This window comes from Coenobita brevimanus, chromosome 99 (genome assembly GCF_032717465.1).
Source record: "Coenobita brevimanus isolate Jiangsu-jjx chromosome 99, ASM3271746v2, whole genome shotgun sequence".
Classification (NCBI taxonomy): Eukaryota; Metazoa; Arthropoda; class Malacostraca; order Decapoda; family Coenobitidae; genus Coenobita; species Coenobita brevimanus.
In genome coordinates this window covers 2,468,642-2,540,730 of record NC_137052.1, presented here as the reverse complement: position 1 = coordinate 2,540,730, position 72,089 = coordinate 2,468,642, and the positions used below count along the sequence as shown (strand labels likewise).

The 72,089-nt window shown below is 40.8% G+C and overlaps 2 protein-coding genes across 2 annotated transcripts in view; both read left to right on the top strand.

The window, feature by feature from the left end:
• LOC145414401 (uncharacterized) overlaps window positions 1–4,011 on the top strand; it is a 64,752-nt gene extending 60,741 nt beyond the window's left edge. The window contains exons 6-8 of the mRNA XM_080283938.1: window positions 1–66; window positions 505–701; window positions 3,318–4,011. The exon at window positions 1–66 is cut by the window's left edge and continues 16 nt beyond it. Coding sequence (XP_080140064.1) covers window positions 1–66; window positions 505–701; window positions 3,318–4,011 — 957 coding nt within the window. The remainder of the gene's footprint in view (window positions 67–504; window positions 702–3,317) is intronic.
• A 19,497-nt stretch (window positions 4,012–23,508) lies between these two features.
• Window positions 23,509–44,847, top strand: YL-1 (Vacuolar protein sorting-associated protein YL-1). The gene is made up of 11 exons (XM_080283900.1): window positions 23,509–23,595; window positions 25,799–25,946; window positions 28,732–28,867; window positions 30,073–30,169; window positions 32,703–32,894; window positions 33,491–33,678; window positions 34,657–34,856; window positions 36,283–36,406; window positions 40,984–41,305; window positions 43,755–43,993; window positions 44,727–44,847. Exons 2-11 carry the CDS (start codon window positions 25,813–25,815, stop codon window positions 44,835–44,837), a joined length of 1,743 nt encoding a protein of 580 aa, XP_080140026.1. The 5' UTR covers window positions 23,509–23,595; window positions 25,799–25,812; the 3' UTR covers window positions 44,838–44,847.
• Window positions 44,848–72,089: the final 27,242 nt, after the last annotated feature.

Here is a 72,089-nt window from a genome sequence, read left to right as displayed (position 1 = left end):
GTCAATGCTCTTCAAGGCTTCTCAATATTCCTGATCTTCATCTGCAAGAAGAATATGATTAAAAGGGTAAGATTAATTCCAACAAGATACAGAAATCATGTTTCTTTGAAAAGGGAAGTTTTGATTTTGATCACCAGCATTATACATAAGAATAGTACATATAACTCGCAGTGTAATGAGGCACCATTTTTTTTTCTTTTTTTTCTTTTTAGGAAAAGTTTTTGTTAAAAAAGTAATAATAATAAATGAATAAAATAAGTACCCCTGTATGCTGTTATATCCATGGTTTTGGATTTTTTTTTTTCTTTTTTTTTTATGAATGCTTGCTTGTGTGTTTCCCTGCCCTCACCCCCACTTCATTTTTTATCCCTCACCATCATTCCTTCCTTTGTCTTTCCTCCTCACCCCTTCCCCATTTTTCCTCCTCCTCCTACTTCACCAAAAAAGGGGAAATAAACAAGGACTATTTTATATATCTCCAGTTGTTACTGTCCACACTAACAGATTCGCAGCAACTGGGACCCCTACCTGCGTCGTGTGAAAGAGCTCTTTGGCCCATCTTTGCCACCACCCTCCACTCGGAAGGCAGTTAGAGATACGTCATCGTTTTCATCATCCTCCGTCAACCGACCCAGCCAGTCAAATGCATCCCAGCGCACTGTCCAGAGTCAGATCTCCGTTGATCCCAATACTGCATCTAGGTCAGTCTTTCACTCCATCATCATCATTTTCATCATTGCCATTATCTTCAGTCATTATCATCATCATCCTCAGTCATCATCATCATCATCAGCTTGTTCATTAATGCCATGGTCATCATCAGTTTCGTCAGTTCAATCCCCAAAGACTTACTTACATCATTTACCCCATAGAGAAGAACCAGTGATGCGTATGAAACTCACTGAGCTGTACCAGCAGTGATCAAAAATTAAAAACAGTGGGAAGTTTGCCAACATTTATTGGCTGTGGTGATAGAATGCATTATTGTATATGAAAATTCAAGTGTTTATGTGTGTCAGCAGTATGAAGCACAAAACAAAAGAGTATGGGAGGGAGGAATGAGAATAATGAAAGGCTGGAAACAATGCTGCCAGGGTATTGTCATTGAACTTTTGCATGTGATAATACAGTATGCATTATATGACTTACTATATACAGGTATTGTTATCAGGTAGTTGCTTTACAGCACTAGCCCAGTTAAATCCATTCTCCATAGACTTCAGCCATTCATAGTTTCGTAAGTGACAACTTTTAACATTTTCATGCTTAACTACTGTACGTTACTGGTAGATGACTTGATTAATCTTATAGGAGACCCAGTGGCGTACCTGAGGGGGGGCAGGGGGGGGCTGTTTGAAACTGCCCCCTGGGTCCCCAATTGAGGGAGGGTCCCCCAAAAGCCTTAAAAATTTATAAGCTTTTTCATTAATATTTAAAAATATATATTTTTTATCATCCCAACAATCCCAGCTGAGATATTAGATAAGTTTTGAGAATGAGGGGAGCAAAAGAACCTAGCCTTCCGGGCCCCCAAATCTCTAGGTACGCCCCTGAGGAGACCGACCTCCCATGTTTAAGGACTTACATACCGCCTCCACTCACCCGCTAGACTGTGAGAAAAATCCCCTAAACTCATTAAAATTATTTGTACCAACAAGAAGAAACAAAGAATTTTAATTGTAATTATTTGGAAAATAAAGACAGTGAGCTTAACCCCTAAAGACAGCAATTATTTCAGGCAGGGTACCTCCCACAACTGCAATTCGGGGGTTTTGATTACTTTCACCAAGGGCAAATTGACTGTGTTCTGGATAAAGAGGAAGAAATTATGCACCTGACAATGCAATCCGCACCCCTGTAGGCCAAATGGTTATCGCACAATCGCACGTCAAAGTTAAAAAAAGTTTTTAATAGTTACCCTTTGAAAACACTCTAAAACATGAAAATTTTTATAACTACTTATTATTCTTATTGAAACAGGTCATTTCAAAGGTGTTCTGTCACACCAACCATTAAAACAGGTGTATGTGGGTGTGGGGAGATTACTAGGTTGTGGGGATGTAAAGTAGGCTGTGGGGAGTAGGCCTATAGGTATGGGGATTGGGAAAAATAACCAACTTTTCACATGAAAAGAAAGCACTTCAGTGTGTTTTGTAACATCTTGGCGGCCTGATACCTCTCGGGGGTCTGTAGGAGGTGGGAGGGTAGTGAGGGACAAGGAGTGAGGGATGGGGTGGGGTTCAGGGGGAACACAAGGCTAGCAGGGTGGGAGGAGGGGTGAGAGTGGGTGGGAAGGGACAAAGGTGGTGGTGGGAGGTGAGATGCAGGTGCGTGAAGGGGTGGGAGGGTGATGGGGGACAAGGAAGGAGTAAGGGAGTGGGGTAGAGGGTGGCATGGAGGAGGCCCAGAGGGGGGGTGCCCCCTCACTGCCCAGGTTGGTCCGATCCCCCTTCACGCCACCTCAGGGGTGAGTTCTCATTGGCCTGAAGCCATGTATGTCATAATCGGGGCGGAGGAAGCACTCTGCAGTTTTTTACAGGCCCTGCTCAATTGATGCGTTTAGGCATTTTGGCATAATACTCAAATTCCATCAGTTGATGCAGTTAGGACTTTAGGGGTTAAAAATGTTATCTTGGTAAATGGGTTAAGAGTGATTTGGTTTCAGGCACTTTCCCAACAATGGGCCTCCATCCCGTATAGTGTTGATGGCCTGCAGTAAATTTTATTGGTTCGCAAAGCAACTGAAAATTGTGAATTCTGTAATTGTAAATTGGAAAGTAGATACTGCATATACAACCATTTTTTTAATCCTTTCCATTTATCATCTGCTCCTTTATTACCCCATCAGGAGTGTTGGGGCTTTTTTTTTTTTTTTTTTTTTTCCAATACAGTATAAATGAATATAGAGGCTGCAATATACTGTGCTGTACAGTTGTCTCCAGTCATAAATTATGGAGGCCATATTTTACATTGATGATGTTGAAGTTCAGGAATTTTATTATAGGTTTAATATGATATGACTTATAATTTGTTTTATCATAGATTGAGTGAGGAAAACTGGTGTTGTTTTGTATTTCTGTGAGACTGTGTTACCACAATCTTGTGGTATATTATATTGTGTTATAGAAAGCTTGAGTCAGACAGAATCAATCAAAGTTTATATGAAAAGTGAGAGCACCTTGGTAAATATGGCATCATATGGAGGAATTATACCATATTTCAAAAACTTATGTACTGTACTGTACTGTACTGAGAGATCATTTGAACAGTTCACAGTACCAAACACACATTATGGCATCTTGTTTATCATATTTCAGGAAGCTGTCAACAACTTCATATGGGTCATTGGTTGGCATGCCATTACACCCCAGCAACTCCCTCCCCATGACCACCATCACTGAGGCAACACACCACGAGGGACCTGATGACCCAGAGTCAGAACACGGTACAGGGGAAGAGAACGAACCAAATGAAAGACAGGGGCAGGAGGCACAGGCACCTGGAAAAGTACAGATTTATCTTGAGAAGGAGGAAGAGGAGGATGAGGAAGCCCAGAGACAGAATCATCAGCAGAGAAGTGACCTTCCTCCCATGCAAGACTTACCTAGTGTCCATGAGGTGAACCACGCTGGAGACAGTATGGTTCACAGGCCACCCAGGAAGCCCAAAGATGCTGCAGCTTTAATACCAAATGGTCATGCTTCATTAGATATGGTAACTAATACTTGTTCTGACCCTCCTAATCAAAGTGAGCATCTTAGAACAGAAAGAAGAAGTGGTGAAGTCACAGTAAATCCTCAGAACTGTGACCCTGTTGAGCCACATATAAATAGTCATAATCCCTCACCGGGCACGCAGACAGAGAAAGACCTGCCTCTCCAAATGACTGAGAAAGGGACTGTGACTGCCAGAGATGAAAAGGATAGTATTCATGATTGGGACGCTCAGGAGGGAATTTTTAATCGATCATTTACCACAGAACACGATGATGATCAGCCAGTGGAGCTGTGAGGAGAGAGGCTTGTGTTCTATTCAGTATTAAAGCCAGTGCAGTTAGCTTTAGTGTATAGCTTGAACTATTATTTAACATAAAGGAAGAACCATGTTACGATATGAACTTGTATATGTGGTGTTATGAATATTATGTTTGGTGTGCTTGGTGTGATTGTGTTCCTGGAATTCATATGTAATCTCTAAATGAAGATAAGAAAAATGTGGTCTTATGTTGGACAAGATGAGACTATGTGGCCTTGTGGTAGCAAAATAGTACTGCTTAAATTCTAAAGCATTTGTGCAAATTTCAGAAGAGATCTGGAAAATGGTAAGACTCATTTCATATTTGCTTCTGAGAACAACTACATTATACTGTAGGTAACTGAAAGCTTTTGGTCACACTGGATTGTGGCCGTATTAAACTTGAGTAGTGATTACAGCAGTTATTCTTTCCCCAAATCATGCGGAGAAATATGGTAATACTGTATTTTTATGCAGTTTTATTCAGCACAGAACATAACACTGTACTTATCATAGCCAATTAATTTGTTCTGTGGGTAAGCACACCAAAAATTGTGCTACAGATATTGTGTTTGCAGTTGGTTAGTGTTTTACAGAGTTGGTTGTATAATAATTAGAATGCCCAACCAGAGTGACAGCCCTACTGACACGTATGAGTTTAATGTCCAAAGAAGTGACTGGGAGATTTTTTTAAAATCATGTAATGCCATGAAGGGTAGTAAGCTGGAGCAGGGTTCATAGATATACTCGATATTGTACATATAATCAGCTCCCTGTTGTGAGTATAATTTGTTTAGGTAGTAAGGACAAGCAGAGTGTAGAATATTTTCTTGCCTCATGTTCTTTCTTCAAAAATAAATCCGTGGCTATGAGTGGGAGTTTATTATATTATACTGGTGTATTATTTTATTGTTATTTATTTTTTTTTTTTATCAAATAGATAGGAAGGACAAGGAAGGAATACTGCTGAACCTTCCTGCATTATTTGGTCTTCCTGGAAATAGAAATGTGAGTTGCAAGAGGGAGTTGATTGTAAGTACTGTATGTTTCAGGATCCCAGGCCCGGTCATCTACTCTTGCATGTATCTTTTAGACTATGGTAGCCCACCCCAATGCCCGTGTACGTTGTAGGGGATGATAATATGGGACTGGCTGTAGAATTGAGGTGTTTTGCATACTCATTGCACTGACAGACAGTATGGCAAGCAGTGAGCAACTGTTAGGGATACAGTACAAAAATACATTTATTATCCCTTTAGTTGGAATCCTGGATATTATTATTATTATTATTATTTTATTTTATTTTATTTATTTATTTTTTTTTATTTATTTTTTTTTTTTAGGTGTGACTTTGATTAGATGATGATGATGATGTGTGACTTTTTTTTTTTTTCTTTAATCCATGTTTACTGTTGCATTTCCTTAAGTTTTCTACCTGGCAGTTTGTGTTTCAAAGTGCAAAATATAGTCATGGGTAACTTGTGTACTGGGTGTTAGAGGCATTTTTTTTTTTTTTTTATGTTCAGGAGCTATAATCAAATAACGCAAAAGTAGATTACATTTTTAGTCAAAGTCGTATGGCAGTAGCCAATATATTATATGGTACATCCATGTATGTAAATTAAAGTACTGTTTGTTCTATTTTACAGTCCACCTGGTAGAACTATCGTACTTTACATAAAAATAATTTTCGTGGGTAGAAATATCAGTCTTTGTCATTTGCTGTATCACAGTTTATTATGAACATAGTACAGTTACAGCTACTATATATCAGATACTTTTCTTGGAGCCATTCATATTGCCTGGCTTTAAGTCATGAACTGTTTCTCCTGGAAACCATCATTCTTATCTCCCAGTTTTTCAGACCTCTATTATTACAGGCTTATCACTTCTAGATGTGCATCATTGTTGTTTCATGAATATGGACTTATTATTGCAGCAGATGGCTTTGTGTTATGGTAAAGCTCTGTTATTGCATTTTGTAAGGACCAGAGTAGGTTAAACTGGAAACAGCACTAGTGATTATTTATGGTCAGGATTAACTCGTTGGCTACAATTAACATCTGTTGGCTGAGAAAATTTGTCCATTGTTAGCTGGAATGAAACAGTCTGTCTATCCCTCTGTTGGTAGGTTCTGTAATCCTGGAAGGAGTGACCACAAATGAATCACCTCCATGTCACCCTGTCCTCCTCTGTCTGGCTGCCCTCTTTCCAACTCACATCGCCCACTCTCATATACCTTTCCACTCCATCCCTCCATCATAGCCTCACTCCTCCTACACCTCACTCATATACACTTCCTAAGTAGTTTCTCATTTTCTGTCATCTCTATATGAGCAAACCAATTCAGAGTATTTTTCCTAATGATTTCTAGCACATCGACATCATGACCACAGACCTTCATTTTCTCATTTGCTTGTATGTCTCTCCAGATAACTCCACACATTCCTTTCAGATATTTCATTTCCATTACTTTTGACTTGTGTCCATCCAAGATCCAAACTTCACTTCCATTCATTAGAGTAGGAATCATAGCTGTTATGCAGCAAATTCCATGCATTCTTCCCTACTTCTTATCACTGTCACAAGTGAATCAGCAGACAGTGTTCTTTATTCTGAGCCAGAACTTTAAACTGTAACCAATACTCTTACAGTATGGTTTATAACAGTTATGATGGCCAGGGCTTTTCATGAACATCTAATTATAGTGAAAATATATAAATACAGTGGAGGTACTTTGCAGCCCAGAGGTTAACAGAGGTTCACACATATCACTGTTGTAATATTATAGGTGTTCCATTATCCCACCAGTCTGCTGCACTGGCGTGGATCAAACTAAAAGATGTGCACTAATGTAATCTGTAATCATTGTCATTGCCACAGCTGTGTATGTGGATACCCAACTTAAATATACAGTATTATGTAGTAACTGTAGCTTACGTGTGTACTGTATCAAGAATTTCCAGTAGTGCACCATACTTAACAGCTTTTCCTAAATGTGTACCATGTGACTGTGCCATTTATAGTACTGTATGTGCTTAGTAGAATACTAAATGTACAAAACTTTTATGATATATACAGTATGTCACCATGAAAAGCATTATTCCTAATGTATTTGTGTGTACACAGACATTTGTACTTGCATGACTCTTAATAAATTGATGTGTATACAGTAAATAGATCTCCATAAAAATGTGCTTATAAACTGTAATCAAAACTGTTGTCTCATAATATACAGAGACCTTAGCGTTTGACGTTTGTGTAGTATCTGGTAATAATCTGTAAACATCATTATGCAGAAGAAACTAACTAGATTTTCTGGTAATGATTGTTGATGATGACTGATGTTGGCCAACCTCAAAATCTGTTCCAACTAACCCTGCATGTGGCATGGAGACCAATATTCTTGTCAGTTAAGGAGACTTCTTAGCACCCCATTCTTAATTATTTATTTTCTACATCACACCATAATGTTCCTTTTCTTGTATGCTGTTTATATCTTTGTAATATGAACATACTTTGCATAAATATCATACAAGAGAATATTAACATTTCATATACTGTATAGAAATAAACTAGTAAGGAAAAAGTGTTAGGGAACATCTGTTGCCAACAAGAATATTGACAGTGGACTGGGGCACACTCAGATCAGCACAGTAAAACATGTTGGATCATATTCACATTAGTTGAGTAGGTTCTCAAGTATGCTATCTTTTCCTTAATGTTATACTGAGGGTGGCAGGAAGTGACCATGAATCTTCCGGAGGTTGTTTTTGGACTAGTCTTGAAAAAAAAAAAAAAAAATCTGTAAGGAGTCCATTCCTTAGTTATTATGAAGCTAGAATTGCTGATGACCTAATGAGTGTTTTATGGGGGAGACCATGTTGTCCCATAATGTTACTTGTATCAGTAATTGTACAGTATCTGTGTAGTATTGAGAACTGGATCCACATTGATGCAGCATTTCTATCTGCCTGTGTACACTATAGCCAGATGCATTAATCCTGTACAGTGTGGTTACAAACAAATCACCTCCATGCCACCCTGTCTCCTACCATTTTGCCACTCTACCCTGAACTTACAGCCCCTCCTTCATACACCTCTCTACTCCATCCCTCCATCACATCCTGGGTCTTCCCATCCCTTTCCCCACCCCCCTCCACCTCACTCACATACACAATCCTAGTTAGTTTCTCACTCTCCATCCATTCCACCTGGCCAAACCACCTTTTACTACTTATAATTAGCCCATGAATAACATACAGTACAAAAAATTCTCACAGTGTACCTCTTGTATTGTCATGTGTGTCATTTATGTGCATAAATATTAGAAGCATGAATAGCACACAGGAAAATATGAATTAGGTAATAGGTAATATATATCACTAAGGAGAGGTGATAAAAACCTTCACAAGCTAATGGGAGTATGGACTGTTTCTGTTGTCTCAGTTTTGTGAATGCTAGACAGTATGATTTTATAGTCCTATTCTCACATGCATAGGAGTAGCATCTCTTACTTAGTGTATATGTTGGACTATATTTTCCTTTGCTCTTTTGTGTTGTCTGTCTTTCCATCACAGACATAGACTGCACAAATAGCTTGCAAGGAACTATTAATGTGCCATAGGCTGAAATAAACTGGTAAGGAGAGATTTTTTTTTTGCAGACTACATCTTGCTATACTCTTGTTTATTTTATCTTTTCAGTATTGATATAGATTTCACAAATAGCATACAATGGAATATTAATATGGTATGCCATATGGAGAAAATTACTGGTAAGGAAGAGGTGCTGAGGAGCCTGCTAAACTAAGAAGAATACAGTAATGCCCTGTGTTGTCTAGTGTGTGGGATGTGTGGTGCAGCTTTACTTAAGGACTATAACCTTTACGTACCAACATAAACTGTTAATTTCCTCAATCCAATAATGTAGTTTTTGTTATTCTTGCTACTACCAGATAATTTTACTCAGTAGAGGGAGCACCAGAGTAATGGAGGGGCTAAGTATGGCAGTATCTAACTCCTCCAATTGTCTCTCTTAAGCTGTATAGTATAAAATCATGTGGGGGTAATAAGAGTAAACAAAAACAATTCATTACTGGATTCAAGGAGTCAACCACTTGTATTTGCAATTGTACTTAATCTCAAGCTGTACATTTTCATATGACAATTAATATCTCTTGTTATAGTATAGATACAAATAGTAATTGACATGTGAATCTCAAATACAGGATACATTAAGTTGAGAAAGGAATGGAATGCCTGAAGTACTGTATTTTGATCATGTAAGATAGGGATGGAAAATGTATATTGATCCTGCAAGTTGTGTAATGTGTAAGATCAGGTAGAGTCTTAATTTTTTTTTCAGCCGTGGACTGGAAATTATTATAACTACAGTACTTTTTTTTTTTCTTTTTTTCTTTTTTTTTTTCCCAGTCTACCACAATATGATATTATTCAGATGCTGGGATTTCTGGCAGTCAGAAGGTCAAACTCTATCAATCTATCAATCTCTCTATTGCCAGACATCATAATCCCACAAGGGGTGGCCATTTGACTTTGAGTTATTTGTTTTACAGGGAGGGACACTAACCCTCCACCAACCCACTTGTTGACACGTAGGGAGCTCGTATGGTTTGGTTATATGGTTACCACCCAGCGTTGTAAGTGGTTTCTTGGCTTACAGGAAACCATTTGGCTTGTCACTTATTGTTAAGCCACCTGTAAAGAAAAGAAAAGCAATAAGAAATGACAGGAAAGATGGGAGAAGTATGAAGAGAGAAGGGCAGACAGGAAAAAAAAAAAAGATGAAGGCTAAGGAAGAAGTAGGCAGCATTACATCAAGTGAATGGATGTGGATGATGGTTGCCACCACCTACCACCAAGGTCAAATTCTGTCTCCATAAATACTTTTCACTGCTAAAAGCCCCCTTATCAGAGTAAGAGTCATCTGTTTCTAGTCTGAATAAAATACCAGAGTGCATCAGTAAGAGCAAAAAGATTAACAGTACGGTATCTACTTCAGTACTAATGTCAACAACTTTCATAGTAAGGTACTGTGTTTCCATGGTAAAGAACAGTTGATAGATTTGAGTAATGTATAATGTAATGTTTGCAGGAAACAATTATCATATTGGTAATATCCATCAGATCACTCATCATTGATTTTGGTAGCTTGTAAGGGCATCACTGTCAACAGTTACATGGAAATTATGATATACTAACTTAAAGAGTTACTGTTGATAAACATATGTTATGTAAAAAAAAAGAGAGAAATCTGTAAGTGAAATCTAGCAGTGAGTTTAATTCTGTGCTGTTCAGACAAATTCAGAGTTGTGACCAAAATGAAAATGGCCCCAGTGCCATATAAGCCTGTGCATACCAGTCTGGTGCTTTAAAATAAATATAAGTACAAACTGGATGGCATTTTATTTTTGGGGGTCATATATGGGGACATGAGAGTAAAGAGAATGTATTATATTCTTTCAGTATGGTAATGATAATGAAATATGAGATTAGGGGAGTAAAAACTCTGTTTTTATATTCTTTGTATATATAAGTGTCACTCTCATCTTAAATGTCAGGACCAACTTGCCTAGCCCCAGGCTCCTACGCTTCTCATGGGGCAACGAAGGATTGGATGATGGATGGTATCTTGTAAATTGATGATGATGATGATGATGATTATATTTTTGTAAATAAATATCTTTGGTGACAGGTGAGTAAAAGCTGTACCTATATGCAGTATTTCATGTGTCTTTAAGCAGCATTATCTGGATTTCTGCTGCCTATTCTTATCAAAGGTGTGACATTAAAGTTCTGTTAATTTTTTCTTTGCACACTACAAATTGACTTGCATCATCCTGTTAGAATGAAATTTCTGTTTATCTAAGTCAGATGCCTTAATCCTCTCATCTGCCATCAGACTATCCTCTTGTCAACTCACAACCTCCTCTCTCATATATCTCTCCACCCCATCCCTCCATCTTGTCATTACTCTGCCCTTCCCTTTCCACCTCATATACATAAACTCTTCTAGCCAGTCTCTTATTTAATTTTCCATCCTCTCCTTATAGCCATAAAATTAGCATAATCTTTTTGTTTTCTCTCCTTGAATTGATTCTAGGATGTACCAATAGATCATTATTGCTGTTACCCACTTCTGCCAGATTATATATTTCTGTATTAAATTTTAACTACTACCAAACATTTATATTCAGCACAGAGGTAACATTCAAACTGGAGGGATTAGTTATAGCATTCGTTGACCCCTTAAGTGCTAGATATCATTCAGTAGTTGGATGACACAGGAATAAACTAAAATGATATGGCATTGTACTGAAGAGGTTGATAGCATTTGTTTTTCTGTTGCAGATGCAGTATTGATCAGTTTTCTAGTTGCATATGGCATTGTACTGAAGAGGTTGATAGCATTTGTTTTTCTGTTGCAGATGCAGTATTGGTCAGTTTTCTAGTTGCTTTATCCTGTCATCTAATATATTTAGTATGTTTTCACCTAACAACTGGGCCACTCCACAATAAGAATACTGTATGAAGCTATGTTTGCATGAACTTAGATGAGCCATAGTTATTAATTAGGCATACATCTCCATGGTTAATAATCAAATCAACCCTCCAGTGTGACCATACATGACTATTAACTAACTGGAAGGGGTTAGATCTCTTTGCCCAATTAAAAAACATGCTACAATCAGTTTTTTGGGTAGTTCATACTATTGTCTGCTAGGTTGTGATGTAATCTCTCTCCCTCATAACAATGTTTAAACATAATGTTCACATCATTTCCAGGGTCAGTGCCAATTTTCTGAGCATGGTTTAGTTTTGCCTTTTTGTACTTGTCTAATATTTTTAAAAATGTGAATTGGAGCCAGGATTCTGGGGGCATGTGTGAAAGAATGTCTGGCTCATTACACTGGACTCATTGTTCATAGTTCTTCCACTTTCATACTTTCCTTGCTTTCTGGATCCTAACTCACTCCATTCTTAAGTGGGAAAAAGAGGTCAAGTTGATAGTGAAGATGACATTCTTTACACAATCAGTATCAGTGTATGAGAAATATCAGTATCAGAGAGGATTGTTTGTACTTGTGTCAGTACAGGCAGTCTTCAATAGTCAGTAATGTGTTGGAGAATAACAGTTTCCATACAACCAGGAACATAAACTGTGGTGCTAGGATGCCTTCACGTAGAGGCCCTGACGTAACCTGAAGGAACACCCAGGCCCATATTCTTATCAGTTAACCCATATGTGCTCAGATTGTACTCAGAATAGAATGGAACTGGGCATTTCCAAAAGTTAATAAAGAAGGGAACCCCAGGGTAGGGACCCATGAGCTTCGCAACCTCAAGCCGATAGGTGGAGGGCGGTACATTTAGTACCCTTCCACCACAGTCCCTCACACACAAACCATGGGAGCTAGCTAATGGGTTAAGTACTGGCAAATCTATAAGTTTCTTTAACACATTTGCACCCAGTGTACTCAGTATAGGATGGAACTGGGCATTTTCAAAAGTTAATAAAGACGGTAATCCTGGGGTAGGGGCCCATGAGCTCTGCGACTATGAGCTGATAGGCAGAGGGCAGTACACTTAGTACCCTTCCAGCACAATCCCTCACACAGGAACCCTGGGAACTAATGGGTTAAGGAAGTTCCCTAACATCTTTCCCTAAAACTGTTTACTTTGCTTATTGCACCCTGCTGTTTATCTCAGTGTTACATAAATCATGCAAATATCACCCTGCTCTGCAAAGACAACATTCAAAAAGATATTAAATAGCAATATTAACAAATAAATCGCTAAGGAATAGGTGCTAGGGAGCCTCCTCAGTCGATGGGAAAATGGTCCCCAGACAGCAGCCTCTGCAGAGCTTACAATACCCTACAAAGTAAGGTATATAAACAGGGTTTTAGACCTGTTTAAGCAAGGAGGTGGATACAGAATAGAGTGCACACTGAATGCCACTGAGCCAGTGGCAGGATTGTAATGTCTGTCTTTGGGTAAGAGGGATTCATGCAGGCTGTAGTGGAGTGGTATGTGCTCAGATATCAGGTCCAGGGGAACAGCAGTCTATATCCAGGCTCTGATGGGGAAACATTACAGTACCTACAACAAACCACTGTTTGTTGCATCAGTCTCTGAGCTGTCTCACTGTCAGTGCCTTGTATGTCCTATCTTCCTCGTAACCCCCACCTCCATGACTATCCTTAACATTTTACTGTGCAACAGAAATTCTAACTACAAAAGCATGCCATAACCAGTTCTCCGCAAATGAATGCATCAAGCCCAAATCTTTAGGGATGGAGCCACTGTCCAATGTGCACCCATTAAATAATATGATATTTCAATGGGGAGGCTTGGGTCTGACTGCCTATCTACTTCCCCCCCCCCTACACACACACAACTAGTCCATTGGGTCTGTTTATTTGGGAGACAGAGTTGGCAGCCTCAATGAAGGTGGAACAGTAACATAGGAGTTGGGAGAGGGGGGGGGCTATTAGGCCTGGGGTGTGGGAGATAGCATCTACCATTAGTAGTTCTCGATGGTCATTTCCCTGTATATATGCCCCCGTGAAATTTCTGAAGGATTGCCAAGGGCAGCAGAAGCTGAACTTGAAACATTAAGCTGTTGCTTGAGGTCACAGTGCAATGCGACTTAACATCATTTAGTTCTGTGTTCTTCTGCTTCCTCTGATTTGCATAACTGCAGTTACCCACTTCCTAATCGCATTCACCATCAAGACATTCAGTTCAATCTACTGAGCTCTATAATATGGAGAGGCTGTCTCATGGGTAGCACCGTGTACTTTGTGTGCACGTAGAGTCTCATGCATATCAACTCGTTAGCATTGCTACACCCAACATTACTGTTATGCTATGTACTCAGAGCTCAACTTCTTGCTCCCTAAGTACGAGGAACTGATTTGAGTTCTTTTCAAGACAGGTCTAGAGCATGCAATTAGAGGAACAGGGCTTAAAAACACAGGCTAACCAATCTTACACGTATTTTATCAAAAACATACAGTAGCTGGGCACAATACAATGTGGCAGATTATACACACTATGATGGATACAAGGACGAGTTGTGACTAAAGATGACAGGGTAGCTGCAGGTGTTGCCCAGGTGTGTGAGGGGTCCTGTCAAGTGCACGCTTTCTGATGGGGCGAGACCACGTTCGTAGGCTGGATCGTCAGGTGTGGGCTGTGGGGTGGCGTAGAGGGAGGCCTTTCCCTGGAGGGGCCTCGGTGAGTGTGTCAGCCCTTGGGACTGAGGCCAAACAGGGTGAGTAGGCGAGCTGCCGTGCACCTAGCTTTGGTGGAGGATGGCTCGCCAGCTGGTCTGGGGAGGTCTTGGCTGGGAGTCCTGGGGGCATCCCTTGGTGACGGAAGGCTGCAGCCTCGCCCTTGTCGAGAGGCTGTCAGGGGCTGCCTGCGGTGTCTCTTCCTCCAGGAGTCCGGGAGCAACTGGTGACGTAAGGGCGCTGGTTGCAGGCTCACTATGGGGCCACTCCAGACATCCTCCAGCAGTGACTCTAGCTCCACCCCTTGGGGTGTGGGGAGAGCGAGAGGGGCATCCCACTCGGCCTCTGGAGGAGTGAGGTGAGCAAGGGGAACTGCCCTCGGTGGGTGCCGCAGGGGTAGCAGGCAAGGGAAGCACGGTGGCCGTTCCCTTCCCAGTGGGCATCACTGCGGTCCAGCTCTCAGTGGGAGCTGCAGATGAGGGAAGCACGGTGGACGTTCCCTCCCTGTCAGGCACGATGGGTGCCACCGTGGTTCTGCCTTGCCCTGGGACTACAGGTGAGAGAAGCATGGTGGGTATCCTCTCGCCGGTGAGCACGGTGGGTGTCGCCATGGTCCTGCTCCCAGTGGGGGCTGCAGGTGAGGGAAGCACGGTGGGCGTTCCCTCCCGAATGAACACGGTGGGCATCATTGCAGTCCTGCTTGGGGCTGTAGATGAGGGAAGCACGGTGAGCGTTCCCTCCCTGATGAGCACGGTGGGCGTCGTCAAGGTCCTACAGGGGACAGTAGGCGAAAGGAGCACGGTGGGCGTCCTTCCCTCCACGAGCACGGTGGGCATCGTCACGGTCCTATTTGGAACTATGGTTACACAAGTCCCACCCTGCTCCTGGTGAGTACTGGGTCTGGGTAGCGAATAGTAAAGCGGGGTGGCGTACCTCTCGTGGGCTCCGTTGAGGGGAAGAGGGTCGCATTGTGGCGGGGGACTTATGCCCGTCTTGCTCGGGACCTTTCCGCGTCTCTTTGTAGTGTTGGTATTTCAGTTACACTCTTCCATCTGTCTGTTTTACGGGCATATCTTTTGGTACAGAATAGATCAGTTCACTTTCTGTAAATATACCAACAGAGAACAGAGGCAGAATGAGAGGATAAAGTAGGAAATAAATTATGCAGGCTTAGTTGGATAAGGATGGAAAATCCCTTTGTCCTGCAGTGGATATGTATTTTATAATTCAATGGCATTTTTTTCCCTACAATGCATGGTTTCAAATTTACCGCCCTTACCTGTTTCATGACGAATTTTACATTTCTTGTTATTTTCCAATTTTGTTATGGTAGTAAGTACAGTATATGTATATGTTCGGGAATTTGTGACCCTACACACTTTCGAGGATGCATTTTTTAAAAATTTTTTCCTATGCGGCATTAAATAATCGAATGAGGAAAATAAAATTTCCTTTCTTGTAATAACAGGAAGTAACAACTGTATGTGCCGCCATGGACATATCTTAGAAAAATTAGATTGCATGGATTTTACCCTTAACTTCTTTTCATACGAGAGCGTGTTCGGGTCATGGCTAGCAATCTTGCTGGATAATTACATCAGCCAGCCTTCTCGGGCAACTTTTATCAACATTAAGGTAAGTTTGAGCATTCTTGAATATATAGGGGTACTAATTATTCCTCCCAAATGAGAAATAGGCTGGCAAGACGAATGTAAAACATGTATTTTCTTGGTGGTGGCGGCTTGGCGGTTGTCGTATTTGTTTTGGTACTCGCTTTTCATACGCTTCGTTTGTTTACGTTTGTTGCTGGCGGTGTGATGGAGTGTGATCGTCACCGCTTATCCTCTCGCAGTCAACCGCTGGGGTTGTAACACTAATAATTCTGTGTATTAAAAAGCAGACATGAATTCCACGGCTGCCAGTGACCAGAAGGCTCAAGAAAGTAAGAGCGCTGTGGCGAGGGAGAAGGAATCAAGGGAGAATCCAAGCACCTCCAAGACTGATGATAGCAGTCATGGTTCTACTCCAGGTTGCTCAAAAGATTGCATCCCCATCGTGGTCGGTAATATACCTCTGTATTTGTCTCGTTCTGAGGACGGTGCCCCATTGTACATCAGACAGCATCCTCCCCAGATTGATGAATTGTTGCAAAGTTCTTCTAATGAGGGAAGCCCTCACTTTGAAGGATTCTCGGATGCCAGTGGCAGCACATTCGATGGATTTTCTGAAGCAAGTAGTAGCACATTTGATGGGTTCTCAGAAGTAAGTTGCAGTAGCAGTAGTAGTGCAAGCTTGTTTTGTGGGTTTGGTGATGATATTCAAGAAAGTAAGGATAAGACTAGTGCAGTGTCACCTCAGGTGTTGCATAATGATAGTGACAGTGAAGATTTTAAAGGCTTCATCCTGGATGATACTGGCAGTCATGGTGAGGGTGCTTGGGTTAAGCGTACAGCATGGAAGAAATATTTGATGGGTTTATCTTCACATCCCATGGAATCTAGCTCTACTACAGCATCCACAAAAAGGAAACGAAAACGTTTGGGGGAAATTACATCCTTAACAAAGAAGTTGAAGGCTGCTGTAAATGTGGATGACAATAGAATCAGTTTAAAGACTGAGGCATCACGACAGCATTCCAAGGAAAAGCTTGTTGAACGATTATCAACCAGAACCCGAAGTAATGTACTGAGAGGGAATGAGAGCAGTTGTGAGTCACTGCCAGGGAGGGTAACAAGGAGAAAGTCTGTTGAAGATGGTGGCGGATCATCGAGCAGGTCTGATGTTGTTGATGGAGACAACTATATTGGAGAGTACTGTAATGCTGTTGGATGTACTGTCAAGTTCCTAGAGAGCATGAAGATTAGAAAAATAAATGTCAACTTTGGGATGGTGTATGAACTTGATGAGTTTGCCAAAAAAATATGTTGGAGGAAAGAGTATGTTGCTAGGTGGATACAGCGGTTAAGTGGGGTCTCAAAAGGGGATCCAAGTGATGAAGATATGCAGAAAATAAACACAGTTTTAAGGCGAAGGAAAGCGTTGACTGTAACCTTAGCAGGCCGAAAGTTTAGCGATAAGAAACTCCAGAGTTTTGATAAAACAGAATTCATATTACCATCTTCAGTAAAAATAAGATCTGATAGTATCAAAGAAAATGCAGTAAACAGCAGTTTCAGTAATGCACCATCCATAACAGATGATAAGAGTGATGTTAAAGAAAAGTCAGTTACATCTACTGTGCAAGATACAGGTGAAGAGAATTGCAAGGGGAGTCTTGAAATAATTGATGGTAATGATGAAAACATAGATTTAAAAGAGGAAGTAAAAATAGAGGATATAAGTGTGACTGATGATGATGATGATGATGATGATGGTGGTGGTACACCAAGTGAACTGGTGAAAAGTAGTTTGAGAGAGGAAACTAAGAGACATAGCAATGAGAATGTAGATAATGCTAAGGACATGAGAACATCACATTCAGAGAAAAGTCCTTTGGAAGATAAAGGTATAAAGGAGAATAAAAGTCAGACAAAGGATTCAGTTGCATATTCAGTGGAAATTGCAAGAAGTGGTGAAACAGATAGTGGCAGACAGAAAGAATCAAATGCTAAGAAAAATCTAATGCGCTCTAGACTCAATCCTACAGTATCATTGAAACAATTGAAACTAGGGACAAAATATGTGGAAAAGCAAAATGAAACCATAGTGCTTTGCAGTGAGAATTTACTAGTGAAGAGAAACACTGAACAAGATACTATGGACAGAGCATCAAAGCAAGGCAAAACTGTTAGCAAAGAAGCAGAAAAGGAAATACTGGGTGCCGAAGAACAAGTTACTGGTGAAACTGAAGTAACTGTAGCTGGTAAGGATGGACTGGTAGGGGAGAAAGTTAATGAGGGCGTAAAGGACAAGGTACCATTGGGGAAAGGTATAATTTCTGGCAAAAAATCAGTAAAACGGATTCGGAAGGAGACCCAAAGAATGACAAAAGAAAATGGTAAGTTGGAAACTGCAGAACAAGGTGATTGTGAGGAAAAGGGAAGGAGTGACCTAGGTGTAAAGATGAGGGAGTCATCAAGACAGGACAGGATTAATGGCAAAGAAACACAAAAAAAGACCAATGAACAAGAGGTTGATGAAATGAAAGACAGTGTAACGCTGAGTGGTAAGGATGTGATGAGAAAAGAAAGTACCAAGAAAGATGTAAAGGACAAGAGACCATCAAACCGAGGTAAAAATTCTGGTAAAGAAGCTGCAGTAAGGATTCAGAAAGAGGTGCCAGAAACTGCTAAACAAGATACTGATAAAGCAAAGGAAACTGTAGCACAGAAAGTTGAACAGGTGAATGAAAGTGTGGAGCACGGTAAAAACCGAAAGAGTTCAAAGCAATGTGCTATTGTTGGAAAAGCAAAAAGACAGGCTCAAGAGGAGGTGCATGACACTGTAGAAACAGAAGAACTGGATGATGCAGATGCATTTGAACAAAGTATAAAGAACACAAGTGTTTTAAAACGAGGTAAAATTCATGGTAAAGATGCAAAAACTGAAATTCAGGAGGCAGTGGGGAAATTGAGATCTGCAGAACTGTGTGGAAAGGATGTGCAAGTAAAAGATAAAAAGAAGCAAGATATGAATGACACAAGAACTTCAAGGCGGACAACAAGAAAGATGTCAGTTGATTGTGAAAATGAAGAAATGAAATCATCACTTCAGAAAAATGCTTCAAAACAAAGTGTACCAGTACAGGAAAAAGACTCCAAAGTACCTGTGAACGGTACAGGTGACGCTACATTGACTGCAAAGCAAGATAAAAGGAATTCACAGGAGAGGATGAAAAAACTTGTAAATGTTAAAAAGAAAAGTAAAGAAAGTGATGCAAATGAAAATAAAAAGCAGCACAAAATAAATTCAGCAGACACCGCAAGTGAAAAGCCTCAAAATATTAATGAAACTTCAAATGAGGATGACGCAGAGGTGAGAACAGATGATGATAGGGAGGCAGACACAGATAAAAATTATTGTGAATCTGTGGATTCAGAGGAACAGAAGCAAGGTCAGAACCAAGAACATGATGAAGGTGAAGATGATTTTGAGATATTGAAAAAAGATATAGAAGTTGGCCAGACAGAGAGAAGGAGGTCCCAGATGGAAGAGGGTCTGGAACCTAAGATTAAAAAGTCAGTCAGTCCCAAAGGTAAACAGACTTTGACATCAAATACATTGGGAAATGATGGTATTGAAAAATCCTGTGGAAAAGTGTCTACTGAGTCTGCAAAAACTCCAGCAGGAACTTTGGGAATCAGCAAAAGTGGACGACTTCGCAAGGCAAGTGCAAAAGGTATCCAATCTATTGAGATTAAATGCCTTTTCATGGAAAGTAATGTTCCTGTAACAGCTGCTGCCAAAGAAACTAGTTGCTCTGATGCACAAAGAAAGATTATACCCAGGAGCAGAGTTGCATCAGAGGATAATTCATTACCAGTAGCAGAAAGCAAGGCGACAAGATTATATAGGCGAAACGATAGCCAACTGCTGTCATTCACTTTAGTTGATAACCATCTAGTTCCAAACTTTAAAGAGTTGAATTACGACCTTGGGCCATATTGTGCTAAGGCTGGATTGAAAGTTGAAGACCTAAATTCAGACAGCCAGATAGATTGTGAAATGACTAATGGTATGATAAAGGAACTCCATGATTTCTATGTGTCTCGAGGGGCTCCCAAGACCTCGTTGGCAATCAGGCTGTTCAAGCTGACAAATATCCCAATACTGGACTATGGTCACTTGCTGTCAACAGTCGTCAGGATCACAAAGGTGGCAGCCATTCCTCCTCGGAACCACTTCAAACTGCAGCGGGAATTCAGGATGCCAAAAAGAGAATCAATGATTGACATCAGTCCTGATCAGGTGAAAAATCTACCGATGACAGTTCCCAAGACTCCCTTGAGGAGGCCTGTGAAGAGAGACATTTTAGAACCAGAGTATAGGTTCAGACCTGGAAATTCTGATGGCAAGAGAATCCGCCCTACCCGTCCTAAGAAGAAGATACCGGTACCACCCTCAAAGCAGACAGATGAGAGCAGTAGTGATAAAGAAATCTTGGATGATGAGATACTACAAACCAAAGGAAAGGAAGGTTTCATCACAAGAGGGGATATCTACTGTCTATATACCAAGTGGTTGAGGAACAAGATGGCAGTGGGAGGTAATGTGTTCGTGACAGATCTGTTAAGTGATGTTGAGAAACTGATGGCGGAAAGGAAAGTGACAACCATCCGTGTACCAGCTGGCACCCTGATGTCATCTTCAGTTAAACTTTTGGATGAGTACAAGGAGATGTTGATGTTCAGTAAGGAGGATGCCCTTATGTATCTGGAGGAGGACTGGCTGGAAGACATTCAGTACCTCCTGTCAAAGTCAAAAACTCGCAGGAACACTATTGATGGAGACAGCAGCAGCAGGGTCGACGGAGACAGTGGAGTGAATGGAGATAGCTCACCAAGCCATCCTGGGAGTGGCAGTGTCAAAAGTGATAGTGAGATCAATGAGAAAGTTGGTGAAGCTCGTAATATTCACAAATCTAATGTGAGAAAACTCTCAAAAACTGTTGACGAAGATCCAGACTGGTCAGGTAATGATGATGAAATGTCTGCTGTCAAGAAGAAAAATAAGCCACAGAATGCAAATTACAATACGTCTCCCAAGCATATGGATAGTATTGGAAAGAGGGCAAAGAGCAAAAGCATTGCTGAGTCACTGAAAAAGTTTGACAAGGATATTAACTTGGAGATTGATAGAACTGAGAAGGGCAAAGACGTAGAGGAAGAGGTCCGGAAGCCTGAGAAAGTGACAAAGAGAAAATTGCATAGTTCCTCCAAGGTTGACTATGATGTTGAGAAGATCCTTAACTACAAGGAGGTGCATTTCAAGGACAGGACTGTTCGTCTGTGTTACCTAGTGCGATGGCTTGGGTTTGGTCCAGAAGAGGACAGCTGGGTGAATGAGGAGGATCTGCAGTGTGAGGATCTGGTAAAGGATTTTTGGGCTAGTAGGAAGAAACCCAAAGGACCATTTTCAAGGACTTCTAATAGAGGCAAAGGCTCACTTGCCACCGATGACTCTAAAAATGTAACACTTTCACCCAGCAAAACTTCCAAGGTTTCAGAGAAGCTACAAAGCCACAAGACTCAGGTCTCACCTGAAAAGTCCCGGAGTCACAAAAGTCCACAGTTGCCGAAAAGTACAAAAAGTGATTCGCCAAACTCAGGTATGAAAGACCATGATGAAAATGTGGACAATATAATTCATGCCATGCTTCAGTGTACATCCCCTGGAAGCAACACAGAAAAGGAACCAGAAAAGGCGAGTAAGGCAGTGACAAGGCGTGAGTTATTGGATATTTATGATGGCTGGCGAGAGGAAAACCAGAGTGTACTGATGGCAGGGGATTCTCATTCTGTCAATTTGGAAGTACTGGTGGCTCGTGTGAAGCAGTTGATGGACTTTCGTGACATAACCACCTTCCATCCGGAATCTCTGCTAAATGCTTGTTTCATGATGACTCTGATGAGGACCCGGCTGAAAAGCAAGAAGGCCTTGGACATGTTTCTTGATGGTAACTGCATTGAGGTGCTCCGGGCCAGCCACATGCAGCATGTCAAACGCCAGTATTGCAACATTGATAAAACTGCAGATATGGAGTCTCAGAAGAAGGATGCAGATGTGTTGAAGCTGCAGAGTGACATTCAGAGCCTCAAACATGACTTTGCATCCATCAAGCATCACAGAGATATTGATCAGTGCAAGGTAGTAGCTTTGGAAGATGAACTGAATAGCTTGCAAAAAGCACTCACAGTGTCCCATGATCAGTGTGCCAATAAGTTAAAAGTCCTTCAAGATGAACTGAATAATGTAAAAGGAGACATGAAGACACTGGAACTGAAACACTCTGGGATGGCCAGTTTTTCAAAAAAATCAGAGGAGAGTGATGTCACAGACTCTAGTTTAGTAAAAAGAAGCACAGAAGAAGAAGTTGCCCAGGCACTGGTGCAGCTTGGGGTGATGAAGAACAGGGTGGAAGGTGTACGTAAGATTGTAACAAGGAGATTTAGCCAGCTTAGTTCATAACAGTTTATATAAAATTGCAACTTATCCCTTTCAGTCAGCCCAAGCATTTTGGTTTGGACCCTCTGTACATCAGTAAGTGAAGCATCAAGATTTCTTTATTTTGTGTCAAGCAGCACATCCTGTAACAGAATCCAGTATATGCATAATTGGAATTCTACTTCCTTTTTTAATTAATTATCACTTGTAAAAGATGATGGGCCTACAAGACTAGTGTCTTATGTACACTACAGTATATATGATAATAACATATACAGTACTGGTAGTACATCTTATTCTTATTGTACCTTTTCTTTTTTAGAAAACTAATTTGTATACCGGTAGTGTGTATTGTATATATTAATGTTGTGATTGGTTTTAATTATTGTGCAAAATCTTGATGTTTTGCTGAAGTGAAGTTCTGTGATATTGTATTCAGTATCTGGTTTTGTAAAGACTATATATTGGTTATGGTATATTGTTGCTCATAGACAGTTGTACCTGCAATACTTTGCAGTAGCATCTCATACTATACTGTTATTGGCTGTAAATGTCAATATATGGTACCGTACTGTACTTCATAAACAGAATGTGATTTTAATTGCATTCAAGCAAAACTAACAAGGATTTAAAATTTACATTGATTTGTACAGTACAATAGATCATAACAGTAAACATTTATTTTGTACTGTATACAACTTTCTTGAATGCTCTGGATATACATAGATATATATGCTGGTACATACAGTACGGTATATACTGCATAGAGTACAGCAGCTAATACATTTTGTAACTTTAAGTATAATGAATGTAACTTCATCTAGTATATATCTTACTGTTTGTATATACAGTATATGAAATTGTAGTACAAAATACTTTTATATTATTGTGCACTGCAGTCAAATGAATAGTTATCAGAGTAGTAAGCAAGCCTTCTGTTTGGCTGACACTGAAGTTTTTATCATATTCAGTAGTCAAAGAGCTGTTGGAGTGGTAAGGAAGCTTCCTGTTTGGTATGTTTGGCCTGCACACAAGTTTTTATTTAATCAAATGATGAGTTATTGGAGTGGTAAAGAAGCCTTCTGTTTTGTATGTTTGGTCTACACTCAAGTTTTTATGTAATCAAGTGAAGAGTCATTGGAGTGGTAAAGAAGCCTCTTGTTTGGTCTGCGCTCAAGTTGAGAAGAACGGAGAATCACCCTGACCTGCCACACTAGGTTGGTATTGTGCCTTATGTTAGTACATTCGGGGGGAGGGGGGGGGGATTTGCCTTTTATTTCCTTGCATCCCATGGTTTCAATCTGTACATGGATGGGGTAATAAAAGAGGTACAAGGTAGGGTAGTGGATGTTGGAGTGGCCCTGGTGAGAGAGGATAGTGTTTAGAAACTCCCTGTACTGTTGTTTGCAGATGATACTGTGTTGTTGAGTGAAGATGAAGGGGAGCTGCAAGGCTTGGTGGATGAGTTTGGGAGAGTGTGTAAGAAACGGAATATAAAGGTGAATGTAGGGAAGAGTAAAGTGATGGTCTTTGAGAGAGGTGAAGTCAGTGAATGTACAGCGAGGTTGGATGGTGAGGAATTGGAAAATGTGAGTACATTTAAGTACTTGGGTAGTGTGATGAGTAAGGATGGAGGTTTGGAGGGTGAAGTGCTTGAAAGGGTACAGCAGGGAAGAAAGGTTGCTGGTTCTTTGAAAGCAGTGGTAAGAAACAGGGAAGTGAGCATGGAAGTGAAAAAGTTACTACATGACAGTATTGTGATACCAACTCTAACGTATGGAAGTGAAGCTTGGACGTTGTTGGAAGGACACAAGTCAAGAGTGAGAGCAGTGGAAATGAGTTATTTAAGAGGAGCCTGTGGAGTCACATGGAGAGACAGGCTGACGAATGAGGATATAAAGGAGCGTTGTGGTGTGGATGTGGATGTGATAGGAAGCGTTATGAGGAACACACTGAGGTGGTTTGGCCATGTGGAGAGGATGGAGGGTGAAAGACTGACGAAGAGGTGTATGTGAGTGAGGTGGAAGGGGGAAGAGGGAGGGGGAGGCTGAGGATGAGATGGAGGGATGGGGTGGAGAGGTATATGAGAGAGGGGGGTGTGAATTGGGAGCAGGGCAGTGAAATGGCGGGAGACAGGGTGACTTGGAGGCGATTTGTTTGTGGCCACCTCAAATGGGATTGAGGCGTCTGGCAATAGATAGATAGATCTGCTTCACACGTAGGGCATGTCCGTCACTTTGCTCCTTGATGTATCTTAGTAAAATCAGGAACAAAAATTCACCTCTAGTTCCATTGCATCTGCATCACACTTAGGGCTTGTCCATCGCGTTCCTTCCAGATGTACCAGGTATCATATTAAAGAGAATTGTGTATGGACACAAGCGTACCAATCCTTTCTCAGCTTCGGAATATTAGCCAGGAGAGCAAAGTGAGAAGTATGATAGGTGAAATATTAGGCAGACTTTTGTCCCAAATTGTGCATGCAGTAAGTCTGAGGTACTGTATGTATGTTCCAGAATACAAAAACTTTCCAGAATAATTGCTTATTGTTAAGGTCTTCAATCGGATGCCTTCATATGGCACCAACATAACTGGGCGTTGGAGTTGCCTGGTTATTCAAACATTCCCCAGCACCCAACCTAGCCCCTGAAAGGAGGATGGTGGACTGCAGGAGAGGAACAACTTAAACCTGCAATTTGCTGGGTTTGTTTCTGATGAAAATGGGGTTACAACTACTGTACTACCATTTTATTTTATTTTTTCTTGTTAATATTGTTGGACTTTTAGGAAAGGCCTGTCATGTTGAAGGGGTTTGTTAATGCTATATCAAATCTTCTCCTGTTTGAGAAGCCTTTCCTAAGCTGAGTAAAAGTGTTTTGGGATGGCATAACTAAAATGAAAAAGATGTCCCTGGGCTCAGTGGATTAATTTAAGAGAAACTGGTATATTTTAAAAGTGGCAGTGAAATTTTTAACAAGCAGTTTATTTGAAAGTGCTAGGAACCTAATAGCACAATTTAAAAATATATACCGTTATATAAAGTGGACTTAATTTACGCAGTATTTTGTCCACCTTAACTCTGAGTAGATTTTTACTTGTTACAGTTTATTATTGCAACTCGGCATTTCTTGTGTGTTGCAGGGGTGGTGCAGTTGGTCTTACCAGTGTACACCATGCATCATTATCTATTTCCCCAATCATTTTCATGCTTTATAATGTTTGCCTTTTGATGTTCTCATGTTTTTTGGTTGATAACTGATTTCATGACTCAGTTTTGAAATCATCAACAGACTTCTCTCTTCTGAGTGGCAGGCTGAGACATCTCCACAACACAAAGGATAGAAGGGTGCATTACATAGATCTCCCCATATGTTTGAGATTCCCACATCATCTCACTTATCCACACTGTGCACTTGGCAGAACGTGGGTGAGCAATGGCAGCCGGAAGGGAGCGACGCAGCAATGCCGGGTCAAAGATGGCTAGGCTCTTAGATGAGGAGGAGGAAGACGACTTCTACAAGACCACTTACGGCGGATTCTCGGAGGAAGCAGATGATGTAGACTATCAGTATGTTGGATTTATTGCTTCTTTTTTAGGCTTGGGGAGTGCTATCTGTATGCTTAGAACCATAAATGCAAAGGGGAAGGCAAACCTATATTTTGGATAATTTTTTTTTTCTGAAGTATATTGTGGTAGTAAAACAAACATGGCCTCTGTGTTGCTGCTGACTGCACTGTGTAAAGTAGGATACATTCTGAAGATATCTATAAACTGTACAATATATCTATCAGAAAATACTCATCTTTGCAGTGTTGTTTTAAGCGTACAGTAGTAGATTAAAAATACAGTGCAGCCTCAATATATGATTGGGTTGCGTCAGGTGAAGACCTATTGCATAACGAATTATCACATAACGAGGTCAATAGAACGTAGGTTCAATGGGGTAAGGGAGGGTGACCTCGACCTTGGGGGTTGGGGGGAGCTGCCACCCACCTGAAGTTTGTCCTGTGTTGGTATGAGTCACCACCAAGGGACCCCCCTTCCCCACAGGATGGGGGACAGTTAGAGGGCCTGGATGACCACAGCACACAAGAAGATATGGTATCACTGCACTTCATATCACACACTGCACTATATGTTAAATACTTGCACTGCTATTTGGCAATAGCAGTGGTGTTTCAGTGGCCTGGCATGCACAGAATAAAATGAAAGGCAACAATCATAGCCAGTGTAAACACTGGGCAGGCATCTTTGCTCAGTCAGCTATGTAGAGGCCCCAAAAGGGATGATTGTTATGAAAGGTTGACATGATTTCCAAGTCACAAGTTTCAGTATTTCACACACAAAGAAGTATCATGTGAATTAATATTGCACATTGCACTATTTGTTAAGCACTTGCACTGTTATTTGGTGATATCAATAGTGTTTCACTGGCCTTTCATGCAAGAGAAGGCCCAAAAAGGGGAAGATGGTTAAGTAAGGTTGACATGATTTCCAGGTCACAAGTTTCAGTATTTCACATACAAAAAAGTATCTCTACTGTACACTTAATATTGCACACTGCACTGTTTGTTAAGCAACAGCCCTGGTATTTTGCAATAACAATGGTGTTTCAGTGGCCTTCATGCATAAAATAGAACGAAAGGCAATGATCACAGCCAGTTTAAACACTGGGGGTCCATTTTGGCTTGCATGTGTCTCTGCGTCCACACAAGATGCTCGAAAGTGGCCGCTGAAAATAATGTTGCAGCAAAATTGCAATTAATTTTTTAACGTACCGAGACAGAGAATAACTTTTTAATTATTGTTGTTGCGATTAATCACGTGACGAAGCATCGTATAATGAGGCTGCACTGTATTGTATTCAAGTCAGTCCTTCATTGCAGGTGATTTGATACAATACGGTACATATAGTTTTTGTTAATCTTATTGTGCTTATGCTGTAAAAAATAATTAGCCAACTATTTCAGCTAGGACACTAATCCCCCTCAAAACAGGTCACTTCTATTTTGAAATATGTAGCATAGCATTCTTTCCACTACCTGAAACATTTTTCGCAGTCAGTTTTCGGTATCTCCAGCGGGTTCTTTGTTGCATTCGTATTGACCTCGTCCCTCGGATGAACGTTACTCTAGACATGTTGGAGTGTGCAAATTGTGATTCAGACTTTCTGAAGACTGTTATCACTGGAGAAGAGACTTAGGCGTATGGGTATGGCCCACAGCCAAAGCACAGGTGTCCCAGTGAAAGCATACAGGGTCCCCTCAGTCAAAAAAAAAAGCACAACAGGGCCACAGCAAGGTGAAATGCACTTGCATGTTGACATTTTTTTTTTCTACTACCATGGTGTTGTGCATCACAAATATGCACCAGAAAGTCAGACTTTCAACAAACATTACAACCTAGACATTATCCGTTGTCTTTGTGACACAGTTCAGCGGAAGAGACCAGACCTTTCGAAGGCAACTAGTTGGAAGCTGCACCATGACAATGCCCCAGCCCATTCTTCTCAACTGATTCAGGAATTTTTGGCCAAGCACAACATCCTGCAGGTCAGGCAGGCTCCCTACTCACTAGACACGGCTCTGTGCGACTTTTGGTCATTCCCCAAGCTCAAAACACTGCTGAAGGGTTCTCATTTTGAGACGAGATGAGATCACGACAAATGAGACGAATGCCTGCAGGAATTACCGAGAACTGACATTGAAAAGCGTTTCAGGCAGTGGAAAGAACACTGGGCTATGTGTGTGAAGTCAGAAGGGCCCTACTGTACTTTGGGGGGGATTAGTATCCTAGCTTAACAAGTTAACTATTTAATTTTTTTTGGAGCCTAAGGTCAGATACTTTCTGAACAGACCTTGTATTGTCTGTTGGTAAGGTATTAAAAAAAAAAAAAAAAAAAAGCGGAAGTTTGATTGCCCAGTCAGGGTGTTGCATGTCAAATTCTGCCATCTGGCTGGATGACATTTTTAATGTAAAAGTGATGCAATTCAGTTGGAAAAGCCAAAAATAGTTGAAAAAAATTTAGGGAGCTTGCCATGTTAATATGTAAGAGACTATGTAGGCGTGGGACACAACCTTTCAAAATGTATGTACCGTATGTGATGCTGTGACTGACATGGTTTGATTTAAATGTAGTGAGGCTCATTAGGAGTCGTCTTGCTGATATCAGGATACAGTTGAAAGTGTATAAGAATGAGTTGGGCTGGCCTTATATCTGTGTAAACGAGTTTCTCATTTCACTGTACTCTGTATGCAGAAAATGGTGGATGGGGGAGTGAATGATTGAATATTGTTGCCATGAACACTACCGGTATTGTGTTAAAGTGCAAATTTCTTTTAAACCATTCAGGTCTGAGGCAGAAGTAGATGATGAGGTGGACTCAGATTTCAGTATTGATGAAAATGATGAAGTAATATCAGACACAGAGGATGACCCAAAAGCTGGCAAGAGGAAAGCTGGCCGCCTTGTCACTAAAGCTTACAAGGTCAGTCATATAATCTATTGTTGGTACCGTATTATGATTATTTAGTGGTTGGTGGGGGCGCTCACCATCCTCTCACTCGATGTAGTATTGCTCTTGGTTTCCTGCCCTTTCCTCTCTTCCTTCCGTCTTTCCATCCTTTCTCTTCTGTCTTTCTTTCCTTCATTCAGTCTTCTTCCTTCTGTCTACAGGTGGCTACACTGACTGACAAGCCAAATGATTTCATGTACACCAGGAAACTGTTTATTATGCTGGATATTAACCATATAACCAAGCGGTGGCGCCTGGTGGTTTAGTGGGTTATTAAGTTGCTCCAGCCAGATTGAACCTGTGTTAGTTCATATCCAAGGGGTGGTTTGGGTTTGTTGCTCACGTAATGCCACTCGGATGAATGAGGATGGTCACTCATCTTAAATCTCAGAACCAACTTGCCTAGCCCAAGGCTCCTACACTCCTCATGGGGCAACACAGGTTTAGATGATGGATGGATTATCATCATCATTATCATGATCATCATCCAATCCTTTGTTGCCCTATGATTATTTTTATTATTATTATGGTATTTTTCTGGATGTAGAATGGATAATGCAAGGCTGGGAACTGATACAAGTTGTCCTTTCAAAGAAATTTTAGCAAAAGAAAGCCAAAATTAAGGTCCATTCATTGTGAGATGTCTGCACACACTGCATGCCCAAAAAATTGGAGCTCATTGTTAGAGGGAGAGACAGTGTGAAAGATTGTTTTAGAGTAAGGTTTTTGGAAGAATGGGTATAGAAGAGGTAATGAAATATCAATGTTTGGGTATTAATGAACAGGTGGTATCTGGAGTGATAGAGGATTTATAGATAAAGTATTTACAGTATAGTAAGGGAAGTGGCTGTTGAGAATGATTGCAAAATGTATGTGACATACTAGGCCTGGAAAAAACATGTGCCAGTGTGAACAGTGTCATGTTTGTATTTTGCTTTTACCACCCATTCTTAATCCTCTGCTCTATGAATTAGGCTGAACTGAATTCATAGACTTAACGATTATCAGTTACGAATAAAATTGTTTATTTATGCCTTTACCTTAATTCCTACCAGCCAGATCAGAGTGAATGATATATTGAAAAATACAGGAAATTTTTTTTTTAACTGTTATGGAAGCATATTTACTGTATCCTGAAAATTGCCTGTGATCCTCTATTGATACCTATACTTCCCCAGGAACCCAAGCCAGCTGTCCGTGACCCTTCGACAGCCAAGGTGAAGGAGAAGAGAACCCCACAGAAGAAACCTGCTGTTTTTGATGTTGCTGCTTTAGGTACCATGCTTAGCTCATCACTGTCCATTGTTGTATGCAGTAGAGAGAGAGAGAGAGAGAGCATAAACTATTACGGTATCAGCAAAACAGTGTGGCACAGAGACAAAGAAAGATTTAAGTTGTGGATTATAATAAGGGTTGCTTGAAACATCAACAAAAGAATCAGACTTTTCATTCATGATACTTTATTAACTGTGTATAACTTTATGCATGTATTGTAGCAGCTGGTATGTATGTACTTGAGATTGGTGGACAACTGTGACATCATCTTCAGGAACTAGTATTTAGGAAGTTAATGTGAGATGTGTATCTGGAAAGTGTGTTGCTGTGACTGTGTTTGTGAGTGGCAGTTGTTATAGATCACTAAAGAGAAATATTTTATGTATTTTAGTCCATCTTTCATTTTATCTGCCTAATTTGGGTGTGTTAACCTTCTCAGGAAACCTAGCCCTTGCACCCCTACACTTTGTCCCGGTTTTGGCCCACCCATATGTTTCCCCCAATTTGAAAGTACGGTTTATACTTTTCATTACAGAATGGGCCGTTCTGCAGATGCCAATTATTCTTTTGTTGCGTTGGAAAGCCAAAAAGTGTAGCTTTCATTTGTTCTCGGGCTGTAAATTGTAAACTTAAAAACTAAAGTGGAAATAAGCATGTGAATACTATTGTGTATTGCATTCATTCACGAAGAAATTGGAACTGTTTGAGGAAGTAAAATGTCATTATATTATTTTTGGCATATCAGATAAAGCCAGGATTCCAGGGCTTGAATGATGAGTGAATGGAATCGTGCCCCATTGGAGTGGGCAGATTTGGGCTGTCTGGACATTGCTATTCCTCACTCTTCTGTAGGGTGGGAAAGGAGGTCTGGGTTGATGATGATGATGATGATGAAGAAATACAATCCCTCTTCTGTTTGACACCAAAGTAATGTAAGCATGTATTATATGGTCTTTGAGTAATTAAGTGTATAGAACACATGAAAATTTGCTATGGTACTATTTTCTGGTCCCAGTCAAAGTGAGATTTATTGTAATATATTGGCCACAAAAAATAAAAGATTGTCACTTGCAACTTGGAGCAGCGAGATACACATTTACAGTTAGGTGCACCATTGCCAGATATACGAGCCTATAATGCACATGAAAGCAAATCATATGCCTTTTTTTTTCTTTTTTCATCCAGTGGTTTATAGGTTAGTGGTAGTTGGGGGTGCTCACCATCCACTCACTCAATGTAGTGCTGCTCTCAGGTGTCTGCCCTTTCCTCTCCTCCCTCTTTTCCTTCCTTCCTCTTCTGTCTTTCTTTACTTCATGCTTTCCTCATCCTTCTGCCTACAGGTGACTTTACACTCCCTCTTTTGTCTTTCCTTCCTTCATTCTTTCCTGTTCCTTCTGCCTATGGGTGACTCTACACGGAGTGACAAACCAGATGGTTTCCTGTTCACCAGGAAACCATTTACGGCTCTGGGTGGTAACCATATAACCAAATTACGGTGCCTGGTGGTTTAGTGGGTCATTGCAGCACTCCAATCGGATTTAGCCAGTGAAGGTTTATATCCAAGGGGTGGTTGGGGTTATTGCTCACATAATGCCACTCAGGGATGAGTGAGGCTGGTCACTCTCATCTTAAATGTCAGGACCAACTTGCCTAGCCCCGGGCTCTTACGCTCCTCATGGGGCAACATAGGATTGGATGATGGATGGATGGTTTATAGGCATCTGAATGCATATGAAAACTGTGAGGGGGGTAAGTAGATCATGCACGTCAAACGTGTGTGAAAACTGTGAGAGAGTTAAGTTGAATTTTGTTACCAGATACTGTACTGTATTTACTCACTGTGAAGCTGGACTGGATTTGCCATTTTGGGGTATTGGGTCATGTGCTCTAGAAATATTTTTTGGTTGTGTATTTCATTCAGATTAAGTACAGTGATAGATATTTCAGTTTGATTTGGTATAAACCCTTTCATCTGAAGGTTTGAATGCCTGTGTTGTTGCTGTTGGTGGGTGTCTGTGTTGGCATATGTAACTGAAACTTGAGAATGCATAAGAACACCGTATCTCTAAAGACAGTTGTTCTTGTTGCCATATTTGTAAGAAATCATCAGTGTTTACTGTTTACTCCTTGTCAGTTTGGTACATGATAGATATACATTGTTTTTGTGTTATTCAGAGCGTGTGTAGATCACCACCTGTATCTCATATTTTTAATTTGTGGTAGTGAAAATAGTGTGGTCAGTGTGAGCATTTGTAGTTGCTAGTGTTAGTTTTTTGTTTTCTAATATGGTTAACTTAGGAGAGATATTATATTTATCACCATCATCATCATCTCCCAAATTGCCCCTCCTGCCTCCCTCTCCTCAAGATGGGGTGAGTGATGATAGTGCGGACATCTTGTGCCGTGGTGTAGTTTATCATTATAAGTTCCAGATTAAAAAGATAAGATCTGCCAAATATGGTTACTAGTATATTGAAATTAGGATTTATGTTGATTTCTCCCCAAAACAGTGTTGTATTTCTGTGTCCCACAGAAAAGAAGGGCATTCGAAAATCAACTCAGCTCAAATCAGCGGAGACAGTGAAGCGACAGAAGGAGCGTGCAGAGGTGGAGCGGCGGAGAGCTCTCAGGAAGCGGGATTCAACTCCATCCATCTTTCGATACACGCAGGAGGAACTGCTTGAAGAGGCTAAGATTACAGAGGAGATCAATCTTAAGTCTCTTGGTAGGTTGAGATGTTACACTATAATAAGAATGCCTTGAGTAAATTGGTATGTTCTGTATTATGATTATCTTGAGAAATAATAGTAATTACAATCAGGTCTTGTGTTTCAGCATTTTGTGAGGGATAAGGCCCCATGATGCAAATGAAACATTGCAACCTTATATTTTGAGAAGAGTCAATATGGTTATATAGAATATTATACCTGGAGCTTTTCAGTACAGTACTGTACACATGTATTGAAAGATTTAGTGACTCTACTGATAAGGGACTTCTTGAAGACTGTTGTGTTTGTTGGAGGAAGATGAATACTGATGCTCCATGGTTTTATGCAAATTCTCCCCCCCCCCCCACTTCCCTTTTCCAGGAACATAAATTAGTTTCCTATGTAGGTTGGACTAGGGGAGCTTAGCCATGGATCCTCCCTTTTCTTAGCTCTCCAGGTCTTCCAAAGGGACTAAATTTATACATATATATTCTAGTAAATATGAGTCTTGTAAGGCAGTGACTGGTAGCAATATCAACTGCAGATTGTCATTAATTAATGCAGGATCGCTTAAACTTGGGTGTGAAAAATATCAAACCTTTTTCCTTAACAGAGAAGTATGAGCTGGCAGAACTGGACCGCAAAAAGCCAAAGGTGGTACGTCGAGGATTTACCGGTGCATTTGTTCGCTACCAATCCACCGCTATGCCACTCATTAGTGAGATCTCATCTGATCCCTTGCCACCGGACACCCAGGCTGAGGACCCTAGTGTTAATGTTGACGCTTCCCAGTTGAAAGAGGTATAGTATTTAAGTTAGTTTGTATTATACGTTGCACACCGTTGGAAAGTATTTGCAACAGTAATTTACTGTAGATTTTATAGTTACAATCCAAAATGAAATATAATTTTTGTCATTGAAGATCACACTTGTCTTTGTATCATGTCTTTGGTAATACCAAGATGCACACTTAACTTCAACTGCTTTGTTATGAAATTGGACAAAGTTAATTTTAGCAATATCAAATGCAATCTTTGTAGGTTCCTAAGACGCCTCATGAGGAGTATCATTCATGGCTAGAGGTTGGAAAAAGAAAAATAATAAAATAAAGACTGAAATGGTTCAAGGAAGAAACTTGGCCAGTAGTATGAAAGATTAGATGTGAACTGGGAATGAGTATGGAAGCTGAAAGAGGATTGCATCGTTTGTACTGTAGCTGCATCAGTGTGAACATTAATACAGTATATGAGTGTGGTATGATTATAAAAAATAAAGGGTGAGAGCTGTGAAATAGGAGTTAAGGATTGTGTGTAAAGTGTATGAAGTGGAGAGAGTAATGAAAGAAATGAAATACTGAGGTCTGTTAATATAAGAATAGAAGAGAGTGAAGTTCCATACAGCTGTGCTTTCACCTAGAGAATAGATACACTGCAGATAGATTAGTGAAAGGGATATATGTGAGTTAGCATGAAGGTTGGAGGAGGTGTGATAGGCCTTAAAGATAGATGAATATGGTAAATGACTTTGTGAGAAAGCGAGGATTGATAGTTGATGAAGTTAAGGAGCTGACAAAAGATAGAAGTGGATGGATATAGCATGCACAGAAAATTTTTTAACTGGTGGAGCACCCCCTTTTTTACTTTGGTTGTTGATGGAATGACTGATAGGTAATTTTTAAGCACATCTATCAGGAAAACTGTGCCAGGTTATGTCTGGATGTTTATTATGTGAAGTAGAGCCATAACAGGTTTTTATTATGTTTTGTGTTTCTTTGCCCAGATTAAGGATGCAACAGTGGAAGGCATGCAGGTAGCAGAGAACAAAGAGAACACATTAGTACCAGTTGAAGACAGTCCCAAGGAACCTAGTGAGAAATGCGAGAGAACTTTCATCACTTTCTCAGATGAAACTTCTTTCAAGCGTACTTTCAGGAAAAGCAAACCAAAATCAGTTACTAAAAACATTTGCCCAATTACCAGGTAAGGATAACTGCAACTGATGTATCTTGTTATGCATTCTTCCATTTGCTACATGCTAATTCAGCCTATAGCTGTGACTAGATGTTAGTTGTGTAGAAGAGGAATGTAAATGTAGAAGTCTCATCCTAGACTTTTGGCCTCACACCACCCTCATGATAGTATATTCCAGAGACAGTGGCTACCATCTGCCTTCTACTTCCTACCCTGTAAAATAAAATTTAACATTAATTTTATGTTTCTTCATAAAATACATTGATTGCCCCTGAAATATGTTACCTAGTTGCAGACATGGGGTAATAGTAATAAACTATTACAAGGTTTTCAAAGTAATAGTAATAGATCACGAGTTCCTGGCTGTAATAGTAATTGTAATAGTAATAGAAGGCAAAGTAATAGATAAATGTATATTACTTTCCCATTAAAGACACTTCTTTAAAACTGTTTACCATGAGCAATAAAAACAGCCTTCTCACCTTGGTTACCTGTTGGCTGCTCTCCAATCTGCAGGTACACCACAGGAGACTGCAGAATGGAGAGTAGTCAACAGGCCATCAGGTGATCTAGACATATTTGTGCATTCAGTGGAACAGCCTCCCAACAATATTGAAAATAAAAACCATTTTCAATTTAATTATTACCGTTATCATAAATAATATATTAATAGTAATAATAATACTAATAGATGACCAAGTAATAGTAATAGTAATAGATGACCACTAATTATAATAGTAATATAATAGAGAGCAATTGAACTTCACAGTAATAGTAATAGAAACCCAGTAATAGACTCCATGTCTTCCCAGTTGCTACCATTATAATGTAATCCCCTCCCCCCCCCCTCTTCCCCCAGAAGAGTTGAAGATGTATCTGCAGTTCATTAGTATTGTAGCTTACTGACTTGAGATCGACATTTGTTAGTGGATTTAGTCAAATATCAATATTGGAAACTCTATCTACGTTTTCCCTTCTGTATTTTGATTTCTTTGGTAAATTAGTTACAAAATAATCAGGGTTATGCTAAATTGTTGCTTTGGTGAATGACCATTGTTGTGGCTCTAGGCTCTTCAGAATGTGAATTAGATGGACTACAGGTTGAAGCTTTCCTTCTGCTGTAGTCTGCCATCCTCCTTTTGGAGGACAGTGTAGAATACTTGTATAGGGAAGACATATACTGCATTAACATATTATAAAGCATTTTGTCCTGTTTCAAAATGCATAGTACTACAGGAATTAGAATATTTTTTCCTGACTGTACATAAGAGCATGATTAATAATAGGTGATGATTTAGGAAGATGACAAGTAGTAAATGATGATAATGAAAGAGAGATGATATGGATGATAAAAGATGATGATAATGTTAAAAATTACATGATTATTAAGGGGCGATGTTGATGGAAAAATGACACTTCCTTGCTTTTACTACAGGTTGCCAGCTCGGTACTTTGATCCTGTGACCCAGCTGCCATATGCCACCTTGCAGGCATTCCGAGTGTTGCGTGAGGCGTACTACCAACAGCTGGAGGATAAAGGTGACAGGAACAACAAACAGGTCAGGTTTCAGAGGTTTGCAAATCTTTAGTGTTCAGGGAGAAAACTATGTTCAGTCCTCTCAACCCCTTCAGTCTGATACATACTCTCATCTTAAATATTAGGACCAACTTGCCTGTCCCCGGGCTCCTACGCTCCTCATGGGGCAGCACAGAATTAGATGATGTACAGTATGTATGTATGGCATTTATGGATCTGGAAAAAGCGTATGACAAAGTAAACAGAGAAGGATTGTGGAAGGTTTTGCGCTCGTATGGTGTAGACAGTATGCTACTAGGTGCTGTCAAAAGTTTTGATGGTGGTAGTGAGGCATGCATTAGGGTAAATGGGCATCTGAGTGAATGGTTCAGGATCAGTGTGGGCGTGCGACAAGGTTGTGTGATGCCCCCATGGTTGTTCAGTATTTATATATGGATTGGGTGATGCGAGAAGTAAAAACACGAGTAATGGAGAGAGGGATGGCATTGGTAATGGATGATGATGGATGGAATATCTCAAATTTGTTGTATGCTGATGATGCAGTGCTACATGCAAATACCAGACAAGAGCTTGTTAGCCTAGGACAGAGTTTTGCTGATGTCCGTGAGCTTTGAGAGTAAATTTAGAAAAGAGTAAAGTGATGGTAAGAGAGAGAGATGACTCCCAGTGTGATGTTACAGTGAATGGAGAGAGCCTGGACTTGGTGAGAGAGTTCAGATACCTGGGTACATCATCATCATCTGGACCTCCATTCCCACTCTAGGGCAGGGTGAGGAGTAGCTATGTCCAGACAGTCCAAATTTGCCCAGTCTAATGGGCCATGCTTCCATTTACTCACCATTCAAGCCCCTGGATTCCTGGCTGTATCAGTTGCACCAAAAACATTCACCATGTTCTGTAGCTTCATATAAACATATCCGATAGAGTTACCTGGGTACAGTGATAGAGAGGAAAGTGCACAAAAGAAGTGGAAAGTATAGTGACACAAGGAAGGAAAGTAGCTGGTGCTATGAAGGCTTTGATAAGAAACAGAGGCTTGAGTGTTGCAGCTGCGAGAGGCTTGCATGAAGGAGTGTTAGTGCCAACTTTAACTTTTAAAATATGGATGTTAGACTAAGGTGTGGCATGTAAATGAAAGGTCTAGAGTGAGAGCAGTGGAGATGGGACTGCTGAGGAATGTATGTGGATACGAAATAATGTGATTTGTGAAAGATGTGGAGTGAGGAAGAGTGTGGACACCAAAATCGAAGAGAGTGTACTGAGATGGTATGGTCATGTGGAGACAATGGATAACAACAGAGTGGTGAGAAAGGTATATCTGAGCGAATTTGAAGGAGGGAGGAGGCGAGGTAGGCCAAGGAGAAGGTGGAGGGATTTTTGTGTGTGTGTATATATATATATATATATATATACACACACACACACACACACACACACACACACACACTCAACCCCTTGCTATCGTGCCTAATTGGTTACAGCAAAAGCGCATGATAACTGAATTTGCGATAGCTGAACTGAACAATCAATGGGAAAATTTCCAATTGGTTTTTCGGTGGCCCATTTTTCTAACTTTTAACCACTGTCTTCCTGTGATTTCCAGTCAGTCTCTCCTCTAACATGAAATAAAGTATTATTATATTAATAATAACATTATAATGAATAAATAAATAACATAAAAGGCCGTCAAACATTTTATAAGGATTAAGGAAGGCTTGGGTGGTTTGAAGGGTTCCGAGGCTTGGGAGTGGCTTAGTTGCCGCCAGATCTCTTTGGCTCTCTCCATGATTTCTTTAGTGTCCACAGCTGAAGGGGGTCTCACACGGTACCTCGTATCAGGAATGGCCGGGGAAGATTGAAGTGGAATAAAACTTGGACGCTATCACACACGTTCCTCATATCCTCGGCAAAGGACATGCTTCTCACACTTGTCAGAGCCCCGTCTCAGTTGTAAACACATGATTACTTTATCGACATAACAGTTTTCTTGGTATAGGAAATATTAACTCTTTATAAGGGTTTCAAAACAATTGATATTTATTCTAAAATACTAATAAGTATTCAGCGTTAGACTAAATGTTCAGTGTCATAGTACGATATAGTCTCTGTCGAGTCGCCTGGGTTTTGGTCACACTGTTTTGCCCGTCGTATCCTCGGCAGGAATCCATGCAGATGAATTCCAAATGCCCGTGGTATCGTCGGCGATGGTGGGTGTTTTTTTGTGCAGTCTTCTTTCACTGTTGGCAGAGAGCTAACGCCCATTCAACTGAAGTGGCAGGGCAGTTGGGAAGCGTCAACCAATCACCAGCGGGGATGCTCTGTGGCGTAGGCGGATGAGTCGCATCAATCTGGTGCGGCGTTCACAACCCGGGCACTTCAAACTCGACGCGTGATAGCGGTCTTGGGGTGCGTGATAGCATGTATGGTTGTGCATTTGATGTGTGCGCAATAGCAGATAACTGCGATAGCTGAACGTGCAATAGCAGGGGGTTAAGTGTATATGTAAGAAAGAAGGAACCAAAGGCCAGAAGCCCGCAAACCGTTCCTTCTAAGAAAAAGAAAAAACAATACAAAAGAGAGCCAAATTCAAGATCCGTTCATTTTGAGATGCCTGGACACATTGCGTTTAAAAGACTGGAGATCAGAGGAAGTAGGAAATACAGACACAGGGAGACAGTTCCAGATTTGACCTGTTGCATAAATGAAGGACTGGGAGTAACGGTAAACTCTTGCAATAGAGAGTTGGACAGAAAAGGGATGAGAGTTTGTTGCTAGACATAGGTGGAGGGATGCAAGCAGACAGTTCAGAGGAGCAGTGACCATTTAAGTAGCTATAGAAAAGAGATAAAGATGCAACAGTGCGGCGAAGAGACAAGAGGTTGAAAGGAGCCAGTTAGAGGAGGAGAGTTGATGAGACAAAAAACCTTTGACTCCTCCCTATTGAGAAGAGCTGTATGTGGGGAGCCTCCCCACACATGAGAGTTGTACTCTACACAGGGGTGGATAAAACCCGTGTATAAAGTCAACAACTGTGCTTGGGTAAAGAAGGTACAGAGTCGGCTTAGCACACCTAATCTCTTGGAAGCAGATTTTACAAGAGATGCAGTATGATCTTTCCAAGATAAGTCCCAAGTAAATGAAACCCCAAGCATGTTCAAGGATGATGCAGGATTGAGCTGGATATTATTAAACATTGGTGGGTACTCCTGTGGAAGATTTTGACGGGTTGATAGGTGTAAGAACTGAGTCTTAGATGCATTAAAAACAACAAGATTATTTTTACCCCAGTCAGAGATACGAGCCAAGTCAGACACAGGGGTGCCATAGCCTCATCCCTTATTTGTTGAAGTGACTGCTGAGATGGACGTTGCAGGAACCGAATGGAAAGATGAAGGGTGGAATCATCAGCGTACGAGTGGATAGGGTTAGATGTACAGCTTAGGTCATTGATGAATAAAAGGAAGAGAGTTGGTGATAGGACAGAGCCCTGAGGAACGTCACTTTTGATAGATCTAGGAGAAGAACAATGGCTGTCTACAATAGTGGCTATAGAATGACCAGAAAGGAAGCTGTAGATGAAGGCACAGATGGAAGGATAGAAACCGTGAGAGGGCAGTTTGGAAATTAAAGATTTATGCCAGACTCGATCAAAAATCTTTGAGATGTCAAGTGCAGTGGCAAAGCTTTCGCCAAAGTCCCGAAAGGAGGATGACCAGGAGTCTGAAAGGTAAGTGAGAAGATCACCAATGGAGCGTCCCTGATGTAACCCATACGGACGATCAGAAAGAAGGTTGTGATTGGAAAGTTGCTTTAAAATTTTTCTGTTAAGAATTGACTCGAAAACTTTTGAGACACAGGATGTTAAAGCAGTTGAACGATAGTTAAGGGGTTGGGAATGGTCACCCTTCTTTGGGACTGGCTGATGGATGAGTGTGTGAGGAAGAGAGGTATGGAAGTTGATGAGGCTAAGGGACTGACAAGAGATCGAGCTGGCTGTATGAGTGTTGTGAGAAGAAGTGCATGATCAGGGATTTGGCACCCCTTTTTCTTGCAGCCACATCTTTTGTCAGTTGAATAAAAGTGTTTGGCAGTAATAATAAAATAATAAGTATGGCATCAGGTTGAAAGGTTTTAGGTCTAGAATGTGAGCTTACAAAATGCAGCTGTGTGAAACAATTTTTATGCTTATGGATCTTAATTTAGAGGTTAAAGTAAGCAAAGAAAAACACAAACATAATGCATCTGTTTGTAAAACAACGTATGTGCTTATGATTCCTAATTGAGAGGTTAAATTCAGAGAAAATACTCATACCTGAAGTCGGAACAGGTTTCTAATAAAGCATGGGCAACTTTGATTGAAGAAAAGTTGTTAATTGATTAACAAATTAACAATAATCTTCATCTCACAATGCCACTGATATTAAACAATTCACTTAGATATCCACCAACACATAATATTAATAACAAGATGTATTTGCAGAGTTTAAGTTAGTGGGTTGGAGACAATTCTTGGGGCTGTATAAATGTCTGTGAAATTAATAACAAGAAAAAGAAAGGAAAAGTGATTTCTAATGAGGGCTTTGTGGTATGTGAGTGCAGGTTGCCAAATGGCTGGCGTGGCGGAGGGAATACAAAAAGGTACGTGCCTCAGCCCAGAGCATCAAGCCCACAGTAACACCGCTGCAGCAGGCCACCCGCATTCCAGCTGCCTCCACTGCCACTGCCACTGCAACCAGCTTTGCTGCTGCTGCCACCACCACACCAGTGACCTCTGTGGCAGCGGTGGCACAGATCCTCCGTTCGGCTGCCCCTGCTGGGTCCACCCTGATGGCCACTACTCAGCCAGCTGCCATTGCTACCTCCACTGCCACAGCACTTCACCTCGGTCCTCGCCCCACACCAGCCACCACCTCTGATGCTGGTAGGACTCACATCATTGTTGGCCACTCCAAGTTGAATTATGAGTCGTAGTGACCTATAATTTGATTGGTCTGAGATGTGACTTAGGAAATGGTCTCCGTGGTTGCTAGAGTTAGTTTGTCTTCACCTGATGTGACTGGGCCACTTCCACAGTTTGAATACTTCCATGTTTGCATGAGATTTGATGAGCCTTAGTTATGAGGTAAGAATAAGTCTTCCTGGTTACTAGTCAAAGTGACTCACCAGTCTGACTGTGCTTGGCCATCAACTGAGTCGAAATGAAATAGGGATCTTTGTCAGGATAGAACAAAACATCAAAAGTCATTGAAGTTGTTTATCATGAATGAAGTTAAATCCATCCATCCATCCATCATCCAATCCTGCATTGCCCCATGAGGAACGTAGGAGCCCAGGGCTAGGCAGTTGGTCTCGACATTTAAGATGAGAGTGACCAGCCTCACTCATCCCTGAGTGGCATTACATGAGCAATCAACCCCAACCATCCCTTGAATATAAACCTTCACCGGCTCAATCCGATTGGAGCGCAATAATTACCCACTAAACCACCAGGTGCCAAAATTTGGTTATATGGTTACCACCCAGCATAGTAAATGGTTTCCTGGTGCACAGGAAACCATTGGCTTGTCACTCAGTGTAGAGTCACCCACAGGCTGAAGGAAGTGGAAAGAATGAAAGAAAGAAAGACAGAAGAGGGAGTGTAAAGTCACCCGTAGGCAGAAGGACAAGGAAAGAAAGACAGAAGAGAATGGAAGGAAAGAAGGATGGAGAGGAAAGGGCAGACACCCGAGATCAGCACTACATCGAGTGAGTGGATGGTGAGTGCCCCCACCTACCACAATGAAGTTAAATAAACCCCACATATTAAACTTCCACTTAAATGTCAGAAACACACAGTTGAAGCACTCCGATTGGAAAGAGGAAAATGCAGAGCAACAAGAGGAGGTGACAAATGAAAATGCAGAAAGAAAAGAAATTTGGATTAGTGGTGGTAGGTGGGGGCGCTCACCATCCACTCACTTGATGTAGTGCTGCTCTCGGGTGTCTCCCCTTTCCTCTCCTCCATCCTTCTTTCCACCCATCCTCTTCTGTCTTTCTTTCCTTCATTCTTTCCTCTTTCTTCTGCCTGCGGGTGACTTGACACTCCCTCTCGTGTCTTTCTTTCCTTCATTCTTTCCTCTTCCTTCTGCCTTTGGGTGACTCTACACTGAGTGACAAGCCAAGTGGTTTCCCGTACACCAGGAAACCATTTACTACACTGGGTGGTAACCATATAACCAAATTTTGGCTCCTGGTGGTTTAGTGGGTAATAAAGATGCTCCAATCGGATTGAGACGGTGAGGGTTTATATCCAAGGGGTGGTTGGGGTTTATTGCTCATGTAATGCCACTCAGGGATGAGTGAGGCTGGTCACTCTCATCTTAAATGTCAGGACCAACTTTCCTAGCCCCAGGCTCCTACGCTTCTCATGGGAAAACGTAGGATTAGATGATGGATCGATGGATGGATAAGAGAAGCAAAGAAGTTGGCAGCTGAGCTCTTGTGACTCATTCTCAGTTGAATAATGTCATTGGCATTAGCTTGAATGGAACTAAATTTGCCAGAACCATGTTTTATAATTTTGGAGCTAACAACCAAGTACTGTTGTTCATCCATCCATCCATCCATCCATCATCCAATCCTACATTGCCCCATGAGGAGCGTAGGAGCCCGGGGCTAGGCAGTTGGTCCCGACATTTAAGATGAGAGTGACCAGCCTCACTCATCCCTGAGTGGCATTACATGAGCAATCAACCCCAACCACCCCTTAGATATAAACCTTCACCAGCTCAATCCGAATGGAGCGCAATAATTACCCACCAAACCACCAGGCGCCAAAATTTGGTTATATGGTTACTACCCAGTGTAGTAAATGGTTTCCTGGTGTACGGGAAACCACTTGGCTTGTCACTCAGTGTAGAGTCACCCACAGGCTGAAGGAAGAGAAAAGAATGAAGGAAAGAAAGACAGAAGAGGGAGTGTAAAGTCACCCATAGGCAGAAGGACAAGGAAAGAAGGATGGAGAGGAAAGGGCAAACACCTGGGAGCAGCACTACATCGAGTGAGTGGATGGTGAGCACCCCCACTTACCACAACTATTGTTCATAGTATAGCAATTTAATTCTTTTCCAGAGATACTGAGTGAAAAATTTTAAAGTGCATTTTATCACTATAACTGCATTTTCAGTATTTACATATAGGAACAGTATATCCCATCCCATATTATCCCTATTGGGGTAATGGGGTCTGAGACTAAGTTACCATAGCATACAACATTTAAGGAACCATTTACATCATAGATCAGAACTGTTGCACTTGTAGGTACCGGGTATCTTCCTGAGTTGAAGTTTTTGGGTAGAGAAGAATAAATGCTTAACCCTTTCATTGCACAGGAGGCAGTGTAGGAGGGCAAACAGTGCAATTAGTGCAGACAGTGGGTCGCAGTGGTACAGCAGGAGTGCGAAGTGGCCACCAGATGGTGATCACCAGTGCAGCTGCAGGGGCAGGGGGCCTCCAGCTGCTGAGTGGGGCAGGGGCTGGGGCAAACCTCTTAGTGGGCAGCAGCACTGGCACCCCAAACCTCCTGGTACAGAGTGGCACCTCAAACCTGCAGATTGTACAACCCGGCCAGGTAAGTTGTCACCAGTAGATCAGTCAGAGATAACATTTCACTTGGTACTGAACATGATACTGTGCTGTATGTTGGTAGCCAGTATAATTTTTGCAAACAGGTTAACAGTATTGTGAATGTCTCTGGCCAGGTCTGAAAGTCGATAGAAATAAGAGTATTGGAATGATTGTTGGGAGAAAAGATGACAGAACATGACGTGCAGGTAAATTGGGAGAGACTTGAATTGGTGAAAGTTATAATACCTTCATGCAGTAAGACAAGGAAAGGTAAGTTTGTAAAAGGTAGTGGAGAATTGAGAGATTGAAGGAAGAGAGGTGACTGGCACTCTGAAAGCCTTCCATCCATTCATCCATCATCCAGTCCTTTATTGCCCAGTCAAAAGCATAGGGATCCAGAGCTGGTCCCGACATCCAAGGCAGGTGACCAGTCTCTTGCTGCTGAGTGAAATTATTTGAGCAGTAAACCCGAGCTACTCCGAGGATGTAAACCCTTTGTGGACCACATCCAATTAGGTTACATTTTTATGTGAGAGACAAAAGTTGGCATACTGTTCCACTGTGTGTACTTCATACCTAGGGCATGTATGTCACCTACCAGTTCTAATGGCAGAGATCCAGATTACACTTTTCTCAGCATATGAGTATTGTCTTACCAAGGAAAGTGAAGAGTAAAAGAGATGAAAACATTTGGCAAACTTTTGTTCTCAGCTGCTGATAAAATTTTGTCCTTGCAGGTGATGCAGGGTGGTGCTGGGACCAACGTACAAGTGGTACAGGGTGGACGATTCACTATCAGACCTGTTGCCACCCCAGCCTTTACTAATCTACAATCTCTTCTCAAGTAGTCTTTTTTTATATATACAATTCTAGACATAAACTTGACTGACCCTTAGGTCCAGCAGTCCTTCTGTATGTCATACCTTTGCACATCACCAATTCCGTATGATTATCCATCACATGTATTGAGTATGTGATAAGGCTGAGTCAGCACTGATTTGATGACATTAGGAGGGATGTTTCTGTGACAATTGGCCCTGTGGGATTGAGAATATCTGCTTTAATGAAATTCAGATAAGCATACCCTTCCCTGCCCCAGCCTGTGATTGAAGAACAGACCATGTCTCTGACCACTTGACTACCTGCATGTGTGGCGGGAGAGTTTCTGCTGGATAACTAAATCAGTATAGTTTTACTGATAGCATCATGAACCCTGTCATTTACTGTTTTTCCATCCTAGTTTGTTTTTGAGAAAGTAATTGTGACCTCATACATCCACATCGATTTGTCTCTTGAAGTAGTCATCGTTAAGCTTTTCAGTATAAGATATCCGTGTTCAGGTACTGTATATGATATTCCTTGGCATTAGCACAAGTATAATAAAAAGACATATTTATGTACTGTACAGAATTTGATGGAAATTGTATCCAACTCCTTCACTGCAAGGTATTTTAACATTAGCTAATTAAAGTGGTTTGACAAGTAAAAGCAAATAAGGATGTCATCATACTGAAGGGCTAACTTTATGATTTTATGACACCATAAATGAGAACCATGGCAGAAAAAGTCTACAAGTCTCTCTGTTCTTCCATGCTTGCCGTAATATATCATCTTTCCTCTTTTTCCTCTCTGTGCACATCTCACAACATAGGCCATTGCAGCACTTCTGGAAACCATTCTAGAAAGTGCTGCCAGTGTTACATGAGGAATACCTGCTGCTTCAGCATTTTTTCAGTTTGCATATCAGTGCAGTATTTTGTTAGCTGACATGTTCCGTTCAAGTCTTACTTGCAGCTCAGTTGTTTAAGGGAAAAAAAAAAAAAATGGATAGAGCAAGTCCTTTAGAATACACAGACCAGATTCACAAACAGACCTGTGATCAGTCTCCCATCTGTACGATTATTTATTTCCACTGAGGGATGTAAGTTGGTCATCTTCCTTCGGATGTACTGGCCTGAGGTAGTCTAGCCTTGAACTGTGCACCTCAAAGGGGTTAAATTGAGATTAGCTGTCACTCTTTTTACTTGGGAGATCAGTTTGGCAAGTTTAAGACAATTTTTCTGTCAAACTTATGCCTCTATGAGGCAGCGTCTCACAATTGTTGCGAGGTTAACATGTTTTTTTTTTTTGGCAGTTATCTTCTTCCAACATTACTTTCAGTTCCCCATAAGTACCTGTAGGAGATCTTTACTGCATTGACAGACATGCAGTGTATTATTGTAATATCGTACACTGACATTTCATGGTGAGATGTGGATTAACACATTCTTAGACATAGTTTAATGTTAATAAACATTTGCTTTACACCTGAGTAAAGGAGAATCATAAATTAAGGATTATCCACTGTAAAATTAGTTTATTTTTCATGCATTGTTCCTGTGCTTCTCAAGATTTTAAGCACTTTAAAAGTTAAAAAAAACATTATGGAGACCTGTCAGGAAATGTAAGTAAACATGCTTTGTGAAATGACAGTGAATTGTAGTTATGTAGTATAGATTTGTCAGTGGATAATATTGTCCCCATCAAATTAGAAACTATTGATGGATTTTCTTTTGCCCTATCTCTCAGCTGGCAACATGCTTTGGCACCTCTTGGATGGCAGTAAAAATAGTTACCCCTATGTACTACAAGGCTGTATTCTTAAACCAACGAGTGAGGCTGTATGCAAACTCCCAGTTTTTGAATATCATTAATAGAACATCTGAAAATTAGTCATGGTTAGCTTATATACCTCATTACAGAGCATATTTAGCAGTATAGTGGAGACCAGACATGGTGCTGTCTCCATGGATTTCACAAATTAGTAATGGGCTATTGCTAACACCTTTGTGACTCTTGCTTTGGGAATGTGGCCAACAAACCTAACTCACCTTCCTTATTCTATTTCAGTCCTTTTTCCTGCTTACACATTTGTGACCTTTGCTTTAGAAGTACATTCAGCAGATCTGACTCTTCTGCTATTCCTTATTTCATCCCAGTCCTAATTCCTGCATATATTGTTAATTATTATTCTTACACTTTGGTTGCATTTTCTTTGTTCCAGCTACTTCAGTGTTGCACTCTTCACACATTCCTAACCTTTGTATTTATAAATGAGTAATTTTTCAAAACAGACCATTCAACTTGTTTTACTCTAGTGTTTTCAAATCAAAATATAGGGTATTTTTCTCCCTCATTGATACTTCCTTTCGTACATCATCATTGTTGTCGTGGCAGTCTTCACCTTGTTTAACCTCCTAAGGATGGGGTAATGTCAAGTCCAGGTCAGGATGATGAGTGTGATGATGTACAAAGGACAAGCATCACTGACTGGAATAGAATAGTAGCCCACACTTTTGAAATGAGAACTCTGGAGTTAGGGCAGGAGTCAATTAATAATTGCACGTATGTTTTGACTGTTCTGCAAATCGAAATCCAGATGCCTGATTCCTGAAGGAGGTGGCTATGACCAGATCCCCTCCATGTTGTCCTATCATCCTCCATCAGGCTGCCATCCCTGCAACTCACACCCGCTTCATTCTGCCCCATCCCTCCACCTGCTGCTGTACTGTACCAGTCTGTACAATCTGACATCACCTCTCAGTAAGCCTTCACCATACTCTAATACTCAGAATCATGTGGGAAGGATTGATAGTGTATACAGTGCACCCATTCAGCATTTGATGCAGAGTTCATGTATTCATCATATCATTATACCAGGACCTAACAACCTGAGGACCCTTACAGTATAGTACTTAATATTTTGTCTTGGTGCTGACTAATTGCTTCATATTCTTTGACAAAATGAGTTTAATCTGATACTTCTGTAAGATTGTTGTTTTATTTTTAAGGACATTGTAGAATTTCTTTATTCCACTGTCTTAATTTTTTAGAGTATCATGGTGAGGAAAAAAGTTTATGGTGGTGATGAAAGGCATCACAGTGTTTCAATTATGCAAACACTTTGATGTGGCCCCTAAGGGTGCAAGTCCTTGGGGTAGTTGGTATTTTGCCTTTGTGATGCATCTCACTTGCCTAGAGTGTTGAAAGTGAGTTAGTCCCAACCCCCCTAAGCCCATGATGTGACAAAAATGGATTGAATGGTGGATGGATGGGTGGATATTTCCTTGTATTAGTCTTGTATTGTAAAGCTGCGTGTTACTGTAACTGCAGTAGATTTTGATGTGATATGACTAGTGTGTGTGTGTGTTTGGGGGAGGAGGGGTATTTTTATGTGTAAGAGTGAGAAGTCAGTCAGCAAATTTTAGCATTTTTATTTTATGCAATTCACTTTGGTTCACTGTATGAGGTGAAGGTTACTGTTGGTGTTGTAAGCCTTCATTTTATGTCCCCCCCCCCCTTTTTTTTTTTTTACTCCGAATTACAGGAGTATTACAACTGAAAAGTTTCATTGATGCCCAAAAAGCAGATTTATTAGTTCTCTCAAGTACCAAAGGAATGAAAAAAACTGATATTTTAGAATTCACTCGTGATAGATGTTAAAGATTACGTTTATTTTAAAAGTATTGCTTTACATCTTTTATGGTTGATTTGGATGGTTTGTTTGTGAGGGAGCCAAGGATTACAAATGACTGCATGATAAGTGAATGGGCACATTACTTATTTCACCATTGTCTGTTAACGCAGTTAGTTTGTTGTCAACCCTTGCACTTTATTCTTGCAGACAACAAATAGTTCTCAGCCATTTTTTGGAGGACTTTAAGAAAGGGATAATGAAGGGTAGAGCTAACCTGCTGTTCCTGGAAGTGTCTATGAAAGTCCAATGTAAATTTTTACAGTTTAGTCTTGTTACCACCAGACAGATTTGTGCCATTGAAGAAGGACCTCGAGATGCGAAGGGGTTAATGTAGGCTCTGTGTAACCCTGCCTGTCCGAAAAGTCTACCATAAAGTAGATAATATCTGGAGAGAGAGAGAAAAAAAAAGACAATTACATCATTGGATTGAAGGGGTTATAGTCCTGCTGGTATGCTATCCTGTTCCTGTTTTTGGTTTAATAATGGAAAATGGTATGAGGAGGAATCATGTTAGTTTATATTCCATCATCATAATATCATCCGGACACTTATACTCACCATTCAAGCATTTAGAAACCTGATCTTACCTCACAGTCATAACCATCTGCCTCCGTTTATATTGTACATGCTAAAAATTGCTTGTTGCTAACACAGTGTGTAAGACGTGTTTCCGGGACATCTCTAATGTAAACACAGATTCAATAGCATGTGTACAGTAAGGCCTTGGTACAAGTTAGCTGGTTTATACAAATCATGATGAATGTCCAAAAAAGGTAATTGTTCTTAGGACTTTTGCTGGAAAAATTAGCCACAACAAGGTACTGATCTTATTAAGGGGAGGCATAGATATGGACACTGGTATTGAGCACTATAATGTCAATCATTGTTCCATTTCATTCATTCATCGCCTAATCCAGTGTCGCCCCATGAGAGGCGGAGGAACCCGGGGCTTGGCAAATTGGTCCTGACATTAAAATGAGAATGACCAGCCTCACTCATCCCTGAGTGGCATTACATGAGCAATAAACCATAGCCACCCCTTGGATATAAACCTTCACCGGCTCAATCTGATTGGAGCGCCTTAATTACCCACTAAACCTCCAGGTGTCATAATTTGGTTATATGGTTACCCCCCGGCGTGGTAAACGGTTTCCTGATGTACAGGAAACCATTTGACTTGTCACTCAGTGTAGACTCACCTATAGACAAAAGGATGTAGAAAGAATAAAGGAAAGAAAGACAGAAGAGAAAGAAAGGAATGAGCAGGCACCTGCAAGCAGCACTCACTCGATGTAGTGCTGCTCTCAGGTGCCTGTCCTTTCCTCTCTCCATTCCTTCAATCCTTCCTCCTCTGTCTTTCTTTCCTTCATTCTTTCCTCATTGTTCTGTCTATGAGTGAGTCTACATTGAGTGACAAGCCAAATGGTTTCCTGTACACCAGGAAACCATTTACTATGCTGGGAGGTAACCATATAAACATATTATGGCACCTGTTGGTTTAGTGGGCAATTAAGGCGCTCCAATTGGATTGAGCCTGTGCAGGTTTATATCCAAGGGGTGATTGGGGTTTATTGCTCACATAATGCCACTCAGGGATGAGTGAGGCTGATCATTCTCATCTTAAATGACAGGACGAACTTGCCTAGCCCCCGGCTCCTACACTCCTCATGGGGCAACATTGGATTAGATGATGAATGAATGAAATGAAACAATGATTGATGTTGTAGTGCTTAATACCAGATCTATGCAAGTAGGCTAAATACAGTGATGGAATATACTGCATGAAGAAAAGTAGTAGAATGTTTTTGTAGGTGTGGAATGAGTATGGTAGGTAAGTTGATGACGTCTGACCACATACTGTAAAGCTGTTTGTAAAGCTTATATGGGAGCAGTAATCCATAAACCTGAGTACCAGAAGTTACATAGGTAATAGAAATAAGAAAGTCAGATTTTGTTTATCAAAAGAACTTCTTCATTTTTTTATTACACAATGTTTCCTTTTTTTTTCCTATAGGGCTGGAAGTACAGTACTGTAGTCATGCATTCCTTAGTTCACTGTATTGTTTAAGTAATGCATTAACTAAGTGATTTCAAACCAGTAACAGTTTTCATATTATTTTTGCTCACTTCAGACAATTTTATTCGGTTAATGGGAGACTAATTGTAGTATTAAGGGCTAATAGAGTTCCTTTCTAATCACTTCACAACCAAACATCATTCCTAAGCTAAAAGAACTTGTCTGAAGGTAGGAAGAATAAATTGGTAAAATATATCACTGGATTGACAGGATTAAGTGTTTAACAAGGTATCCATATTATTTATTATATTACATGGTGCACCAGATGCAGATTACAATGAGTAACTAGAATATGATATTGGATGTCATGTTTCAGTTTTAGTATGCAAATAAAGATTTCAGTTGTAAAATGAATAATCTCAGTAATATTTGTAGTTCAGGATCATGTACAGTACCCAGTGTTAACTTTATGCTGAGTTCATTATACTGTATATAGCCTTAATAAATATGTAAAATTTATTTATTTATCTCTAACTTCCAGGAAAATAGGATGATGTCAGGCTTTTTGCTATAGACCAGTTGTTCAAGTTAACAATAGTGAAGCTTTGAGCTGTTTTGGTACACCATACTAGGATTGCAGATAAGGTCACAAGAAAAGTGCCAGCTAACTATGTTGCAGTGGATGTAATGACGGTAAGGGTTGTCATGTGTTAGTGGTAGTGATGATATTGGGGATACTCTGGTGGCTGATAACACTTTTCAAAATTAAGCTTATTTGCCTGGTTGGTGGTAGGTCTGCTAGTAATAAATAATGTTAATCCTAACGATTTAGATTGGGGTTTGTGCTGTGGTGTCAGACTTGCCCTAATATTATATAATTAAAGAACAGTGGTTCAATTGGAATAAGAACTGAATCTGTTGAGAGCAAGAAGCACATAAAGAGACTAGTGAAGAGGAAATAAAAGGAAGTAAATGATGATCTAGGAAGAAAAATGAATGCAAATTACGCTGAAAATAGGAAGTTATTCTGGAAAGAGGTGCAGAATTGTACAAATGACCGCAGAAAGAAATGTGAAAGTGTGAAGGATGTAAGTGGCAGATTATTAACCCATGGGATAATGTAAGGACCAGTTGGAAAGAATTTTTTGAAAGCCTGATGAGTGGGAATAGAGAGAGCAGAGCCACTGTAAACATGATTGGTTTTAGGGGTATGCAGAGAAGGAATGCAGCGCCAGGAAACGAGACAATTGCACAGGTGAAGAACGCTGTGAAGCAGCTGAAAAATGGGAAAGCAGCTGGGGTCGATGAGGTGTATGCAGAGATGATTAAGTGCAGTGGAAAAAGTGGAATGAAGTGTTTGTCAGAGATATGTAAGAAGGCATGGATGAGTGAAACTGTACCAGTAGAGTGGAAAAAGGCTATGATTGTACCCATGTACAAAAATAAAGGTGAGCGAAGTGAGTACAAGAATTATCGTGACATAAGTTTATTGTTGTGGGGAAGATATATGGAAGAATTACAGTATTATAGAGTAAGTAAGAGATATTGAAAGTCCTAGTGAGTGATGAACAGGATGGCTTTAGGAGTGGCAGAGGATATATGGATCAAATATTTGCAGTGAGACAGACAGTGAAGAAGGCTTGTGAGGACTATAAGGTGTTTATGGCATTTATGGATCTGGAAAATGCATACAACAAGTAGACAGAGAAGGACTGTGGAAGGTTTTGCATATGTACGGTGTAGATGGTAAACTGCTAGGTCCTGTCAAGAGTTTTTATGATGGTAGTGAGGCATGTGTAAGGGTAAATGGGCATCTAAGTGAATGGTTCACAATCATTGTGAGTGTGCGACAAGGTTGTGTGAAGTTCCTGTGGTTGTTTAGTACAGTAAAAGCTTGATATAACAGAATAATTCAGCCAACCCCTATTCGGTTTTATCAAATATTCCACTTTTTCAAGCTTCCGTTCCAAAACCATAGATGGAACAGAATTTTTCGGAAATTTGCGATTTTTCCGATATTTCTTTCCTAACTCGTGCCCTGGAGCCTATACACATATGCTACTAAATAGCTTCTTTTGCTACATACAGACATGCTGCCTATGCTAGTCATAATGATACACACAGAGCAGTCAGAACTCACAATAATAATAATAATAATACAGTACGGTAATAATAATAAATAAAACAGTAAAAAAACTCACCTCCAAATGGAGGGGATATGACTTGTGCATCGCGATTTTTCCACAGCCACAGACAAACTGGCATGTTTCCGTTACGGAAACCCAACGCCTTGTGACAGAATGGAAAACTTCCGGTGTGTTGCGAGTACCTAACGGAAAAAAGTTGTTCCGTTTTCTCAAGCTTCCGTTCTATCCTGTGTTCGTTATATCAAGCTTTTACTGTATGGATATGCATGGGGTGATGAGAGAAGTAAGAACACGAGTGAGGGAGAGAGGGATGGTGTTGGTGGTGGATGGAATATCTCAAATTTGTTGTATGCTGATGATGCAGTGCTACTTGCAAATACCGGACAAGAACTTAGTAGACTAGTGCAGAGTTTTGCTGATGTCTGTGAGCATCATGCCTTGAGGGTAAATGTAGAAAAGAGGAAAGTGATGGTAATCGAGAGAGAAGGTGACACCCAGTGTGATGTTACAGTGAATGGAGAGAGACTGGAATTGGTGAGAGAGTTCAAATACCTTGGTACAGTGATAGAAAAGAAAGGAAAATGTGCAAAAGATGTGGAAAGTAGAGTGACACAAGGAAGGAAAGTAGCTGGTGCTATGCAGGCCTTGATAAGAAACAGAGGCTTGCCTGTTGCAGCTGTGCGAGGCATACAAGAAGGAGTGTTGGTGCCAACTTTAATATATGGATGTGAGACTATAGTGTGGCATGAAAGTGAAAAGTCAAGAGTGAGAGCAGTGGGGATGGGATTGCTGAGTAACGTATGTTGAATACAGAGAGTGGATAGGATACGAAATATTGTGATTCGTGAAAGATGTGGAGTAAGGAAGTCTATGGACACCAGAATTGAAAAGAGTGTACTGAGATGGTATGGTCGTGTGGAGAGGATGGATAACAATAGAGTGATGAAAAAGGAATCTCTGAGAGAATTTGAAGGACGTTAGGTAGGCCAAGAAGAAGGTGGAGGGATGTGGTGGATGAGTGTGTGAGGAAGAGAGGTACGAAAGTCGTTGAGGCTAGGAGACTGACAAGAGTTTGAGCTGGCTGGATAAATGTCGTGAGAAGAAGCACATGATCAGGGATTTGGCACCCCTTTTTAATGTGAAACGTTCGGATTGACTCTATCAGATACGTTTATGTGAAGCTACAGAATGGGTGAAAGTTTTCAGCTTATCAGATAGAGCCAGGATCCGGGGGCTTGAATGATGAGTGAATGGATGCGTGGCCCACTGGAGTGGGCACTTTGGGCTGTCTGGATGTTGCCACTCCTCACCCTGCCTTAGGGTGGGAAAGGAGGTCCGGATGATGATGATGATGATGATGATGAACACTCCCTCAATGACATGGTGTCGTCAGGAGCCTGTGTACTGAATGATATGCCAAAAAATTTCCTGTAACCCAGAAAACCATGTCACGTCACTAATTTTAGAAACATTTCACTACAGTGGGTGGTAATCATTTGACCAAATGGACCCCTGGTGGTCTAAACTAGATAGGGCCTGTAAGGGTTTCCGTCCAAAGATTGGTTTGGGTTTATTGCTCACGTAATGGCTCTCGGGTGCGTAAGGTTGGTCACCCGTGCCTTAAATATTGAAACAGCCTTGCTGTGAGCCTCTGTGCTTCTGATGGAAAAATTTAAAAGGGAGAGGGGGGGGGGTTTAGTAGTTTGTTTTTAAAGTCTCCAACATGAGTGCCTTTACCATGGTCACCTAATGGCAGCTTTCTATACTGCTCAGTCTCTGATAGCGTCTTCAGTCAGTCCTTTATCCCCAAGGTCACTCCAACCTCATCCCATTTTCTTTTTTATTGCAACTGTCCTCCGAATTAACACATCTTCATCAGGTTATCACCCTCTGTCCTTTCCACATGCCCAAACCATCTTGATCTGCCGCTTGTCATCACATCAATACATTCAAGTCCCATCCTTTCTATCCACGCAGTTGCAGTATTAACCCCCAGCCTTGTTTTTAAACATGCACTCAACATCAATATAACAATTATCTTCGTACATTTGAGCCTTTGAATAACTTCACTGCGCAAGTCTTACTAGTATGCAGGATTACACTTATAACAAATGCTGCATCTTGTACTAAGTCCCCTTAGGAGGGAGGGAGACCCCTGTAGGGTTAGTGTATGATTATTTTTGTGCTGTACCTGAGGGAGATTTTGACTCCATTGGTGGTTTGTTAGTACCATTTTATTCAACTCAGCTTACCAAACGAGGTTTTAGAAATAACCTCCATTAACCAAAGATTGAGCAGATATGACCAAGGCTGATATATGCGAGCATGTTGGAGCCTTCATAGATAATGTAATATGATACAATAGCAACAACCCTCCTTCAGATTAAATAAGCGTTTCAGTTGAAGTTGGAAACAATGAGAATGAAAAATATAAGGAAACGCAGTGCCTTGGCCACGAGTCAAACTTTCGTCTCACTCCTGTGCAAGCAGGGAGGGGGTGTCAGTCAGATTTCAGTTATTTCACATTATAATTTTTTTCTTCATTGTAGTAAGTGCTTTCACTAATTACGTGACAACACCATAGGTGGATGTATACCTGCAATAATTCCCTTTCCCCTGGCGAATGGTTGTCGAACCACCTATGCTATTCGGTTATAGCATCAGGCGTTAACTTTTACTTACTTGTATCAGCTGGCTTTAAACCTAGGTACTGCTACAGTCTTGAAGTAACTGAGTACCCATAGGTATTCTTAGCACACACACACACACACACACACACACACACACACACACACACACACACACATTGCCAGACGTATCAAACCCGTAAGGGATGACCACAAACAAATCGCATCATTTCGCCCTGTCCAACGCCATTTCACTCCCATCTCACACACTCCTCTCATACACCTCTCCACTCCATCCCTCCATCTCATCCGCGGCCTCCCCCTCCCTCCCCCCCTACTCCACCTCACTCGCATACGCTTTCCTCGCTCTCCATGTTCTCCACATGGCCAGACCACCTCAATGTATTTCTCCTGACGCCTTCTATCACATCCACACCACAACTCTCCTTTCCTTCCCCATTTGTCAGTCTGTCTCTCCATGTGACTCCACATGCTTCTCTCAAATAACTCATTTCCACAGCTCTCTTGACTTGTGTCCTTCCAGCAAGGTCCAAGCTTCACTTCCATACGTTAGAGTTGGTATCACAATACTGTCATGCTACTTTTTTTTTTTTCCGTGCTGTTCCTTATCACTGCTTTCAAAGAACCAGCAACCTTACTTCCCTGTTGTACCCTTTCATGCACTTTATCCTCTAAACTTTCATCCTTACTCATCACACCACCCAGTTACTTGAATGCACTCCCATTTTCCATTTCCTGATCATCCAACCTCACTGCACATTCAGTGGCTTCATTTCTCACGAAGACGAAGACCATAACTTTACTTTTCCCTACATTCACCTTTAGATTCCGTTTCTTACACACACTCCCAACCTCATTCACCAAACCTTGGAGCTCCTCTTCGTCTTCACTTAACAATACAGGATCATCTGCGAACAACTGTACAGAGAGTTTCCAAACACTGCCCTCTCTCTTTAGGGTCGTTCCAACATCCACTGCCCTACCTTGTACCTCTTTTACAACCCCATCCATATACAGATTGAACAGCCATGGGGACATGACACATCTCTGTTTCAATCCAACATTCAAATAGAAAAATTCACTCAGTTCACTATACACATGCCTCAGCATACTCATACATACTCTTCACGGCATTCAACAACTTCCCGTTTACTCCATATATTCTTAATACTTTCCACAATCCTTGTCTCTCCACCCTGTCCTATGCTTTCTCCAAATTCATGAAGGCCTCATACGACTTCTTACTCTTCTCTAAAAGCTTTTTCATTAAAGACCTAAGAATGAATATCTGATCTACATAACCTATTCCCTTCCTAAAAACCTTCCTGTTTTTCTCCAACTTATTCCTCTGTTGTTTCCCTAACTCTGTCAGTAAATATCCTACCATACATTTTTCCTGTTACACTAAGAAGACAAATGCCCCAGCGATTACCACACACTTCATTTTCCCCTTTTCCTTTGTACAGGGGAGTAATTATACCTGACTTCCAATTCCCCGAGACTCTACCTTCCTCCCAGACCAATCTGCTCATCTTTCATATCCATTCTACTGCTATCTCTCCCCCATGCTTCAGCATTTCACCACACACACTCAATTCCTGGGGCTTTCCCCATTTTAGCTTTCTTCACTGCTTCCACTACTTCCTTCCTACTGATTTCTTCCTCTCTTCTCACCTCCCTCCTTCTCCCAGCCATTCCCTAGCCACTTACACCCGCATTACTTGCATTTTCCATGTCCAACAATTCCTTAAAGTGTTCTCCCCATCTGTTCACTTGTTTTTCTTTCTCCACTAGCAATCTACCATTTTCATCCTTAGCTCCCCGACATACTTTATCACCCTGTCTAACTCCCTTTACCTCTTTCCAGAATATTTTCTTACATTCCTTCCACTTTACACTCAAATTCCTTCCAAATTCCTCATCCACTCTCTTCTTACTCTCTCATACTACGGTAATCTTTTCGCCTCTCCCTTCCTTTCTGCAGATAACTCTCTTCCGTCTCTCATCTTCTTCCACTCCCCTATTTCTCATCCATTCATTATATGCTTTCTTCTTTGTGCCACAGCCTATTTCACCTCTTCATTCCACCATGCTGTTCCTTGAACCTCCTTTTGTCTTCTCTTCACCCCACACACCACCTTACGTGCTGTACAGATTTCTTCTGTGAATATCTTGCACACACCTTCCACGTCCCCCGTCTGCTCCAAATCATATTTACCTAATCGCTCCTCCACTTCTCCCATATATTCCGCTTTTTTCCATGCTCTTGCAGCCTTTCTACCCTCCTCGCATGGACTACTTCATGTCCTTCCATTCTCCTACGCTTCCATTTCATTTGAACCTTGACTTCACCACCACCAATTGGTGATCAGGAAGTCCACTCCCCCGACCTCTCTGTGCTCTTGCATCCATTACACACCTTCTCATTCTATCATCCACACACACATAAGCAATCATTGCCTTCCGTTCAGTCAGTTCTCCACCCACCCTTCTCATCACTCGCCACGTATACCTGTGGATAATTTTGTGTCTAAAGAAAGTACCGGTATTGGTTATCACCAACCTCCTCCCGGCACAGCACTGCCATTCTCATCCATCTCTGCAGGCATACCCCACTCACCAACTACTTCATCCACCTTCACATTCCCTACTTTTCCATTCTTATCTCCAATAAAAAACACTCATTCCTTTCAAACTTTTCCATGCACGCTTCCACAGTTGTCCAGAATTCTTCTTTCGCTGTGCTTTCACGTTCCTTGGTTGGAGCTCGCCCGCGCGCGCGCGCGCGCGCGCACGCACACACACACACACACACACACACACACACACACACACACACACACACACACACACACACATGCATTTGTTGTACAACTTTCAGTCTTACCCACACAATCCATGAGCCGACGGATCCACACTCTCTAATATTGTCCTTTCATCTTTTGCACACAATACAAACTCCTTCTTTTGCCCTGTAATTCCCACCCGTCTAGCGACAAACTCTCACCTCTTTTCTGCCCAACTCTCTAATGGAAGTGTTAACCGTTACTCCCAGTCCTTCCTTTATGCATCAGGTCAACTCTGGAACTGTCTACCCTCTGTCTGTATTTCCTATTTCCTGTGAGCTCGTCTTTCAAACGAAGTGTGTCCAGGCATCTCGAACAGATATTGAATTTGGTTCTCTTTTGTATTTTTTCTTGGAAAGGACGATTTGCGGGCTCCTGGCCTTTGTTCCATCTTCCTTGCTAAAAAAAAAAAAAAAAAAAAAAAAAAACACGCATATACCCCATCCACACTCCCACTCTCTTACAGTCTCACCTCTCCGTTTTGTCCCAGTTTTTCCACATGCATCCACTTTGCATCCTCAAGCACCTGGACAAACTCTCTCTCACTTCTTCATTCGCACCCCTTACATTCCATGTTGCAATCCGTACCATGTCCTTTGTTCGGTATAGTCGTCACCTGTTGGTCAGTCCTGGTCCGAGGCTTCTTATCACTATTTTTAGTTAGTTGTTTTCCGGGGAGGGACATTAACCCCCCGCCAACCCATTAGTTGTCGCGTGGGGAACACGTGTTGTTTGGTTATAAGGTTACCACCCAGCGTTGTACATGATTTCCTGGTATGCAGGAAATCATTTGGCTTGCCACTCCTTGTACAGCTACTCTAAAATAGAGTACCGCTACACTAAGTAGTGTCACCTTTCTATATGACTTCTGGTAGATGATTCTATTTAGCTTATAGGAGACCGCTTCGAGTTGAAGAAGGTTAGGTAGCCTCCCTTAAACCCTTCATTACTGGCGGACTTCAAACTAAATAAAATCGTCTGAGAGCAGCAACAACAAATGCCTCTTCGTACTGAAAAAATTAAATGCAAACATGTAACTGTACTTGGGTTTTTACACTGAGGCGAAGATGCACTTTACAGGTTGGTGATGATTGGCTGAATGCAACATGTCCGAATAGCATTTACTAACCCAATTTTCCCTCTCATATATATGTTGTCAATTAAAAATGCTAACGAGTAAAAATATTATGAAGTAATGTTGCATTCAGCCAGTCGTCACCAACCTGTCAAGTGCATCTTCGCCTCGATTTAAAAAAAAAAAAAAAAAAAAAAAAAAACTAGTTTTCAAATGAAAGCAATGTGTAGTAATGAGTTGTGGGAAAGTGGAGAGGCGAGGAGAGAGGAAGGGTGAAGGGTTGGGGGTAGAGGGAGAAGGAAGGAAGGGGGACGAGAGGGAGGGAGGGGGAGAAAAGGAGAGAAAGGGGATAGAGGAAATAGAGGTAGAGAGAAAGGGAGGAGGGAGAGAAGAGGGAAGAAACTGAGGAAGGAGGGGAGGACAAGAGGGAGGAAGAATACAAAGGAAAGCAAACAGCAACAGACCTTATAGTCATTTCGAAGCTGCTTGTTACAGAGTAAACTATGACTCCGAGATCTAATGCTACATGCTGAAAGACAAGGATAGCAAAGCAAGAAGGCTCCCCTCGCCTCCAAACCCTCCACTTAAAACAGAGGAAAAAGTGAGAAGGACCACCATGCAGCATGGAAAAACCGACGTGGAGATTTCATGGGAAAGACTGAAAAGGAAAAGTTACCTTCCATAACACTTTATGTATGAGATACCAGTTTGAATAAGCTGATAAAACGTAATAAAGTAAAATGAATAATCAAATGAATAAATCAAATAAAAGAGAGGAGGTGGAGGGATATGGGAGGGGAGAGAAGGGGGGAAAGAAGGGATGGAGGAAACAGGGAGGGAGAGAGGAAGGAAAAAAAGAGGGGAGGGAAAGAAGGGATACAGGAACCCAGGGGAAGGGGGAGAGAAGAGGGAAGAAGGGGACGGAGGGAGTGAAGGGATGGAGGGCCTAGGAGGAAAGAAGAGGAGAGACGGGAGAGTAGTTGATAGACATGGAACGAAAATAACAAGAATATTGATAGAATGATATTGTAGGTGGCATTGGTAGCTTCGTGCCACAGCTTCCTTTGCATTTTTTCTTGGACATTACGTCTTCAAACTTCGCCTGTACTGTGTGTGTGTATATATATATATAATCGTCTTAAATATTGGAATAGTTTGTATAAGTAACACGAAAGAGCACATTAGTGTAATGGGTATGAGCGTAGTTTTGAGACGTTATTTGTAATATGAAAACTAACCCTAAGCACTTTTATTCAGCAGACAGACTAGGAACATGCCCGAGACTGTGTGTAATACGGCACCATTAACTCATTAGCTCTTGTAGTCGAAACACATCAGGGTATTCCATTTTAGCAAATGCTTGGAGATTTTATGTACAGTAGTTGAATAAGTCATAGGAACCGGTGTTCATAATACCATCAACTCTCTCACGGTCGGAAGAACTTTACTGATTTATATTCCAGGTAAAGCCATATTTTATAATGCGGAGTCATAGGAGCCTGAGTGTTACGTGGTACAGATTCGAATCCTAGAGTGACAAGCTCATTTTTTCTGGGCACAATAATGACAGTTATCCTAATGCTACCTTTTACCTTGTTTCTATGCCCTACCCCCTCGATATGTGGACATGATGGGCTTACGATGGTGGTGGTGATATTGAGTTTAGAGACGATACTTTTTTTTTTTTTTCCTTTTCCTGACCCAAGTCCCTCCAGTTAGATGAGGCAGCGAGCCTTATATACTTTTTTATTTCTCCATTCCTTTCTGAATCCCACCACCCAATTGGTAGCCTACCAGTAGCAGTATGATGATATTAATGATGATGAGACTGAAACAACGAATCTAAAATAGTGCTGGTAGTCTGCTTTCCTCTTTCCTGTTTCGTTTTCTTACCTACGCCATTGATACTAGAAAATATAGGGCTATGATGGTATGTTTGAGCGAGACGAATAGCGAATGCCGATCGAATTTCAAGCAAACACGATTTCGTGTCCAAGGTATGGCAGTGATATACTTCATCACGTGAAAAACAAACCGACTTTAGACAGTTTTAATCAGCATAAGCGAGACTGCTTCGACCTGCAGTTTTGAAAGCCTTTATGAACCCCTACACTGTTGGGACTTCTATAAATAATTGTTTAAGAGCAAGAATAAACTATTTTTTTTTTCTCTGAGTGAATAAACTGCCATTTCAATTAATATTTAGTTAAGAATTGCAGTGTTTTAATGAACATAGGTCTGGTAGAAGAATTTGGGGACGGTGGTGTGGTGACAAGAATGGAGGGGGAAGGGGTGGGAGGGAAGGAGAGAAATAGGGAGGCGGGGGTAGGGGGGGATAACAGTTGAGGAGGAGGAAATGCGAATAATAGTGCAAGAAAAGAATAGCAGCGAGAAAGAATGAGGGACAATAGTAAGAAAAACGATGGATTATTGTGGTGGAGACAAATTTTAATGAAAGAGATTGTGGGGAGGAAGGGGGGTAAAGAATGAAGAGCAGGGGATGGAGGGAGTAGAGGGGGATAGGAGGAGCCAAGGCCAGAGGAAGGAGGAAAATATGGTGACCTGCTGATTTAAAAGTTAAAGTTGAGAGAATTGAAAGAGGAATCGACTAAGAAAATAATGAAGTGACCGAGAAATGTATTGTCTAGCAAGAAGGATGTGATTGTTAAAGCGGGAGGGGAGGAGGGTAAGGAATGCGGGGGGAGGGAGGGAGGGAGTTTGACGGGGGGAGGGTTGCAGGGAAGAAAAGCCGGCTGGTTCGGTTCGGCAGTTCAGTTGTGGTTCAGTGCCTGGGGGAGGTAGACGCGTACTCCCTCTTTGGTAAGTTGTTGATTTATTCTCCCTTTGTATATGTGATTAGTTGATTATTTGGTGATCATATTGACATGTATATATCGGGGAGTTATGTTGTGTATATTAAACTACTTTTCTGCTGGTTGTATATAGATTATTTTCATTTTGTTTGCCGTGGCTTGCCGAGTTTTAATGTATCATGTAATTGCCGGTGTTTTCATGGCCATACAATGTTATAGTTCAATTCTTGATGGTTATATGACTATAGTTCATATTTCCAATCTTTCTTCCAGCTTGTGTGGTAAGTGCGCGGTGCGTACGTGACAAAGTGAAGCGGACGGATGGCGGTTATGGTGAACATTTGAAAGTGGTCGTTCGATTCGTCGTATGGAAAGATGGGATATCGAGTTCCTGCCTTGTCACACACCCATGGCCTCTACAAGCCGAGGCCAGCCTTCTGTTTTCTGTACTTCGGTAAGTATAGATTTGACCTAAAACCATATTAATGGCAAAGTGAGACTTGGACCCTTATCCTTTGGATTTTGATAACTTGAATCTGTACTTTGATGGTATTGACTTTTTAGTCTCGTGTTTTTGTTGCATTAGCATCAGTTCAGTTTTTACCTTGAAATTTCAGCTTGTCACCAGCTTAAGGATGGTATTACTGTACATGGAATTTTTTTTTTTTTTTTTTAATCGGAAGGTTGATTGGTTCTTAATCACATGCTAATTCTCAAACGTTATTGTATAATTTTAATTTACAGGTAACTTGGTGAATGGCAAGCCAGACGATCCAAAGTGACATAATGAGATGAGCGCTGTGGCCATAGCTGCACCTTCATGCACACCATTGTGGTCGTAAGGCCTCTCAAGCCGAGGCCAGCTGACATTTATTCTTAATCCAGTAAGTTTTTATCCATTACAGTAATTGATATTTCTAAGTTTGAACTAAAGCATTTCAAGTTTGTTACTAAAGCCTTAATTTAAGCTAAAATTAAATTTTGCAAAATATAGCTCCATATTTCCATACTTGCCGTTAGTCACAAAGTACAGTACATTGTATAGTAACACGAAATTATAGGAGATATAAAAATGTTGCAGTTTCTTTCTTGTTTCCATTACTATAGTGGTTTTTTCATCTGATCTCTAACCCATTCAAGCTGTTCATGGTAAATTGGGGTGGTAAGACTAATTTTACATTTTTCCATGCAACAGACTAATATTGAAGTTGAATGGAACAAGTTCAGATGAAAAAACTCCTGGCCTGTACCACCAAAAATACTTAGCATCGCTAAGTACTCTTAGGAAAAAATTTAATGAGATACACTTGTTTGGAGAGTACTTAAGTAATATCGACCAAACTACTTATTGGTCTTAAGTACACTTTGTAGAAGACAAACTTAACCCCTTCATGCACCGTGACTCAATAGTTAAAACGGTTTTAGTCTGAAGAACCTATGATGCACTTGCATTGGCGGTCAGAAGGGATGCTGATTAGGCAATTCTGGACAAAAATATTCACCAAAACGTATGTTTTAGCATGGAAATGCGTAAATATTTGGTGTCATAGGGGAGGGTGTCTGTTTCCAGGCCAACACTCTGAAGTAGTCAGCATTCTTGGTTTTTAGTTTGGGGGGAGGGGGTGCGCGCAATTTTTTGACGATTTACTCCAAAACTCTTGGTCGTGTCAGAATCCTACCAATACCACGTGAAAGCTCATGAAATTCTGCATCTAGACATATGCTTAACTCTTGCATCATACAGGCAAAGTTTTGTGCGACAGTGTAGGGCAGTTATTTTCATTTTTTGAACAGTCGTCTTCTCATTTCTGTACTTTCATAGTACAGTACTTTTACTCAACCATTTTGTGTTATTAGCTTATTGTATAGTATAAACATCAGGGAAGATGGTAGACAATTCATACCATTATAGCCAATTTCTGGGGCAAATAAAATACATGGGAATGTTTTCCTTTGTGCGTGAATCCAGCCTGCTCCCGTGTCATTTTCACTGATCATGTCACACACTTACAGAAAACCTAGTGCACAAGGGGGCTAAGTACCCCCAGTGAGGTTGTGCTTCTCATTTTACTGTCAAGATTCCCGTACTGCAAAAACGACTAGGGAGAATATGAAGGGCGATAAATTAGAGATACTGGAAAGAAACCACTTGGGCCTATTTATGTGCTTAATGAATTAGTATGAAAAAGACCATGCTGAAATAGATTTGGAGATGTTACACTGCAGACAGACAGCCTAGGTAAATTTTTAGAAGTAACCGTTTTCTTTTATTATATTTATGGTTTCTAATGCAAAATACCGTGTTTTTTTAATTAGTTTTGACCTTTGTTTTGGGGGGAAAATCCCCCTTTTGTAATTTTGAGTAATTTCCAAAAGTGGGTTTATCCCCCCAAATCAAGATCAAAATTAATTGAAAACATACTAATCTGCATTAAACTAACCCAACCCAACCTAACCTAACTTAGGGCCTGACATAAACAGAGTGCACAAGCCAATATGGCGCGACATTCATATGCTACTGAGAGATAGCCTAACCTAAGCCATTCCATGACGACCCCTATAAAATTAGCTCCCCCAACTCAAACTAGACTTAAAAGGTAAGTCTTGGTTAGAATAGTTGAGGGACGTAATAAAATGAAAATTGGTAATGTTGGTTACTTCTAAAGTTATACCACAGCCAATTCAAAAATGAATATTTGCAATACTGTTACTTAGTAACGAGAAAGATGCAGCTGTTTAATGGTTATAATCCATGATTTCTCTCTCGTGTACAATTTCTCAAATACCTCCATTGGATGTTTTTCCATTCTCCAGCCATAATTTAATCAAATATGACAAAGTTGGTCGAATGGTTGCGCATGCTGTGGCTGTTTTACAGATTTTAAATATGCAATTAGAAAACTGTGACACACCAACCTTGCAATAATCTTTTGTGACGTGATGGAAGTGATTCACAAATGATTTTGTCCCAACATTCAACTGCAGCTGTACCCTATGGTGATGTCTGCATTACTGTATATTCATTCAGTAAATTAGCGGGTGTACAAAATAACTGGTAAGAGTTTTGTAAGCATATTAAATGGAGAATCAGTCATAACCTTACCCAGCCTATTCATATTGTAACTGGAACAAGACCTAGTAAGGGATTTGTCGGGGTTAGATTGTGAAAACGATTCATGATGAATTGTCATATTCAGCCCTAGCTGTGCTGCATGGTAACCATGCATTGTTGCATTCATTCATTAAAGTTCAATTAACAGGGAAATGCCATCAAGGCGTACAGTATAGGGAACCGTCCATGTTATGAATGTTGAGGCAGGGTGATGCAGGCAATTATTGTTGAATTTTGTGAAAAAAATTTTAGCTGTAGCTGTGCCATGTGGTGATAATTCTATCACGAACAAATATTACACGTTCAGAATAACAGCAAGAATGTGTATTTTACGAATACTGTATATAACCTAACCTAACCAACCTTTAATGAGGGATTTACCAGCCAAGATCATGTAACCAATCCACAATTGTCCTAAAATTCGGTTATGGCTGACATACAGTAATCACTGTCATATACATGTAGTAAAATAGAGTATGTGTACAAAATAACTGGGAAACGTCGTGCAAGCATAAATAGTGGGGAACTGGCTATAACCTAACCTATCTGTTTTGACGGGGAAACGACACTCGATGTGAGGTTGTGAAGGGATTCGTGAATTTTATCATTCAGCACTATGGTCTGACTAATATAATTGGCAGCTAGGGTGGGTCACAAAGCTTTGTACATTTGCCACGTTTTCCATACGCGGGATGCCCCCCTCCTGGGGGGAGATGTGCGTCACCCTGGGGAATTTTGTTTTTGAGTGAATTATAAACTTATGCTTTCATTTCTTTATTTTTTTATATCTAATTATAATTAAAAATATTATTGGGGACTGGTTGAGCTGCCATCCTGTCTGAGTCAAGGACACAAAGGAAAGTGAACCAAGACGCTCTGGCCAGGTTAGACTGGGTAGGTGTGAGTGTTGCTGCTCACGAGGGATTAATATATATATTTTTTTTCAATTAAGAAATTGTCATATTTTTACTTACATTCATGCACATTATCATATAATTGTGACATTATTACCCACCCCAGAAATATGGTAAAAGCCAATAAAAGTGACAACATTTTAGCAACATTGTAAAATATTTATGCCACGTTTCTGTATTGCCCTATAAAATATTATGCATAAAATATTTAATATTTTATGCATAATAAGTTTGTTGTTCTATCACGTATTATACTGAAATACACACGTTAACATTGTATTCGTATGTGTTTATTTGTGACGCCTTTTACGTATATAACAGCAGTTTCACATCGCGGGTTTAGGAAACATAGCAACACTGTACAGAGGTTCGCGCCACACCCTAGCTGCCAGTTTAGATTTGTCAGACCATAGTTGTGCTGTATGGTAACCATTCTTTGACATGCATTCAGTCAAATGAAGTACATACTGTTTATAAAACACAAGGGAATTGAAACGTACATCATAGGGAACCATCTGCTTTTTTGAGGAAACTACCACCAATCTGACTGCATCATTTTGTCTATTGCCAGACTCCTTAATCCCATATGGGATGGCCACAAACAAATCGCCTCCACTTCGCCTTGCCCCCTGCCATTTCACTGCCCTGTTCCCAACTCACACCTCCCTTTCTCATATACCTAATGGCATCATTAGGTGATATAAGAGATTCTAAACGAAGTTTGACCAAATCAGCTCGTGCCCGACAGTAATGATTCTTTATCTTGATCATCCAGTAAATCAGAACACATGTAAAAGATCAGGGAAACTTCCATATCTTGATGGTGAAACTTCAGTATACTGTGGACCTGTCAGGGTTAGGTGATAATGAGCTTTTACTCATGTAAAACCTTGTTGAGAACACTGCTATAACCAACAGTAAAATGTTTACCATTTCCATTCAGTTAATCAAAATACATGTGTAAAATAAGGAACAAACATCTTGAGACGGAACAAATCAGAGTACTGTACATCAAGCCCTCATTTTTCGACTGATCGTTATTCGACAGTTTGTTTTGACATTAAAAAATCTATTCCCTCTTTCATTGTTTGACATCGTTATCCCCACGATTTTGACAATGCAAACTGCACGCTGCTAAATAGACTAGCTGAGCTGCCTCAGTCTCGTGCGCTCTGCCTTGCTGATCGGCTGCTGCTTCATCCATCTGCATTTCTATTTGACCACAAGGACTACTACAGCACCGCCATGGCCCCACCCAAGACCTGTCATGTGCTCACAAACCTGAGTGATTTGGCATTGCGTGGTTGGGTGACGATTGCGCCAATGATTATCAAATGCTCTTAAAGCATGATATTGCATTGGTGCCAGTTTTACATAAGGCACATCTTAGTTTGCACTAGCTTAGGTAGGTTATAATCATTGGGGGGTCCTGGGGGTGAAGCCCCCCAGTTAGGTTTCAGTGCATCCAGTTAGGCTTTCACTGCTATTTGTGACTTTAAATTGTACTGTATAAATTTGAGTTTGGCGTGGTGATGTCATGTCCAGTTGGCAGGTTCGGCAGTGAACACACTATTAAACGTGTTCAGGCTGCTTTCTGTAATATTGCTAAGCAGGTATATTTTGTTTGTTTTTCAATATTTTTTTGATTGAAAAACAAATGTCATCCGAAATGTACGTAGTACTAAAATAATTTTCCTTTAACGTAGGTCTGAGAACAGCGCAAATCAGTCACTTTCATTCATAGTTACTGGTATTTTTTCAATCTTTATTGAATATTTTTTCAATGACGAAGGTGGTCAGGAACCTAACGCTCCTATTCAATTTCAAGGGAAAAATGTTTATTTGATAGTTCGTTATTTAACCACTTTTTATGGAACTCATTCATGTCAAATAGTGGGGGAGAGGTGTATACTGACAGTAGGTCTGCAACAGAAATGAAAATTTGGGAGAAGGCATACTTTACCTAAAAGCCAAATTTCAGAGTGCACTCAACACACAAAATTGTTGTATCTCCTATTTGTGATAATAACAATCTTGATTGGTCATGCACTGCCTGAAATAATTCGTTGTATGTACAGTAGTCCCTCAGTTATGGTGTCTGGCAATAGATAGATAGAATAAAGATAAAGGCATGTCCGGGTTGTGGCATTGACCGGATAATGAACAGTAATCCCCCTACTATAACCAGACCCTACCAGACATGGGGTCTGTTACTGGGTTTCTTTTACTATTAATTTCAATTTTAATTAGTGGTCATCTATTACTATTACTATTACTTGGTCATCTATTACTATTACCGGTAATATATTATTTATGATAACGGTATTAATTAAATTGAAAAAGGGTTTTATTTTCATTATCGTTGGGAGGCTGTTCCACTGAATGCACAAGTTTGTCTAGCTCGCCTGATGGCCTGTTGACTACTCTCCATTCTGCACAGTCTCCTGTGGTGTACCTGCAGCTTGGAGAGCAGGTAACCAAGGTGAGAAGGCCGTTTTTATTATGCTAAAGGGTATTAAAGAAGTATCTAATGGGAAAGTAATATACAATTATCTATTACTTTGCCCTCAATTACTATTACAGCCAGGAATTTGTGATCTATTGCTATTACTTTGAAAATCATGTAATAGTCTATTGCTGTTACTATTACATATTACTATTACCCCATGTCTGGACCCTACCCATACCCAGCCTCTAAGCCTATACCTAACCTACAGTTTGTGTACAGTACCTCTGCTTGCGTTGACAGTGTTTTCCAGTCATTCAAGCATACCTAGACATCAAAACGCACACAGGAATATCCAAAGTAATGATGAACACAAAGAAAACAATGGGGGGGAAAAAAAACACGCTACTTATACACTACTGTGTACGTTACCCCCACCTAATTTTGGCACTGTTTTCAGGTCAGTCTGCCATATTTAGGCTTCAAAACATAGAAAAATCCAAAGTAGCTAATGCTAAACACCAAGAAAACCGTAAAAAAAAAAAAAAAAAAAAAAAAAACCACTACTCGGTACCTACTACTGTATATACAGTATCCCTTCTAATTTTGGCAGTTTTCAGGTCAATTTGCCATATTTAGACATGAAAACAGACACAGGAATATGCAGAGTATTGCAAAACACCAAGAAAACCATGAAAACCAGAAAGCATCCTAAACACCCAACCTATACACTACTGCATGTACAGTACCTTTGCAAAGTTTGGCACTGCATTCAGGTCAGTCTGCCATATTTAGGCATAAAAACACAGAGGATTATCCATATTAATGCTAAACACCAAGGAAACAATGCATAAACAAAACAACGTCCACAGAAAACCTCAGGAGTGTATGAAAATCAGTTATCTGACACCAGTGATAGATATTCCCGGGGGGGGGGGGACCAAATATGCCAACGGAAATTGGTTAAATTGTTATAAATGTATACCATCAACTTTGCTGGTGTTTATACTATAAGATAAGCTAATAGAACACAAACTGATCAGCAAAATGCAGTGAGAGTAGTGTTCAGGAGTAAAACTTACCTTCATACAACTTCCTACCATCCTCGTGTGTAATTTTGCCAGCATGTCCCAAGAGTTAAGCACAGGTCTAGATGCAGAATTTCATAGCTTTCTCATGGTCACTTCAGAATTTGATACGACCAATAGTATTTGAACACATCACACAATTTAAACTTTAGCGTCAGTGCTATCAGTGCGAAGGAAGGGAGTGAGGGAGGTTGGAGCTGGGAGGGTATGGAGGATGGACAGGAGGGAGGAAGAAGCAACGCAGTGTGCAGGATTTTCACCCTTGTCATGAAATGGACGGGCACTTTTGACATTTACTCGGGGCTTGTTGTCTGTTAAACACCTGGTGGCCATGTGGAAACACGACTCAAGGTGTTGGGGCAACTTTGGACGTTCATTAGACAGGCGGATGGCTGCTGTCACCAAACATGTACTTGTGGCTTGCGGTCTGTGTTGCACTTTCGGTGACAGGAAAGACCAAACCTGGAGGCCACGCGACTTTGGACATTCGGTGGGGATGCATATGGACTTTTTGACACTGCTTGTGGGTTAGTCATATTGGGTACTGGAGGTTCGTTGGGAGTGATCTGACAAGCACGACCTTGAGCATTCAATACAGGGTTGGATGGACATTTTAGATCAGGTTGTGGGTTACGGCCTACTTCCTGCTCACGGTTTGAGGCCAGTGGCTATGATGCCAAATGTTTGAACACTGGGTTGCCGGCCGAAGTTTTTGGGGACTTTTACCTCCGGATAAGAGCAAGTAAATTAGGATAATGGTTTAATAGTCAAGGCCCAGCATCTGGATAATGAACACATCTGGATAAATGAGGGACTACTGTACTGTGTAAGAATTTTTCTGTGCACAGCCTTTCACCCAGGTTTCCTCCACTTTGGATTCTTGTACAGTACTTACCTTTGCTGGGTGAAGCGCTGAGTGGTATCAATGGTAGCACTTTAGTCCATTCAGTAAAGTACTCCAAGCTGGGCTTAAGAAGTCAAACCTAAATACTTAATTTTGTTGGTATGGGCCCAGTATAGGGAATATTGCTTGGTCGTAACAGTAGGTTAGAGGTGAACTTTGTGTTGACCTGAAGCATTCATATGGGTATATCTGGTTATTTTACTGGGTCTAGTTTCCATTTTTTGTAACTTATATTTCTTTAAGGTATCCACTCACTCGATGTAGTGCTGCTATCGTGTATCTGCTTTTTCCTCTCCTCCATCGTTCTTTCCTTCCAACCTCTTCTGTGTCTTTCCTTCATTCTTTCCTCTTCCTTTTCCCTGTGGGTCACTCTACACTGAGCGAGAAGCTAAATGTGTTCCTGTACACAAGGAAACGATTTACTATGCTGGGTGGTAACCATATAACCAAATATTGGCAGCTGTTGGTTTAGTAGGTAATTATTGCCCTCCAATTGGATGGAGCTGGTGAAGGTTTATATCCAAGGGATGGTTGGGGTTGATTGCTCAAGTAATGCCACTGAGGGATGAGTGAGGCTGATCACTCTCACCTTAACCCGTCACGTCCCGAGCTATTTCGCGCCTCTGACACCCCCGAATCCCGAGGTCCCCCCCCCCCCGCTTTTGGTGAGAAACATCGAAAAGTCTTAGAGAAATCTCGCACCTGAGGTTTAAAATACTCAATCCAGGTAGCAGTACCTCCTTACCGTACTGGGTTTTCTAACAGGCTGGCACCAAAGAAAACGAGTTCTATGGGAGGGTACCTATTTCACACCACTCATAAACGGTATTTATTTTTTTACTTGGTACAAATTTATATGTAGTACGAGAGTATATTGGTTTTCAAACAGTAATATAGGCATTATAAGCATTTTCACTCACTAACTCATCACCATATATGACCATTTTTTGCAACATTACCTGATCATCATTTTTGACTGTTTCTTCCTCTAATGCTATGTAAACTTTGTCCTCCACATTGTCATCGATTAGGGAATCACTCTGGCCCTGAATGTCTTTATTGGCCAGGTCACTGGTAACAGGTGAATTGCCGAGACAATGGCGTGCAGGGGGGGGGGGAGGTTAGGCGGTGTAAGGCATTGTCCCTGCTTGGCATCTTGTAGAGGAATAGAGGAAGGTGTCCTGTGTTTACGTACGAAAAATCACGCGCAAAAATTGAAAATTGTGCAAATTATGAACCTTGCAATTGCGCGACTTACCAGTACGTCTACCGGACTGGCAAATGCAAAATGTTGCAACGTACCCATACGTTGACGGGACGCTTCTAGTTAAATGTCGGGACCACCTGCCTAGGCCCTGGCTCCTATGCTCCTCATGGGGCATTATAGGATTGGATGATGGATTAATTTTCATATTAGATTTTAGATAATTTATCTGAAACCAATTTGAGTTCTTAGTGTGCTTTTGCCAATAGTGCTGATGTTTTGGGGGGTATTAAAATTTTCCTGGTACTAGGCCATCTCAATGCATTGTATGTTTAATAGGCAGTGAGGGTCCTAGTATAAACTACAGAGT

What these genes read in the sequence shown, in the direction of transcription:
- YL-1 (XM_080283900.1), top strand. Translation starts at nt 25,813, where the DNA reads ATGGCAGCCGGAAGGGAGCGACGCAGCAATGCCGGGTCAAAGATGGCT. An exon ending in TTTTGATGTTGCTGCTTTAG is followed by an intron (nt 30,170 to 32,702) that starts GTACCATGCTTA and finishes TGTGTCCCACAG; the next exon opens with AAAAGAAGGGCATTCGAAAA. An exon ending in AGCCACCACCTCTGATGCTG is followed by an intron (nt 41,306 to 43,754) that starts GTAGGACTCACA and finishes TTCATTGCACAG; the next exon opens with GAGGCAGTGTAGGAGGGCAA.